This window comes from Triticum aestivum, chromosome 4A, assembly GCF_018294505.1.
Source record: "Triticum aestivum cultivar Chinese Spring chromosome 4A, IWGSC CS RefSeq v2.1, whole genome shotgun sequence".
In the NCBI taxonomy this organism is placed as follows: domain Eukaryota; kingdom Viridiplantae; phylum Streptophyta; class Magnoliopsida; order Poales; family Poaceae; genus Triticum; species Triticum aestivum.
Window position 1 is genome coordinate 147,279,326 of NC_057803.1, and position 72,089 is coordinate 147,351,414.

General features: G+C 42.6%; 2 protein-coding genes across 4 annotated transcripts; one reads left to right on the forward strand and one right to left on the reverse strand.

The window, feature by feature from the left end:
* Positions 1-22,546: 22,546 nt before the first annotated feature.
* LOC123085657 (argininosuccinate lyase, chloroplastic) lies at positions 22,547-27,428 on the forward strand. The gene is made up of 7 exons (XM_044507330.1): positions 22,547-22,981; positions 23,353-23,616; positions 24,238-24,354; positions 25,175-25,323; positions 26,204-26,495; positions 26,572-26,736; positions 26,936-27,428. Exons 1-7 carry the CDS (start codon positions 22,670-22,672, stop codon positions 27,185-27,187), a joined length of 1,551 nt encoding a protein of 516 aa, XP_044363265.1. The 5' UTR covers positions 22,547-22,669; the 3' UTR covers positions 27,188-27,428.
* Positions 27,429-27,611: 183 nt separating this feature from the next.
* On the reverse strand, positions 27,612-42,942 carry LOC123085656 (probable RNA-dependent RNA polymerase 2). Of its 3 annotated transcripts, XM_044507329.1 has the most exons (5): positions 38,310-38,545; positions 38,078-38,190; positions 33,226-35,129; positions 32,814-32,964; positions 27,612-28,698 (listed from the first exon to the last, which is right to left on the reverse strand). In XM_044507329.1, the coding sequence occupies exons 3-5, from the start codon at positions 35,124-35,126 to the stop codon at positions 27,919-27,921; spliced, it is 2,832 nt and encodes a 943-aa protein (XP_044363264.1). In that variant the 5' UTR covers positions 35,127-35,129; positions 38,078-38,190; positions 38,310-38,545; the 3' UTR covers positions 27,612-27,918. The 3 variants fall into 3 exon arrangements, with proteins under 3 accessions (XP_044363264.1, XP_044363262.1, XP_044363263.1); XM_044507327.1 differs by lacking the exons at positions 38,078-38,190; positions 38,310-38,545 and adding an exon at positions 42,272-42,942; XM_044507328.1 differs by lacking the exons at positions 38,078-38,190; positions 38,310-38,545 and adding an exon at positions 37,026-37,236.
* Positions 42,943-72,089: the final 29,147 nt, after the last annotated feature.

Consider the following 72,089-nt stretch of genomic DNA (forward strand, 5'->3'; position numbering starts at 1 on the left):
TGTTCCTGATAAAGATTATGAATTCTCTGTTGATCCTGATATAATTCCTTTGGTTGAATCTGATCCGTTTTATGGCTATGAATCTGAAACTATTGTGGCACATCTTACTAAGTTAAATGATATAGCTGCCCTGTTTACTAATAATGAGAGATCACGTTACCTCTATTTACTCAAAATATTTCCGTTCTCATTAAAGGGTGATGCTAAGATATGGTTTAATTCTCTTGATCCTGGTTGTGTGCGTAGTCCCCAGGATATGATTTATTACTTCTCTGCTAAATATTTCTCTGCTCATAAGAAACAAGCTGCTTTAAGGGAAATATACAACTTTGTGCAAATTAAAGAAGAGAGTCTCCCACAAGCTTGGGGGAGGCTTCTCAAGCTACTTAATGCTTTGCCCGACCATCCTCTTAAGAAACCTGAAATACTTGATATCTTTTATAATGGACTAACTGATGCTTCCAGAGATTACTTGGATAGTTGTGTTGGTTCTCTTTTCAGGGAAAGAACACCAGATGAAGCTGAAATTCTATTGAATAGTATGTTGACAAATGAAAATAATTGGGCACCTCCTGAGCTAGCTCCTGCTCCAATTACTGAGCCTATTCCTAAACCAACTCCGAAGAAGAGAGGTGTTCTATTCCTCAGTCCCGAAGATATGCAAGAGGCAAAGAAATCTATGAAAGAAAAAGATATTAAAGCTGAAGACGTTAAGAATTTACCTCCTATTGAAGAAATACATGGTCTTAATACACCACCTGTTGAAGAAACTTATGATCTCAATTATTTATTTGTTGAAGAACCTCCTGATCCCGATATCCCGACACAGGCAGTGAAGGTAAATTCTCTCTATAGATATGATAAAGCTGAAGTTCCTCTTACTAAAATTGCTAGTCAGCGCTTGGATGAGTTTGATAACTTTATGTTTAAGCAAGATGACTTCAATGCTTATTTTGGTAGACAATTAAAAGAAAATGCTTATATGATTAGACGCTTGGGTGATTATATGGCTGATATTAAAGGTGAACTTAAACTTATTAGCAAACATGCTTCTATGGTTACCACTCAAGTAGAACAAGTACTTAAGGCTCAAAAAGAAGTGCTTGATGAAATGAATAGTAAGAAAAATGATTATGTTGTTAGAGTGGCTACTAGAACTGGTAGAATGACTCAGGAACCTTTGTATCCTGAAGGCCACCCTAAGAGAATCGAGCAAGATTCTCAAAGAAATAATATTGATGTTCCCAGTTCTTCTAAAAAGAAGAAGAAGAAAAATGATAGAACTGTGCAAACTTCTAGTGAACCTATTGCTGAACCACCTGATAATCCAAATGATATATCTATGTCTAATGCGGAAACACAATTTGGTAATGAACATGAACCTAGTAAAAATATTAATGATAATGTTCATGATGATGCTCAACCTAGTAATGACAATGATGTAGAAATTGAACCTGCTGTTGATCTTGATAACCCGCAATCAAAGAATCAACGTTATGATAAAAGAGACTTTGTTGCTAGGAAACATGGTAAAGAAAGAGAACCTTGGGTTCAGAAACCCATGCCTTTTCCTCCGAAACCATCCAAGAAAAAGGATGATGAGGATTTTGAGCGCTTCGCTGAAATGATTAGGCCTATCTTTTTGCGTATGTGATTAACTGATGTGCTCAAAACGAATCCTTATGCTAAATATATGAAGGATATTATTACTAATAAAAGAAAGATACCGGAAGCTGAAATTTCCACCATGCTTGCTAATTATACTTTTAAGGGTGGAATACCAAAGAAATTTGGAGACCCCGGAGTACCTACTATACCTTGCTCCATTAAAAGAAATTATATTAAAACTGCTTTATGTGATCTTGGAGCCGGTGTTAGTGTTATGCCTCTCTCTTTAGATCATAGACTTGACTTGAATAAGTTGACACCTACTAAAATATCTTTGCAAATGGCTGATAAATCAACTGCTATACCTGTCGGTATTTGTGAGGATGTGCCTGTTGTGGTTGCAAACGTTACTATTTTAGCGGACTTTGTTATACTTGATATTCCCGAGGATGATAGTATGTCTATTATTCTTGGAAGACCTTTTCTTAATACTGCAGGGGCTGTTATTGATTGCAACAAAGGCAATGTCACTTTTCATGTTAATGGTAATGAGCATACGGTACACTTTCCGAGGAAACAACCTCAAGTTCATAGTATCAACTCCATTGGAAAAATTCCATCGATTATATTTGGAGGTTTTGAATTTCCTCTTCCTACTATTAACAAGAAATATGATATTCTTATTATAGGGGATGTGCATATCCCCGTTGAGGTAACTTAGTGTTATTCGAAATTTCTCCGGTTTCATGATTATCGGAATGAGTTTGTTAACAAGACTTGATCAACCTTGTTAGTGGATTCTTTTTTATGAGCATGAGATGGATGAAACTAGAAGCACAAACTTCTGTACCCTCTTTATATTTTCTGTTATTTATATTAAATAAAGTAAAAATAGTATTTTTTTTGTCTGTTATCTGATTATCCGTGCAATATAAAAATAACCCAAAAATAAAAATCCTCAGAATGACATGCCAATTTAATATGATTTTTTCGGGAATATTTGAGGATTTACTGTGCAAAAATCACCGCGGGAGGAGTTGCCACCTGGCCACGAGGGTGGTGGGCGCCCCCCCCCCTATAGGGCACACCCCCTACCTCGTGGGCCCATAGTGGCCCTCCTCCACTTATCCCAGCACCCATCTTCTTCCTCTGTCTCACACAAACCCAAAAAACCAACTCAAGCACGAGTTCCAGCCACTTTTGCTTTGATTTTCGATCTCCTTGCTCAAAGCACCTCTCACAAAACTGCTTGGGGAGATTGTTCCTTGGTATGTGACTCCTCCATTGGTCCAATTAGTTTTTGTTCTAGTGCTTTATTCATTGCAAATTTGAGCTGCATAGGTGACCATGTTCTTGAGCTTACATGTCAAATTTATATGGTTCCAAGTAGTTCTAATGCTTGATATAGGCTCTAGGCACTTGTAGGAGTAGTTGCTATCAGTTTTATTGAGTTTGGTTACTTTTATTTTGAAGTTACTAAAAATTTCAGATTATTTCAGAAAATGATGAGATTATTGAGGGGCTCATCGAGCCAAAGCTCGAAGGAAAAGGCACCAAAGCCTAAGTATAATCTGCCACGCATCGCGGAGATTCGGGCGTGTGAATGGCCTTCTGAAGATTTCTTGAGAGCAGCCGGTATCTATGAAGATTTTCATGAATTGGCTCACAATGCAGGCCTCACCGCTTTCCTCCACGACCAATGCGATCAGTATCTCTTACTCACAAATACCTTTGTGCAAAAAATTTATTTTCATCCTAGGAACTCACCACCTACAGTGGAATTTCATTTATATGATGAGCCTAAGGAGATGTCACTTTATGATTTCTGTCGGATTTGTTTAGTCCCTTTTGAGGGCAAGACAGAAGAACCACATCATGATGATGTGGTTGGGTTTATTGATAATATCACTGTAGGAGAAACCAGGAAGGTTTCCGATGCACGAATCACTAGCATACATTTTCCTGTTTTGCGTTACTTTGCATTATTTGCTAGTCGTTATTTAATTGGACGCGGAAATTCTGGAAACCTTAGTATCCCTGATTTAATTATTCTGCTCCAAGGTTTATACAGTGATAACACTTTTAGTATGGGCGGTATTATTGCTAGACGGTTAAATATGAACCGTACTAAGGGCCCCATCTTTGGAGGCATTTATGCCACACGCCTAGCCGCGCATTTTAACATAAATGTTAGGCATGCTGAGAAGGAAGAAAAAGTGCTACCCCGTGTTTATCTAGATCATAAAAGTATGGTGGCACATGATTTTATTGTTAAGAATAGGGCAGGGGAGCTTAAATATCAATTGTTCTTTAATAAACATCATCCTGAGACTATTACCTTGTCTGCTCCTTCTTTGTTTGATTTGACTGCAGGCACGTACCTTGTTCCATTGGCAGCTATTCACGCCTACCGGAACCCTGCACCAGCTGAGGAGCCAGAGCCGGAACCACAATTTGATCCTTCACGACAGTCTAACTATCAGTGGGATCCGGAGAATGATTGCCAGCTAGTGGCAGTCAGAATCTTCTTCTTCATCACAATATGATCCCAACTATTCTTCATCGCAGTATGACCCCAACAATTATTATTATGGATATCCGCCAGGCCAGCCGTGGCCATAGACCAACTTAGGCCAAAAGCCTAAGCTTGGGGGAGTACGTATTTCTCACCGACATTACATTTATGTTCACACACACTCATTGCTAGATGTCGGTGCTCATACTTTTTCACTGTAATATCCATGCTAGTTTATTTCCTTTTTCCTGCTTTCTTCTTGTGTGTTTAATAAACCTTAAGAAAAAACCAAAAAATTAGTAGTAGTTTATTTTTCTGTTGTAGTAGTAATAATCAAAAAGAAAACCCAAAAATATTTCCCGTTCTTCTTTTGCTTGTTGGGAGTTTTCCCGTGTAAATAGTTTTATTTCTTTTCTTTTCTTTGGGGGTCAGTAGGAGAAGACCATAATTAAATTGTTGAAGTGGCTCTTATATGCATTATTGTTGAATTAACCCAAGAGCCCGTATTGCCTTGTCTTCTCCTGTTTATTGAATGCTCGCAGATTCCAGCTTAGTCCAATGCACGTGCACTCTTATTATTATTCACACCGTTCGGTCGTGCAAGTGAAAGGCAATTATGATGATATATGATGAACTGACTGAGAGGACAAAAGCTGGTATGAACTCGACCTCTTTTGTTTTTGTAAATATGATGAGTCCCGCGTTCTTGATTCGGCTTATTATGAATAAACATGTTTGCGATGACAATTAGAGATCAGAGTTGCTTGTGCCATGCTTGATTAGCTATGAGTTATAATGATTTACCTTGTGTGCCAACATGCTATTGAGATGGTTATGATGTGGTATGATGGGGTGGTATCCTCCTTTGAATGATTTAAGTGACTTGACTTGGCACATGTTCACGCATGTAGTTGACACAAATCAACATAGCCTTCACGATATTTATGTTCATGGTGAATTATATCCTACTCATGCTTGCATCCAATGTTTATTAATTTTAATGCATGTACATGGCTGTTGTCGCTCTCTAGTTGGTCGCTTCCCAGTCTTTTGCTAGCCTTCACCTGTACTAAGTGGGAATACTGCTTGTGCATCCAATCCCTTAAACCCCAAAGTTATTCCAGATGAGTCCACTATACCTTCCTATATGCGGTATCTACCTGCCGTTCCAAGTAAATTTGTATGTGCCAAACTCTAAACCTTCAAATAATCATTTTGTTTTGTATGCTCGAATAGCTCATGTATCAACAAAGGCTGTCCTTATCTTCCATGTTAGGCGGGTTATTCTCAAGAGGAGTGGACTCCGCTCCTCACTCACGAGAAAATGGCTGGTCACCGGGATGCCCAGTCCCATGCTTTATGCAAACTAAATCAAAATTAATTGCAAACAAAACTCCCCCTGGGACCTGATGTATGTTGGAGGCACTCGTTGTTTCGAGCAAGCCCTGGATTGATGTTTGTTGGTGGAGGGGGAGTATAAACTTTACCATTCTGTTTGGGAACCGCCTATAATGTGTTTAGCATGGAAGATATCGCCATCTCTTAGTTGTTACGTTGACAATGAAAGTGTACCGCTCAAAATACAATTTATCTCTATTTCAAAGCCGAGCTCTGGCACCTCTACAAATCCCTGCTTCCCTCTGTGAAGGGCCTATCCATTTACTTTTATGTTGAGTCATCACCCTCTTATTAAAAAGCACTAGCTGGAGAGCACAGCCATCATTTGCATTCATCACTATTAATTTATGTTGGGTGTGACTATGATTGGATCTCTTTTACCATGAATTACAATGTCTAGTCAGTCCTTGATCTTTAAAGGTGCTCTACATTTATGTTTTGCGGTCTCAGAAAGGGCTAGCAAGATACCATCTTGTTATATCATATTATGATTGTTTTGAGAAAGTGTTGTCATCCGAGATTTATTATTATGACTTGCTAGTTGATTATGCTATTGATACGAGTAATTATGAGACATGAGAGTTATTGCAAATGTGGTTAGTTATGATTTATGCTGAAAACTTGAATGCTGGCTTGACATAGTTGCAACAACAAGAGCAAACAGAGTTTGTAAAAGTTTTTCTTTGTTTCTTTCAGTTTGTCAACTGAATTGCTTGAGGACAAGCAAGGGTTTAAGCTTGGGGGAGTTGATACGTCTCCGTCGTATCTACTTTTCCAAACATTTTTGCCCTTGTTTTGGACTCTAATTTATACGATTTGAATGGAACTAACCCGGACTGACACTGTTTTTAGCAGAATTACCATGATGTTGTTTTATGTGCAGAAAACAAATATTCTCGGAATGACCTAAAACTCCACGGGAGGTCTTAGAAAAAACAATAAAAAATCCTCACCAAATATGAAGACCAGGGGGCCCACACCCTTTCCATGAGGGTGGGGGCGCCCCCCCCCCCAGGGCGCGCCCCCTACCTCGTGGGCCCCCTGTTGACCCTCCGACGCCAACTCCAACTCTATATATTTGCTTTCGGAGAGAAAAAATCAGAGAGAAGAAATCATCGCGTTTTATGATACGGAGCCGCCGCCAAGCCCTAAAACCTCTCGGGAGGGCTGATCTGGAGTCCGTTCGGGGCTCCGGAGAGAGGGATTCGTCGCCGTCGTCATCATCAACCATCCTCCATCACCAATTTCATGATGCTCACCGCCGTGCGTGAGTAATTGTATCATAGGCTTGCTGGACGGTGATGGGTTGGATGAGATTTATCATGTAATTAAGTTAGTTTTGTTAGGGTTTGATCCCTAGTATCCATTATGTTCTGAGATTGATGTTGCTATGACTTTGCTATGCTTAATGCTTGTCACTAGGGCCCGAGTGCCATGATTTCATATCTGAACCTATTATGTTTTCATGAATATATGTGAGTTCTAGATCCTATCTTGCAAGTCTATAGTCACCTACTATGTGTTATGATCCGGCAACCCTGAAGTGACAATAATCGGGACCACTCCCGGTGATGACCATAGTTTGAGGAGTTCATGTATTCACTATGTGCTAATGCTTTGTTCTGGTTCTCTATTAAAAGGAGGCCTTAATATCCCTTAGTTTCCAATAGGACCCCACTGCCATGGGAGGGTAGGACAAAAGATGTCATGCAAGTTCTTTACCATAAGCACGTATGACTATATACGGAATACATGCCTACATTACATTGATGAATTGGAGCTAGTTCTGTGTCACCCTATGTTATGACTGTTACATGATGAACCGCATCCGGCATAATTATCCATCACTGATCCGGTGCCTATGAGTTTTCCATATACTGGTTGTCGCTTATTTACTTTTCCGCTGCTACTGTTACAATCACTACAAAATACCAAAAACATTACTTTTGCTGTCTTTACTTTTGTTGCCGCTACCACCACTATCATATTACTTTGCTACTAAACACTTTGTTGTAGATACTAAGTTTCCAGGTGTGGTTGAATTGACAACTCAGCTGCTAATACTTGAGAATATTCTTTGGCTCCCCTTGTGTCGAATCAATAAATTTGGGTTGAATACTCTACCCTCGAAAGCTGTTGCGATCCCCTATACTTGTGGGTTATCATTCCCCAATTTAGATTGATGACAAGCAACGGATTTGGCATACTACTTATTCTCACAGAAAGGATTAAGAGAGATATAGAGCAAACCTGAGAAGGTCTTCAACGAACCACCGGTAGGATTGAAACAACGAATAAATTGATATGATACCAAGAGAAAAGGAATCTTGAATGGACCACCGTGGGAATTGAATATGAACAAAAAAAAGATATGGAAAAACACTGTAAGAATTAGAAGAAAAAATGAATGAAGATACTTGAGAATTTAGATACAAGTGAAACAAAGAGATCATGAGCTGATTAGAGGATATTTTAATGATGCACCGATAAGATTTGGAGAACGAGAGCTGAAAGCTGAGAATGAATAAACCCGAAATGATGGTCTTCGGAGAATCGAACTGAAAAGACTCCTGGAATGCTCCAGATGGATGAAAAGAATTCTCACAGTCGAAACCAATTATGAGAGGATGGCATCAAGCTAGCACCACGAATCTTTGAGAGAACGGATAAAATTTGGAGGAAAAATTCTTCTTCGGTCTTCAAATGTTGAGAATGATGATGAGAAACACCACCATGAGTTGTTGAGGCACTCCGGAATAGAAATTAGAAAGGTTGAACCAACGATGAAAAGAATTTGAAAGATCTTGGAGAAAGGCAATTGACTGATGATAACTCATTCTTATGTCAAACTTCGAAAAGAATTTGAGAATACCTCCGGTGAAAATTAGAAGAGTCAGGTAAGATCCTGGGAAAAGACCTGTGGGTTAGGGCCCACTCAAAAGATACACCGTTGAGCGATTTAAAAGATAGATTGCGCCGGTAGAATTAAGTTGCTTGAATGAGATAAAAATCTCGAAAGAGTTTGAACGAATGCAGAGTGGAAACATGAATCTTCGAGATATCTTGAACACTCTGAAACAATTGAATAGCGAGAAGTGGATGATTAAGAGGTGCACCGACATAAGAAAGCACTTGAAACGAGGAAAGGATATGATCAACAAAACTTGACTTGAATCCACGGGAGAAGAAAGAGAACGAACAATGATGAACTTGTAGAGCATCTTCATGAGAATCACCGGATAAGAACATTGACTGAAAGGAATGGAGAGACTTCACATCAATAAGATGGATATTAGATTAAGAAATCCGAGTCCTTGAAGAAAAAGGGTGGGAGGGCGGGAAAAACAAAAGCAACTTAGGAACGGATGAAACGAACACCGTTGAGAAGACTTGAGTTGATCTTGCGGATGTTGAAAATAACCAGATCCACTTGAAGAGAAACACGTCGGTTGAAAAGGATTGACATGACAATCCCAATTATCATGAAGGATTGATATTCACATAGGAGTATGAGAACACCATTTGGGGAAGGTATGGAATCAACACTTGACATTGAAGAAACTCGAATACCACAACTCAAAACAAAACAAAGGATTGGCTTGCAAAATAAGCCGAAACAAACATATTATAGAGATTTCGTCTAAAGTTTTTGTGGTGGGGCCCACATGGACTCGATCGTACAACACCATCATGTACAAGGCAATGCACATGACATACGAAGCGTCCCCGAGTCAGCATAGCCAAGGACTCTTTAAGACACAACGAGGCCACTATAAAACCAACCGTGGATAGGCGAACCACTAGACGTCGAACCCCAATTTCATATCATACATCTGTCGGAAAGATATCCTAAGAGCTACTTGAATTCCCACTTATAAACTCCCGAAATTTTCCGGTTATGCAATCCGGTGTTGGGGATACAGGGGAAGCATAATATCTCACCCAAAACTAGCAAATCCTACATCCAGTTGTATCCATCCTTCAACACATAACCAAGAAACCTTCAGAAATCAATTACCTCAACCTTCGAAAAGCATCCGTTATACGAGTTATGGAAATACTCTCGAACTCCCGCCCCAGTACTGGGTGGCGTCGAGGTTATCTCACCAACAACTGCATAAAAGAGATTTTCGATGTCGGCGAACTCAGGTATTCCAGAACTGTAACGATAAAATTGTGACGACAACACCTCGGAGCTCAACTCCCGGGACACTGCCACAACCCCTAAATGTCAGGAGGCACCAAGAACAATGTTCTTGTCACAAAACCATTGGAACGATTCCAAGATACCCGCGTGATCCTAAATTTTTTTTAGTGAAATTTGAGAAGAGAAGAGTCAAAACTCTACGTTAGGATGCCTCACCAGAGCGACGAAGGGACTGAGGAGTAAAAAGAATCCTACTCTTCGATATATATAATCCTATAAGACTCAAAACTTTTTTCTAGACTCAACAACACCAGCGATTCGATCAAGTAGGGGGCTCCTAAGTCGGGGAGGGCTCTGATACCAACTTGTAACACCCATGATGCGGATATATCTCCCACGTGTCGGAGCATGACTTAGAGGCATAACCGCATTGTAGGCAATGTCGCAAGAGGGGTATCTTTACACATCCCATGTACTGAATAAGAAAGAGGTGCAGAGTTGGCTTACAATCGCCACTTCACACAATACATGAATCAAGCATTACAATCATCCAGAATACAATCAAGGTCGACTACGGAACCAAAATAAAAGAAGACCACCCCTAATGCTAGATCCCCGATCGCCCCGACTGGGCTCCACTACTGATCAACTGAAACGAAACAACCCAAAGAACAAGATATTCATTGAGCTCCTCCTTGAGCTCGGTAGCGTCGCCTGTACGGTATCACCGGCACCTGCAAACTGGTTTTGGAAGTAATCTGTGAGTCACGGGGACTCAGCAATCTCACACCTTTGCGATCAAGACTATTTAAGCTTATGGGTAGGGAAAAGGTATGAGGTGGAGCTGCAGCAAGCACTAGCATATATGGTGGCTAACTTACGCAAATGAGAGCGAGAAGAGAAAGCAAGGCATGGTCGTGAACTAGAAATGATCAAGAAGTGATCCTGAAACTACTTACGTTCAAGCATAACTCCAACACCATGTTCACTTCCTGGACTCCGCCGAGAAGAGACCATCACAGTTACACACGCGGTTAATGCATTTTAAATTAAGTTAAGTGTCAAGTTCTCTACAACCAGACATTAACAAATTCCCATCTGCCCATAACCGTGAGCACGGCTTTCGAAAGTTCAAAACCCTGCAGGGGTGTCCCAACTTAGCTCGTCAAAAGCTCTCACGGTCAATGAAGGATATTCCTTCTCCCAGGAAGACCCGATCAGACTCGGAATCCCGGTTACAAGACATCTCGACAATGGTAAAACAAGACCAGCAAGACCGCCCGATGCACCGACATCCTGATAGGAGCTGCACATATCTCGTTCTCAGGGCAACACCGGATGAACTCTACATACAGCTAAAACCAACCCTCAAGTTTCCCCGAGGTGGCGCCGCAAGTGGCTCTGTTTCGGACCAACACTTAGACAAGCACTGGCCCGGGGGGGGTTTAAAATAAAGATGACCCTTGAGTCTGTAGAACCCAAGGGAAGGTGGTAGGTTGTTAGTGCAAATGGTAAAACCAAGGTTGGGCCTTGCTGGAGGAGTTTTATTCAAGGCGAACTGTCAAGGGGTTCCGATTATAACCCAACCGTGTAAGGAACGCAAAATCAAGGAACATAACACCAGTATGACGGAAACTAGGGCGGCAAGAGTGGAACAAAACACCAAGCATAAGGCCGAGCCTTCCACCCTTTACCAAGTATATAGATGCATTAATTAAATAAGAGATACTGTGATATCCTAACAATAAACATGTTCCAACAAGGAACACACTCCATCTTCACCTGCAACTAGCAACGCTATAAGAGGGGCTGAGCAAAGCGGTAACATTGCCAAACAACGGTTTGCTGGGAAAGGTGGGTTAGAGGTTTGACATGGCAATATGGGAGGCATGATAAAGCAAGTGGTAGGTATCGCAGCATAGGCATAGCAAAAGAGCGAGCAACTAGCAAGCAAAGATAGAAGTGATTTCGAGGGTATGGTCATCTTGCGTGAGATCCCGCAAGGAAGAAGAACGAGTCCATGAAGAAGACAAAAAGGACGTAGTCGAACGGATCCTCACAACTCCGGAACGGAACCGAAGCCAACGAGAGAAACAACCCGGAAAGAAGCAAACAACATAGTAAACAATCATCACATAAGCATGGTACGATGTGCAAACAAGTATGATGCATGTCCGGTTTAATGAAGCATGGCATGGCAAAGTGCACAAACAACACTACAAATTAAGTGGAGCTCAATATGCAACTCTGTTGCATATTGACGAAACACCACGTCAATTATTTAGTTCCTCTCATTTATGTACTCAACAATATTAAATGTTGCTTAACATGGCAAGGGGTGAAGCACAACAAAACTACCTATCTAGGCAAGTTTAAATGAGGCCGGAACAACAAGCAACAAGTCCGGAAAATCCCCATGTGCATAATTTTGGTTGTGGTACTGTTCTGACCTAAACACAATTTTAGAGTTATTAAACATGCAAAGTAATGACACCATGTTAAACTAGGCATTTTTCTACCCCATTTACATATAAAGATTGTTAGGTTTGGAGCTACGGTTATTTAGTTATGAATTGAATCATTTTAGCATGGCATAGGAGCAAATTTAACCAAACGGAATTTTAAACATTTCAAACATAGATGAAAGTTGGATATTATGAATCTAGACAAAATTCTAAGCAAGTTTCATATATAAATCATTTTAAACCGATGCATGGTTATTAAGTTATTATATGCATGAAGTTTAGGGACCTTTCTGTGAAAACTGCAGTCTCAGGATTAATATCAAAACGATCTGCGGAAAAAACATGTCTCGGGCCGCATCTGAAACAGCCCACTGGGCGGCTTGCAGCTCACCTAGCTGGGCTCAGCCCAGGTCGGTGGAGGCGGCCCAGGGGGCGCTGGAGCAGGCCGCTGGAGAGGGGTGTGAAGCCGGCCCACGCGGGGTCGACGCGGTCAACGGGCGCCGGCAGGGTCGAGCGGGCGGCGGCGCTCCTCCGCGCGGAGCGGGACAACGGCGGCGGCTTGGCGCGTCTCCAGCGGTGGAGGGAGGCGGATCCCGTCGGGGATGGATGGATCCGGGTGGTGGGGGCCGGATCCCACTGGATCCGTCACCGGAGCAGGGCCACAGCAGGGAGCCGGTGACGAACTCCATGGCGGCGGCGGCGAGGAGCACTGCAGGGGAGAGGAAAGAGGTTAGGGAGAGGCAGGGAGATGTAGAGGAGGGGCGGCGGAGCTGGCCTAGGGCTCGGCGGCGGCAGAGCCAGCCGGCGGTGGCGGGGCGACGAGGAGGGGCACGCTCCGGCGGGCGGCGGGGAAGCGGGCAAGGAGGCGAGGCGCGGTGCGGGCACCTCGGGCTCAGATCGGCCCGGGGCGGGCCACGGATGGGTTCTGGCGGGCCTGCGCGGCTGGAAGCGCGAGGAAGGGGCTGGGGCGACGCGTGGCGGCTTGTCACTGGTCCGGGGAGGCGCGCTGACGGTCCCAGGTGGCGGGACGACGGTGGCTGGCGCCGGAAAACGAGGGGGAGGCGGTTGGTGGCATGGAATTTGAGGAGGGAGGCGGCAGGGAGGTAGGGGAAGGGCTAGGCTGCCAAATTTGGAAGGGGGGTGTCCATATATATGCAGGGATGGCTAGGGTTTGGGTTTAGGAGGGTTTTAGGAGCGTTTTGGAGCCTCCGATCGCGATCTGACGGTCTGGAACGGAGGGGGGTTTAGGTGGGTTGTAAAAAGAGGTTGGACTGAGATGAGAGGAGAGGAGTGCAGCCCGGCAACTGTTTCCGGAGACCGAAAACGTCCGACGTTTTGACCGACTATAATGTCGCTATAGTTATCCGTTGGGGCATCAAACGAACTCCGAATGGGATGAAACTTGGCAGGCGGCCTACCTACAACATAACAACACCGCATGCCAACTTTCAACCCATTCCGAGAATATTTTCCGGCCACTTATAAAATAATATTTTGGACATGCCGCGGGCGCGTGCAAGTGTTTCTGGGCTCAGAACGAACAATGGACGGAAGTGGGGGAACCCGTACGGATGCAAGTTTTGAAAACATGATGATGCAATGCATATGATGACATGGTAAAAAAGCAACACGCAAGCAAATGACATGGCAACGATAGCAAATGACTGGAAGACACCTGGCGCATCGGCCTCGGGGCGTCACAGACCGCTATTGAACTGAAAGTAATCTAGCGATAAATAATAAAATGAATAGTGAGGCATCATATCGCAGAATCCTATGAGTGAATAGTAGCCCAATAAAATGGCGAAATGAAAATACTTTGTGTGGATACCAAGCAAAAAGAAGTTCACATAGAAACTTTCTTAGTTGCAGAGTAACAACACTACCACATATAAGGGTGCGTCGTTTGATCATTTAATGAAGCAAAGTGTAATTAAAGAGACTAACTCATCAATTGGAGTGAGATACTAATTGGTCTCTTTGTAGTGAGATGGCCTCTTTTGGGGTGAGGCGCAACTACAGTTGCTCTTTGTAGTGATTTCTCTGGTTATGGGCTGCACATTCAAAAAGCAAGATCGTAAGTTATGATTCACCGAGTTGTTTCTCTATAGTTCCTCGAGAGTTTAACAACTTAATACATCTTTTTTTTAGAAACTTGTACTTAGTAGGTCATTTGTCATATGATATATGAGATTTATTTGTTTGATGAATAGTGATAGTCAATCGATTTTCATATAAAAGTGTAGTAAGTAGTGATTGTTGCAAAGTTTACTTGGTCTTTCATTTTTATATTGCGGAAGACTGTCGTAGGGATGTTAGGGTTATTATTTACTGGAGCACCCAGAGTGGGCACATTGATTGTTTTGATGTTCTCCTTGCTACTGACCACAGTACAGTTGATTATATATCTCATTGAGAACTGAAATCGTCTTCCATGATGCTACAAGGTACAAATACGGGAGATAATATACACATGGGCAGTGTACGACTGATTGAATCAGATAGTTACCAGAAACCATTGATTGACACGCAGACCCTCTATTTTCTAAAAAGTTTCCATTTTGGTTCACTGAATATCTTTCTTGATCTGAATCATTTCTGTGGTCCTCTTTGGATTTGGAAGGTGCAAGGACTCTTTGAATTATATATGTATATAAAGCCCCAATTAGGCTTTGTTGCTTTTTTTCTTACAAGGAGATGGTGATTAAGGCGACATGATAGCTGTCGAGGAGGAGATGAGAGAATATTAGTTTGTCTCTATATGAATGCAAACCATATGTCAACATGATCGACATACATTTCTGAATTATAACAATTTTTTAAGCACTATATTTTTGTTAGTCCATTGGCAACGCACAAACATTCAACTAATAATTGTCGCTATGCCTGTTGTTGACAGTTCGAGGTCAGAAGGGAGAAGTTAGATTGATTTTCTGCATGCGTGTGCAAGCTCGGTTTAATCCATGAGGCACAGTGGTATAGTTTTTTTAATATGCAGTCTGAATAAACATAGGTAAAACATTATAGCGGAATCTTGCGACAGGGGCAAAAGTTAGAATCTTGCGACAGGGCTATAACTCCTTGTCCTTGGTAGTTTGGATTTTGAAATAATTATCCTAGATAGATGCTAGAATGGGAGTAATACCCGGTAAAACACAAATTTAGCAATGGACATGCATATCTTTTAGTGACTTCGGCTTGCTTATATTGTTTGTGTTTTCAGCTGGTTTGGGCTTGGAAGCATGTCGTTGGTAGAAGGAACCCATTACCCCGCAAAAAAAAAGGTAGAAGGAACCCATCATTTTGTCAAAATATTGGATGTATAACTAATTTCATGTTGTTTTCATAGTGCGCATGTGCAGTAATGCTGTATTGACACATTGATATGGTGGCAGAAATGCTCCAACACACACAATGAAATGGCAGCAAATAAGAAGCCAGTATTATGTTAGCACAAAATACATTTGGTATTTCACCTTCTTCTTTTATGTTAGCATATAATTAGCCATGTACTCCTATAGAGAAGCAAAATCAAGTAGAGAGTCTAAAGCTTGGCCAGTTAAAATAATGAGCAAGTCTTTCTTATTATGCTTTGCCTTTTGGGGTTATTTTGGTTCACTTTCTTCCTTTTCTCTTCCAGCCCTTCATTTCTCCCATAACAACCTAAAGAAGTTGATCTAATGGCAACATAAATAAGTTGCTTGGCATGGTAGTTTCTCCTTCCCAATATTTGAGGATTAGAACTTGAATTAATTCTCTAGCAAAGGTAATATAGCTAGGAAGTAGGAATTTCACAAAGTAGGAACAATTTGTCAAGTGTGCTTCTTCTGTCCTGAAATATGTCTTATCTTGTGGGGTTTCACTCACATTCCGTTTTAAGAAGCAAAATGCTCAGGTTTCAGCTGATAGGACAAACAATCAGGAAGGGAAGTATATATATTGAAAAGAGAGCTCAGACATGGTGTCGAGAATGGAAAGGAGGGGTAGAATTATTTTTTTGTCTTCTAAATAAAGCGTGGTTAAGGAGACACGACAATTATTGATAGTGAGAAAGAGCCAAAAAATTAGTTTGTCGTTATACGGATGGAAAGCATATCACATCATGGAAACTCAGTGATCGAACTAAAAAATCACTGAGTTTTACACAATCAGAAGAAGTGCATATAAATAATTATTCTTTATATAGTTGTTGTGCATGATAATACATAAGGTGTGTTTCTATATATATTTATGTTTACAGAGTATGAGAGCGATTGAGATGGATTATGTAGACTTTCAAAAAGAATCTATCGACGACAAGGGTGTTGAAGCGACGTTGATAGAAGGCATAAAAACTCACTGTGTTTTATACAACGAAAGGTCCATAGCAACGCACGGACATTCTACTAGTTAGTAATAATGTATGTGCAATGCACGTTTATATTCGGTAGGATATTAGTTGCATATTATATTAGGTAAGATATATCTATTGCACGTCGGTGTTTGGTAAGATATCAATTATTTGTTCATGGGAATGATAGGATATTAATTACATGGCAGATTTCATGGGATAGCGTTGAGTCAAAACGTGTTTATAACCAATAACAGTGATGGGTAATTAGAGCGTTAAACATGTTTGATGCTTAACATTGGAGCGATTTAAACCGCTAGATAATATGATTTGACGGTTGAGATGGTTTGGATCTGCCTCCTTGAGTCTTTTTATATTAATATTGATGATGCGGCTAGGATACAAAGTCGAGACAAATTTTTTTTCACTAACTTTTAAGGATTGGCTAGGTGCGGCCACTGCTAGTATAGTAAAATTTACTCCACTAACTTTACTTTGCTGTTACTCCCTTAAGTTTTAAGAAACGTGTAGGGTCGGTCCAAATTAAAAGGCGCATTTTACAGCTAGCTAGCTAAGCTTGTAGAAAACAAACAAGGTTTTCTCTGGTCTAAATTGTGTGAGTTTGACTTCCCCAGAGTAATCAGCGGAACTAATCACAAATCGTGCAGCCGATTAAGCGCCACGCCCTCAAACGAGCTCACCACGCATCATGTAACAGACACGATCATGGCTGCACAGCTAGGCACGTAGTGCACTGCACGTAATCCACGCCTCCATGCATGGCCGTGCGCGCGTAACAAAGTCCGGCTCCAACCTAGTACTCCTACTACAACGCAACGAACAAGCACAGCTCCGAGAGCAGCGAGGTGCGATCTCCGGCCTGTTCCCAACATCCGACATGTCGACGACGCCTCGAGGCCGGTCGTCGTCCCGCCGCCGCACCGGGTGCTGCAAGTGCGCTGGCGGCGGCGGCGGCGGGGGCAAGCCCTCCACGCCGTGCTGCTTCAACCCGCTGAGGTCCCTATTCCGGTGCCCCGGCCGGGGTCGTGGACGCAGCCGCAGCCGCAGTCACAGCCGGAACCGGACGGCTCCGTCCAGCGTGTCGGCGGACATCGCCACCGAGCAGCAAGGCCAGGAGCCGTCATTCTTCGTCTATTCCATGGGCAGCGCCGCGGAGAACAAGAAGAAGAAGCACAGGAAGGCGCGGCTCTCGTCCATCCGCTCCTGCTTCCGCAGCAAGAAGAAGGAGCGGAAGGCCAGCGCCCGCCGCCAACCCCTCACGCCGGCGCCGTCGATGGTGACGCACCCGCCGCGCTCCCCGCCTGCGCCGGAGAATACGCCCGCCGTGGCATCCGGCGTGACGTCGACACAACCGCCTTCGCCTGCGTTTACCGAGACCGGCAACGTTAATTCGCCGGCGACGTCCGACCGGAGAACTGCGCCGACGGGCCCCGGCAAGCAGCCGTCGACGGACTCGGCGTGGGCACCGTTCCCGCCGCAGAGGCAGCAGCCGAAGCAGCAGGTCGACGGGCTGCAGATCGTCGAGGTGGCGACCGGCGAGCGGCTGTCCGCGCACGAGGCTGCGCTCATCGAGATGGTTGAGAGCTCGACCGACGACTCTGCGGAGTCGTCGATGAAGTCGTCGCTCGAGTTCATCAACGAGCAGTCGCCTCAAACACCGGTGAAACGGATGGTGGCGGATAGGGAGACGGCGGTGGTGAAGGCTGCGGCCAGCAGGGAGGCACCAAGGCGATGGCTTAACGGCAATGCCGGCAAGGCCGGGACCGGCGCGCGGTTCACCGAGCCTCTTGTGGTGGCGGAGGCCAATGAGCTGTGGGCGCACGACATCGCTTGCAGCCGCGCCCACGCTGCCATGCTCGCTGACACGGTAAGTTTTTTCACCTGCTCTTTTTCCTTCGATTCGAGGGATTTCACGAACAAGTGCTTGCAGCTACCGGGCTCCATTGCCCTTGGTATTTGAAAATTTTAAAAAACACACTTCCATTGCTAAAAAAAATCTTAAATCAAATATCTGAATACATTCGCACATTCCTAAGGCCCGGTAAAAAGCTGAAAAAGAAATACTTTGTATTTTGAGAAATACAAAAAGGAGAAATTTCTGACATAAATGGCATCCATTTTCTCCTATATATTGTCATAATTTTTTTTTCTATAGCCCAAAACAAAACGAGATTTCTACCGAAACTTGCCATGGGTATTCGGAACGTGTATATGTATCCACAGGAAAAAATTCACATTTTTCTGAAACTTCAAAAACACATATTTCAAAATGTTTAAACATAGAGAGTAATGGAGCTCGGGTGCTGCAATCCCTCTCTCGAATTTCACCTGCTCTTAGCGGCATGTGGATTGCTTGTAATGCATGGGGCGTATTACGGATTTGCTAATTCGTAGCGGACTACGAATTAGTTAAACCCAGTCAACACTAAAGACCATTCTATCTCGACGCTGGGAACCGTGAATGTTTTTATGTTTCTTCAAGCTATGAAAACAGGCAGTACATCTTTTAACCTTTTAATTAACTAGATGGACGTTTTTTACAGCATCGCTGAATATTTGTGAGATTTATATCAACAAATTTATATAATCAGATGAGAAACAGTTAACTGTCAGGCGATCGAGTCCTAGACACACCTCGTATTTATACGGGTTGTGAAAATGCTGGCCTATAGTGTAAAAAGTGAAACCCAAATTTATATCCGAACTAAGCGGTGTAGAGGCCGGGGGTCACCCTCTTTTTCTAAAAAAAAAATATCTGAACTAAGCGTAATTCACATGGCTATATTTCTCCTGGTGCAACCAACCCATCATGATTTTATCAGGATTTAAGTCTTAAACTTGGCATCGTTACTTCTATTTTTCTAGAATTTATTTTAGCCTTTCCGGCGATTTTGCCTATGATGGCTTTCTCGATCTTAAAATGTTGTGTCGGCTCAACATTTTGGAGATGCTCATATAGATAAGTGTCCATGTGTACATTCATAGATAAGTATATGTGCGTGTATGTGAGCATCTGCGATTTTACTGTGTTAAAACCCCAAATTTATATGTATTATAAAACATTGCTTGTTAGTGTGAAAATAGTGAAACACGATTTAAAAGAAAGGAACTAGAATTTTGATGAAGAAAAAATAATGTTGGGCTTAAGTTGGAGCTCACACACAACTACAAAACGAAATACACGTCAAGATTTTTGATGAAACACGCGAGGAAAATGAATACATAATATGGTTTTCTTTTTTAAAAGAAGGATATATCCCAGCCTCTGCATCAATAGTGCACGTAGGTGTATATTACTAATTATTGAAACAATGCTAAGCAAAAATAAAAGAAGAAAAAAAAACTCAAGGCCATCCACATCATCTCCAGTCTCACCACAAACCCTAGAAGCTATATACTTCTTCCATTCCTTTATATTAGGTGCATTTGTTTTTTGATAAAATTCCACAATGTAAGATGCGTTTGTTCTAATTCCTCGTAATTTTGTTCCTGCCCCTCCAGAAATAAGAAAGTATCTCTCACCTGATTGCATGTATCTCTCTTTGCAGAGGAAAAAAGGAAACTATCTCTCTCCCAATTGCATGTATCTATTTCTTTTCTTGCCTAAATGATTTACTCGCCGCTAATCAATGAATTAGACAAGGATAATTTCGTCCTAAATTGTCTATAGTTGCGTGCATTGGTCACCGTGCCAAAAATAATACACTTTACATAAAGAAATGGAGAGAGTGGTTATAGATAAAGGACGCAACGCTCCAAGAAAACGCCTTCAAGAAGAAATCACCACTCGTACGCTGATGTTCGCTGGTCCAACTGGATATCAGAACAAGGGCTATTACCTCCCGAAGCAGTCTTCAAAGTTCAAACCAACACCTTCAACGAGGTAACGATGCATGGACGTCGATGCTGCCTAATCCAGCTGGATCGTCATTTTTCACCCGGAGAGAGTGCACCCACAATGTTTGGCGCCATAATCGCCATCCACCACTCTACCAGCTTGTTCTCACACAGAGCTAGCCGACCAAAGAAGAAGACCCCGGATAGGGTGGCGCATCATGTCACTTTCTTGCAATGTCACCTTGACAATGGTTGTCGAACACGCCACAACAGCACCTAACAGTCATCTCCCCTAGATGCGCTGTGAAGATGCCAATGGCGGGGTGGAAGAAAAGGTACGCACCCCTCCCCATGAGATCGGGCCAATACATGAGGCTCGTGCCAGATCCACCATGCCCGATGTGCAGCGCCTTTGTCGTGCAACACCCCGCGCCCATTGGCCACCAAAGCAATGCATGGAGACACCTGGGATCGGCAGACACCGAGGCTGAACCATGTCAGACGGTCTCCGACTCTGCCGTGGCCAGATGTCCCTCGTAAACCACAGAACCACACGGGCCCAGATCCAAGTTGGAGGCTTCATGTAGAAGCTCCATGCACCTCCATTGAGCCACCTCCGCGCCCGTCGTTGGCACCCAGACCTACCGCTTGGGACACCTTCAAGCTACTGCCAAATCTGGCCGGTGACCCAAACAAATGTGCACAAAGCCACCATGGAGCAACCTCCATGCCGTACACACCGCCGCCAGTGAAGAACGCAGATGCGCCGCCAAGACCCTTCCACTGCGGGGCCTTGCCGCACTACATGGTGATAAGCTGTGTCTCCTTTGTAACACGGGCCGCAGCCCCTAGTCCGCACACCACCACAAAGGGCAACCTTGGAGGAGCCTACTTGCACAACCACAACAACCTTCCCGTCGCTCCCGTCTTGGCAGCCGCATGGCTTAGCACGCGGCGGCCTCGAGAGGCAACGAGAGGTTAGAGAGAAGAAGGGCGACGGGAGGTCTGGGATGGGGAGAGTCAGTAGCGGCAAAAGACACAATAGGTAGATTCACAAAGTATGGTTCTTGACAAATGGTAAAGACCCTAAAGTGGTGTCGGTTTCCTAGCGTTGATACCCCAAACCCTTAAAAAGGAGAAAATTACGAAACCCAACTGATTTGCTTAAGAGCATCGCCAATGTATAGAAGCAACCGGTGAAACATTGTCTCTAACATGACCAATCTTCTTGCAATGTTAGCGTGTAACTCCCAGACACAACATTATCTCTAACTTTATATGTGTTTCTTCTAAAATTTCTCACTCGCATGCAGAAAACTCAATTCGGCTACCAGGAGCACATGCTCCCGGGCCCAAAAATAATTCTCAAATTGTTAGAAAAAGTCAAGACAATTTTGTTTGTGTTCTTAGTCACATCCAAATGCCACTTGCAAATTTTGAGGCAAAAAGGTTAAGCTATTTGGTATGTGCAAAAAAAAAAATTTGAACACCAAATGTTACCCCCAAATGGCACCCTAATTTTTTTCACTGACGAAGCACTGCTGCTCCTTTTTGTGTGAAATTTGTTAAGCATGCTTGCGATCTAACACGAACATGCATAAAAAATTTAGAATTTTTTAAAAATATTCACTATATTTTTTTCATGTTACTATTCACCCAGGAGCCAAACCGCCCTCCCACTCGCATGTGTTTACATGTTGATATAAATTAATGTTTTTTGAGTAACTTTTGATATAAATTAATGTTCTATTTATTTGAGGCAGCCTCTAAGCTAACGCGCCGTTTGAAACACAGAAAATCGACACGTAGCAATAAGAAAACACACATATTAAAATGCCATGTATTCTGAAATTTTATAGGATTCTTTTAAAAGAAACTCCAAAACCATCGTTTGGATGTCACGGAGGAAAAACACATGAATTCTAGAGACAAAGATAAGAAAATATGAGGTTTCCTACAAAATCAACATGAAATAATCAATTATGCTTGCATGAATCTTAGAGTAAAATCAATGATATAAGACTTAGATGTATACAATACTTAGAGCACATCTGGATGTGCGTTAGCAAAACTGATAATCATTCTACAAATAATTTCAAAAGAATATAAGATAGAATTTCCTTTGCTTCAAACGGCATGAAAGGAAAAGTCTCTATAGAAATCTTATCCCTTCAAATTTCTTTGACTTTCCTTCATTTCAAACACTACACTGTGGATGCTTTTAGAAGGCCACTAGAGGCAGGAAAAGTACACAGCGTGGACGCTCTAAACCCTCCCCACCTACTCCCTCGCCGCGCCGCCGCGCCACAGCCGCGCGTGCAGCGAACATCGGCGCCAGTGCCACGCTCATGGCCGCCACCTCCCATTCCCTCCTCTCTCCGGCGCCCACCTCGCTCCCCCGCGCCCGCCTCGCCTTCCCCGCCGTCCGCGCCGTCGCCCCCCGCCGTCGCCCCTATTTCCCGGCCGTCGCGGCGGCGGCCTCCTCGATGGCGTCCTCGGATGCCGACGAGAAGAAGGAGACCAAGCTGTGGGGCGGCCGCTTCGAGGAGGGCGTCACCGACGCCGTGGAGCGCTTCACCGAGTCAATCTCCTACGACTGGCAGCTCTACAAGTACGACATCATGGGCAGCAAGGCCCACGCGTCCATGCTCGCCGCGCAGGTACCTTGTGCGCTCGCTCCATCAAATCACCTGTTCTGGTCGGTATCGTGGCCGCCTAGGTGTTGGACTAGTTAGTTCCCTGCTTTCGACAAGGCTGCAGCGACAGCTTGATGTTATGCTCGCAGTGTGTTTGACGAAATTGCTACCTTCGTTGTGCTGCATTTGGTGTGATCCGCAGCTGTTCGAAATTTCTTGCTTGATTTGAAGCGTCACATTGAAGGATTGAGGGTTTAATCCTGCAGTCATTAGGGGTTTGGGTTTGCTTAGCACGTCCAAATATTTAATGGGAGCACCTCCCTCTAGCTTGTTGTAGATGTTAACTGAAATAATGGTCACCTTAGCGTGGATGTTCTGAATCATTTGCAATGCAGGGTCTGATAACCACCGGTGATAGGGATATTATCTTGGAGGGCCTTGATCAAATTGAGAAGCAGATTCAAGATGGCAAGTTTGAGTGGAGAAAGGATAGGGAGGATGTGCACATGAACATTGAGGCAGCTCTGATTGAGAAAGTTGGTGAGCCGGCCAAGAAGTTACACACTGCTAGGAGCCGCAATGACCAAATTGTGACGGATCTTAGGTTGTGGTGCCGCGATGCTATTGACAAGATTTTGATTCGCATCAAACAGTTTCAGGTTTGTTCTTGAATTCTCTTTGTGATGCTCACGGTGTGCTGCTATTAACTTGTCTGAACTCCTTGTATACAACTTGTTTCTGGTGTCTCATTCATCCGATTTATGTCCTTTGTAGACATCACGAGACATTACGGATTCATTTTTCAGTGTCATGGTCTATGTTAGATCCATTGCTATTTTTATTATTTGCGCCCGGTACACTACCTTGACAAGTAGGGAAGCTAACTGAACTGTAAAGCTATTTGTACTGATGTTTCTAGTAATGCTCAACTATGGGCAATAACTTCCAAAGAGAACTTCTCCACTCTCTCAAGGAGGGGGGGATCTACTTGGTTTCATGCATTTGGTATCTGTACCTTGTCCATACTGCTTAAGCTTTGCCAGCAATAGAAGGCAATTTGTTGTTGTGCAGAAATTAATTATGTATAACTAAGAATATCAACGGGTTCTTGTATTCAATCTAATTTATATCATATGTTCACATATTTTAATAATTGGTAACATTGTAAGTTATCCCGCTTTGCTGATATAATACTGTATTTCGCCTTTTCTGATAACTCTTCCATGGTGTCTATGTAAGATATTATTTTTATAACACAAGCATAATTCTTATTGTTTCAGGTGTCTCTGGTTTTGTTAGCTTCAAAATATGTTGACTTAATTGTCCCCGGTTATACCCATCTTCAAAGGGCACAGCCTGTTTTGTTGCCACATCTTCTCTTATCCTATGTCGAACAGGTACCCCCACCCTATTATTACTGCACCATTGCTTTTTAGTGAGTTGATGACTAATTTTCTAACTGTCCTGTAAACGAACCCCTAAACCTCCTCTCTACACTGTTGTAATCATATTTATCCACTTTATTTAACCATTTCTAGTGTGAAAATTGTTTGACTGTTTGCCACATTAGCTCTATTTTTTCCAACTACAAAAATGGGAACACACAGGACCTGTTGTGCAGAAGGGAAGTTTTTCGTTGTTGCTGTAGTTAACATTGAACTTAGCCCATTTGGATGTTACATAGATATATCCCAGTACCCAATGGAAGTAGATGGATTATCGGATGAGGTATTTCATATGATTCAAAGTCCTGCTTCAGTGCTTCATATTTTCCGTAGTCTCCTTCTGTCGTTGAATTGCTGCACCATTAGCTGGCAGGTCAAATCAGCATGACATGCAATCAAATATTGAGGTCTTACAGCTTATAACCAATCACCAACTATGTTTCTTGCGCAAGGGTTTAAATAGTGTTTCAGATACTTTAGTAATCGCCTTATAATCACCTCATTTCTTTTAGATTGAATTGTAGCATAGCTTGGAGCCTTGAATTGAAACAGAGGGCGCTAATCCAGCAAAATGTGCCCAAATTCGTAATAAGCATTAGCCAACTTAGCCTTTGAGTAATTAGTGTGTATAAGCAGAACAAGTCATATATTTTGGCGAAATTTCAGTTTAGGTGGGGTCATGGCCCACCTTGGACTGAACTAGGTTCCGCCCTAGAGTGAACCATATAACTGGAAATGAATCTGATGTTATTTTCACTTGTGATGTGCACAGTTGGAGCGTGATGCTGGCCGGCTGATCGACTGCAGGGAAAGAGTGAATTTCTGTCCTCTTGGTGCTTGTGCTTTGGCTGGAACTGGACTCCCCATTGATAGGTTCAAAACTGCTAAAGATTTGAAGTTTACAGCTCCGATGAAGAACAGGTAACCAACATCCTTGATTTCCTTAGTAGTGTGAAACTGCAAACATGTAATGCAGATAGTATGCTTTCTCTGCTATATCTTGTTGAATTGTAACCAAGATAAAGTTAGTTTATTAAATTGCATACCTTAGCACCCTTAAATATTGTACATCTTGCAAAATGAGTCTCCACCTTACATGCAAGCGCACATGTACCATATTAAATAGTTTTTTGGGGAGCACATTGATCTTACCAAAGTAAAGCTGATTGAGGGCTAATTTGGTTTGGAAGATTCCTACCGGATTTTTTCCTGTGTTTAGCATTCATTTCATAGGAATAGAGGTACTAGATTCCTTAGGATTGTGTCCATATTAACCTCATTCCTTTGGATTCTTAGCATTAGGTGAGACCTCATAGAAAATTCCTCAAATTGACCTCATTCCTTAGGATTCTTAACATTAGGTGAGACCTCATGGAAAATCCCAAAGGATTGAAGTGGGCAGGGCATCCTATTCCTCTGATTTGAAAATCCTCGAAAATGAATGAGCCCTAAAGATGTTAAGCCTGACTACATTATCATTTTGTGGCTATCTAGTAAAGAGGTGAAATATAATACAGAGGTACAAATACCCTTTTTTTAATTTGCTTGTTCATACTTGATTTACACGATTAGTTATTCAGACAACGACTACCATTTTTCAAGTTTTACTGCTGGAATATTCCTGTGCAACTGAAATTATAAGCGATGCTAATAATTGAACTAACTCTATGCTTTCTCTCTCTGATATAAGCGATGCTAGGAATTGAACTAACTCTATGCTTTCTCTCTCTGAATTTCCTCCTTTTGGGTTAACCACACCTTTTGACATTTGTTTCGGTATTTGATTATTCTTTTTCTGCAGCATTGATGCAGTGTCAGATCGTGACTTTGTTTTGGAGTTTCTTGCTGCCAACTCTATTGCTGCTATTCATCTTTCCCGCATTGGCGAAGAGTGGGTCTTGTGGGCATCAGAGGAGTTCGGGTTCTTGACACCAAGTGACTCGGTGTCAACTGGAAGCAGCATTATGCCACAGAAGAAAAATCCAGATCCGATGGAGCTTGTTCGTGGAAAATCTGCTAGGGTTGTTGGTGATCTCATGACTGTCCTGGTCCTCTGCAAAGGCCTTCCACAGGCCTACAACCGTGACCTACAGGTGCGTCTCATTCTTGTAGTTTAATTATCCAGGCTTGGTTTCCTGTGCATGTTCTGAAAAGTTCCTTTTCGAGCAGGAAGACAAGGAACCCTTGTTTGACAGTGTGAAGGCCATACTAGGAATGCTTGAAGTATGCAGTGAGTTTGCTCAAAATATCTCTTTTAACTCAAAAAGAATACAAAGTTCGCTGCCTGCTGGTTATCTGGATGCAACAACACTGGCAGATTATCTTGTGAAGAAGGTAAATACTACTCTACTTAGTCTGAATTAGCCATAGGTTTAAAATAGGAATTAAATTAATCAGCATAAAAAATAATAAATGCATGAGTAAACTGACTAGGATAATTACATTAAGACTTATTTTGTTTCATTTCTGCTGTGTTATTACTTGACTAGGATGGTTACTCTGGTTGACTGGTTTTTATATTTCTGTTGTGCAGGGCGTTCCATTCAGAACTTCTCACGAGATAGTTGGAAGGTGTGTGGCTCTATGCGTGTCGAAGAACTGTCAGCTGACAGAGCTTGAAATGGACGACTTGAAAGCGGTTCACCCTGTCTTCGAGGCCGATGTGTACGCCTATTTGGGTGTGGAAAACGCCGTCAACAAGTTCATATCTTACGGCTCTACGGGTTCAGAACAAGTAAAAAAACAGCTTGAAGATTGGCGCGTTCAGCTTGGGATCAACCCATAAGGCGCGGCATCAACAGAGGAATAAATCCCCCAATTCTAGTGTGGCCGTTATTTATTTTGGGAGGTGGATTGTAGTGTTATGAACGTGGTTTCTGGACGAGAGACAGTCTGCTGTTGCTTCATTTGAGAGTTGGAGTGATCCGTTCGACGTCTTTTATTTGTAAGGCACTTGCAATTGTACTGAAAAGGCTGTGTATGTTTGATCTCCCGTCACGAACCCAAAAAGGATGCCCATTAGTTTACAGAGGGAGTATCTATGTTTATGTCCAAACAGGTCACTGGTTATATTTATGTTTTAAACGTCACCATATTATGGCGACCAGATAGTATAGGCACCACCAGAAGACAATTGCACACAAAGCTGAAGCTTTGTTGAGATAGTGATGGAGCATGATTGACGATGCTACCTACCAATGCCTTGTGAGTTCCACCAACACGACCAAGCACGGTTCATTTCAGCCACACACATACAGTACGAGCGAGGCAGGCACATACCAAGCACGGTCCATTTCAGTCACACACATACGAGCGAGGCAGGCACAACTCTGGCGCTCAGCTCAGCTCACAATGGTCTGCACTCTGCACCGCAGTCATGCCCCAGAGTTTTACACTACATATGTACAGTTACATAGCAGCAGTGCAATCATCAGACAGCTTGCCTGTGATACACCGTGCGGCTACCACTTATTACATCTTCTTGCCAACTCCCACTTAATCACTTGGCAGGACGAGTCAGGCCGCCGCGTCGTCCACCTGCTGCCTGCGCCGCTTATTGGACTCCTTGATCTTCAGCAGCTCGTCGCAGACGATCCACGGGAAGCTCCAGAACTGCTTCTTTCCAGGCCGGCGGTGGTCCGGGTGATAGGTCACCCGGTACCACGCCGAGGCCCTCCTCGCCGCCTCCGCCTTCGGGCAGCTCATGAACCAACCCCGCACCTCCTTGTGCAGGCCCTCGACAGAGTCGATGATGCGGTCCTTCATCTCGAAGTACCTCTTGTTGTCCTTCTTCAAGTACAGGAGCCTGTTCCGGATGTTGCCAGTCAGGATCTCGTCCTCGTGCTCCGTGCCGTAGTAGACCATCAGGGTGCTCAGCTTCTCCACGTACAGGTCATAGCACTCCTCTGCGGATGCCAGGAATTCCTCGAAGCCAGGGACCTCCAGGTCGGGATCAAACGCGGGGCTCGGTTGAGCCGAGGACGAGGTGGCAGGAGCGCTCTGCATACGGCTCGCAGCCGCTCGGTAGAGCTTGCCGAGAGCTCCGTCGGAGATGTACGTTGGTTTGTCCCACCGTTCCATGAAGTCGGGGTACTCCTTTGGTCTCAGTGACCGGGGCATTTCAGCTGGAGCTCCTGACTTGGCAAAGTCGACCGCCATCGAATGCAAAGCAGCTAGCTGGAGGCACTCAGGGCTCCGGGCTTTCATTGGATGACGATCCGCGTGGACCAAGTGAGCAGTTGAGATTGCCCCGAGCGAGTCATTTATCATGTAATCTACAAAGTACTTCTGAATTTCCTGCAGCTCATTAGATGTTTCTGTAAGCTTTCAGGTATAAACATGTCGGGCAAGGAAAATACATTTGCTTGTCGAGAAGAAAACTCTGAACTGCTTATTGGAGCCAACTGGTAAATAGTTGTGAACCTACCAAGGCTAGAGATATAAATTGAAGAACATTTTAAAGGCAAGACCACTTTAAAACTCCATCGCGCACAACTGTTTTCATTAGAGGATGGCAAAAATGTCTTTCTTTCTGAAATAAGTACCCACATTTCTACATAACGTTATTAATTGTGTGTGGCTAGCATATATTTGGTTCAAAGCATTCAAAATTCTGTGTTGGCTGTTATGCCATCCTGGCTGAGTTCGACGCTCATAGCCAGTTATCTCTGGCTGTTGTGCACTTATCTTTAAAGTTTCCCAGGAAATATGACACCCTCTGCGATCTGGTTTTTATCGTTTCTGGTCCCATTGGTCGGCTGGTGTTGACACAATGTGCCCTGGATCGCTGCTTTTGGGAGGGGGGCGGGGGCGGACACGCCTCTTTTTTGCCTCTTCATGGACAGCGTGGGGAGGAGAAAAGGCAGTGGGCAGCTTTGTGGATTTGCTGGATTGATTGCGCGTGGGGGCTTCGAGGGGCAGTGCTGCTCCAACCGGCTACCGCATCAACAACCACAGGAACTACTTGGTAGTGTGGTTACCTCATTCACGTCGACATCAGTTGTTCATCCCTGAAGGTGAAGTTCCTATCCTTTATCTGATGGTTTGCTATAGCTCTTAATGGAGTTACATATAGGTTCCACACAATCCATCGAGGGTTGTTGGCGCGTCTTCATGTGGCGGCCGATGGAACTTTGGTTGTTCGATTATTGGGGGTGTGGAAGATGGACTCTAGCTCGGGCTCACATGGTGCGGCGAAATCGGCCTGAGGCACTTAGCACGCAGGGATAGAGAAAACAGAGAGGCAGGAAAGGAGTGGCCGGCCAGACTTAGTGTTTGAATTTTCAGGTCACTTGCCCTATTTCTCCACTCCAACTAAATTAGTAAATGAGCTGTAAACTTAATTAAACTTGACATGAGTGCAATATAGAATGCTGGTGTTCCATTTTGAGTGCATTCACACCGTCAGGTACTTGATGTGTTCAGTTACACAATTTCAAAATAGGCTAATATTATCACAAAATTTTCAGCAGTGACCACTAGAATGTTTGTCAGGTTACAAAGAATTGGAAGAAGGACGCACTTTTCACCAAATTTGGAAAGTGCGCGGCTCAGTGTGGTGTTATTGCTTATTGATAACGTCCTGGATTTGTCAAGTGGTAATGTTGTGGTTTAACAAAATAACTTTTCGTCAGACCTAACAGAGTTAGAGCAGTCAAAAATTAGACCACCGGGACAAGAAAGAGAGAAACATGGAAAGAAAGAGAGAAAAAAAAAGATGTGAAGCCTTCTTATCTCTTATCAGTATGCAAATAGATGAACAACAAGTACTTGCTTAGTACTGGAGCTATCATGCTAATTGTTTCAGGTTTGTCTGTTTGGAAAGAAAAGCACTGGAGTTAGGAATATACTCCCTCCGTTCCAAATTACTCGTCGTAGAAATGGATGTATCTAGAACTAAAATACATCTAGATGCATCCATACCTACGACAAGTAATTCGGAACGGAGGGAGTAGGTTTCACATCAAAAAAATTGGCTGACATGCATTGCAACTTGCCACTGATTGGTAAACATCATCTCCTCTATTTATTGCTCTTAACGAGTGCACCTACAAATCAAAGCCTTATATATAGTGTTGATGTTGTATTCATAATTCACCCTGTTTTTATTGTTCCGCAAACATAAATGTCAATTGCTAAGAATTACTTGATCAAATTGCTGTAATATGGGTAGATGAGACATATTTCTGGTGGATACTGCATATCAGTTCTCTTTTGTAGGTCTGAATAAATGCACAGTCATATTTGTATTCTCTTCTGTCGGTTTACAGTCCTTGTGATGATTACATACTGATGTTTTCATATATTTTAATCTTTTTAACAAGGGGATGTGAGGAGCTTTATCTCTACCAATATAAAAAGACCCTAGGGGGCAGATCCAATTAATCTCAGACATCAAATAAGGTCAATCCAACGACTCAGATTGCTCCAATGGTGAGTGCTCAACATGTCATCGTCAGCACTAATCACACAATTAACACGAAAATGATATCTTACCTATTATCTTTATGCAATTAATATACTGCCTAATATTAACGTGCATTGCATGTACGCATTTACTAGTGATTAGAAATAACCATAGAGACCCTCAAATAATTTGATTGAAACAAATCAACCAAGTTGTTAGTTGTTCCTTCCATTTATTATTTTGAACAAAACAAATGCAGGCAGCTATTTTCAAAGATGTGACTATGTGAGAGATCTCCAAACCTCAGTTAAAATGCCGCACATGGTACTTATCTCTTGCAGTTAGATCTCTTTGGTTGTGTGTTTGTCTCTGACATTCCTTCCCCTGGAGGTTCTTTCTACTCTGATGAATCTTTGAAAGATGTGATATTGGTTTGGTATGATTATCTACTAATCACATAAGTATTATAGGGGTCGGCCTCTTTCCCTCCATCAGAACTCTACTTACTTCACCTGTTATGCATATTATGTTTTCTGACCAAGTGAGAGGCACCTTATTCCTTTTGTGTGCTTCAACAACCTGTAATGCAGTGCTCTCCAATTACTCAATCAAACTTCAAAGGTAAGCTCCTTATCTTGTTTCTTGCTATAACTTTTGCAATTATGTGTCAGTTACGCTGATAAGGGGGAAAACACAGGCAGGAAAACGGTCGGGTGCAGGATACACTTTGCTGCTGCCATTGTGTGACTGGAAACTGACACATCGGCGTGAGGGCTTCTACGTCGCTGTGCTCCGCATGGCGGCAGTTTGGTTGGGTGTTTATAATTTAAATTTGTAATCAGCACCTTCCATTACAATGGTGAGTTGCGCATACACAAGCAGTCTACTGTAAGATGCATATTAATTTGTTTTTGCAGGTTGATACGAAAAATATACTCTTCTTTTGTGGATGTGCCTTATCTGACATGGGAAAGATTTATCTCAGAAAGTTTATATGATTGGACATAATAAAATCTCTACTTTTTGGAACGACCCTTCTTTTATCTACTCCCTCCGTTCAGAATTACTTGTCTCGGAAATGGATGTATCTAGACGTATTTTAATTCTAGATACATCCATTACCGAGACAAGTAATTTCCAACGGAGGGAGTATATACTTCCATAGCGTCTCTGAAAGTATGTGCACTGTGCAAGACATAGCCACTGTCCTTTTGGTTCTGGAAGAATAATATTTCATGAATTGCGTGATTATGCTTTGATGAATGCTCCCGAGGAATCAAGCTTGCTTGAAGATGTAAGTTTATTTGATGGTCTTGTGACACTTATGAATTTTTATATTATTATACGCTCATGTTGATACTAAAGGTAACTTTGGATAACTTCCTACTTATACTGCGAATGATGATCTGTCTGACAATAGAATTTATTGGGAGGTTGCCAATGCCATTGGTTTCACTCATCTCACTGAAGCTCAATTGATTCAGGTCCCAAACTTGTTTGCATGTTTAGGTTTCTTTACTGGCTATGTTATTCAAGATCATCTTTATTCTAATCGATGCTTCCAGGAGGTCAGCTTCGTAGTCCAGTCTACTAGATCCCACACTGTAGTTTTTCTTTCCCATTTTGTCAACTTCAAAATCTAGCTAATATATCTTGCCAGGCTCTCTGGGAGCCCATGAACCAATAGGCAAGCAATAGAAAGAAGTTGTTCAAAATGAATGATGTTAGCACGTGATTTGTTTGCATCAGAAGTTTTTATTAAAGAATTCTTTCTTTGATGATTTATAACAGGAAACATGGCATAACAATGGAAAACGGTGCGCCGAAGCGCGCATTTTCTTCTAGTACTATTGAAATGCTACAGACTGTAAAAAACTGATATTTTGATTATATTTGCAGTTGCAAGTATAAAAATTGATATTGGTCAAATAAGACAATCTTCGTTAAAATTAGCGGCAACAACCTAGGAAGAGAAATTAAAATGAATAAACAGTAAGGAACATACCTCAAGTGTAACAACATGATCCATTATGCGTGGCCTTGCTGCAGTATAGTCCATAGGTGAATCAACCTTCTCTGGAATCAGTTTCTCGTCCCAAGTGATAAAATAGAGGTCACCGTCCAAATCGCCCCCGGAGCATTCATTTGGATGAGGCCTGATTAACATCAAAGATTAAAGTCTATATGGACGAGGCCTATTAAACATCAAAGATTAATTGAAGGAGAAAGCAAGCAGTGGCAACATCCATCAATAGGTAGAGATGTATGTATGTAACATGATTGGATATCTATCTAACATGGAAAGGAACACGCTGACAAACACTTCAGTAGAGATTTGAGCTCCTCTGAAGGCATTGACAGAGCAATATAAACTCTAGATGATCGTCTTTCAGTTTCAGTATAGCATACGGCATTACCTTTCTCCTCTTTGAGGGAAGACAACACAATCAACCAGGTTCTTAGCGTACAATCCATGGTCATAGACAGCTTCAAGTACTCTGATGTCACCAGGATGGAGACAAGGATTTTTCGATACTGCAACTCTTCCAACAACAACTGCTGTTTTCTCTGTCCCATTATCTTCAGAAAAATATGGTTGACAATTATCCTTCTGCTCTTTGCTGTTCTTTGAAATTCTGATGTACACTTGACCATATTCTAATTCACCTGTTTCGTCCAAACAACCAATAAGAACACGGCCTTTCGGAACATGAATCTTACATCTAGTTCTTATGTCAGTCAGCCTATTATCCTGATGGGCCTTAAGAATCATCAACAGGTAAGGCTCTAAACTTGGTTCATAACCTTGCAGTAAAATTTTCGATGCTGTCTTCGTTTCTGCACTACCAATTTTCCCCAGAACAGAGAGAGCAGCTTCTCTGTTGGTCAGCATTTCATCTAATTCACGCATATCATCTTGTTGCATCAACTCAAATATCTCATCTCTTATCCCCAAAGTTGAAAGGAGAGAGATAATTTCACGATTCATATAGCATGGTTGGGATTTGCTGGTACTTGTAATGTTAAACATTCTGCTCTTTGATTCGAATTTCTTCATACTAGGTCGCAGAGAAAGATTACGAAAGGAATCAGGGTCGACAGCAACAACTCCTTTGTAGCCACCATACCTTATTTGAAAAGCTGAAGGAGGGTTAGTATAGTCTAATCCAATTCGGCAAGCCATTTCTTTAGCAAATCTCTCAGAGATCTTCCCGATACCATCAGAAAATATGTATTTAGTGCCATCAGTTGTGACTTCAATATCTGGAATCTCTTCTACATCCCGTGGTAGGATTTCAAGTGTTTGTCTGGAGGAGCTGAACAGCTGTCCCATTCTAGCCGCACACTTAGATACTGATCGAATTTCTTCAAAGTTGCCCATCCACCTTCTTATATCCTCGGCCTTCAGGGAATCATTAGAGGCAAACATCCAAACAGAACTTCCACGAAGTTGACTTGCTGAGAAGGCCAGGAATTCATACTTCTTTGGACCAATGCAAAATCCTTCTTTCAGGATGGATAAAATACGATAATATAGGCCAGTTTTCAAGGGTTGAGAAAAGAACCCTCGTCCAGTTCTAGCTGAGATAGCATCTGGAAAAAGCTTACTCCAGTCTTCGTCGACAAAAGTAACTCTAGCAAAGTCAGAAGCATACTGTTTGTGATGCTTAACCACATAATTTGAAACTTCTTCCTCAGGTCCCAAGCAGTATATTTTGGATGGAGTGATGTGAATTCTGTAACACATCATTAACTTTCCTTCACCTTCAGTCTTACTGGAAAGCAAAGCATTGTGGCTCCTATTCCTGCTCTGAGCCTCCTGCTGGATGAATTGCAAAGGTCCATAGCATGTAAACTCTAACTTGCTCATTTTCTCAAAAATCCTCCTTGAAATATGAACTGGTATTTCTTCAAGAGCTTTAAACAGATCAGCATTAACATGTTTGGCAACTATCTTCCCCATGTGAACAAGAGAATTGAGACGAAAAAGAACTTCATACGACACTGAACAACCACTTGGGCAGTCAACAAGGGGAACGACTTTGGACGACGGGCCAAAAAATTCCATTGAAGAAATGACCAATTCCCCTAACTCTCCTGAGAAAGGTAAGCTGTTGAGAATAAATGACACCGGTGCACCTTCATCGAGCACGAGGGCAATAGTTGAACACTTCCCAAAAGAGTGGTTAGGTGTAAAATCTAGTGCTCTGACCCAGGTAAACTTCACATCCTCCTTGCATGCATGAAAGCGGTCATCTGAGAACCTTGAATAAACTGCAGGCCCAGAAATTGTTGTGTATATTCTTGGTGCATACATGAGCTGAAACAAATATTAAATTAACATTAGTCAAGATAATATATATTTTACCAACTGCAGAATTATAGAAAGAATTAAAAGTGAGTTGCGCCTGCCCAACTTATAGTCTAAGAAGTATGACAATCAGTAAATTTAGAAAAGTAACGGTGATGCGTATTCATCAGGTAAGCTTCATATCCATTTCACTCTAATTAGTAACCACCAACGGAGTGGAAATAAAAGTAGCACCGCTATCCATCTTACTTTATGGGCTCTAACGCATAATTGCAAACCAGACTACTGTGATGGTTCACTCTAGTTTACTGACTCGAGAATTTGCCAATTTTTCAGCGCACGCAAGTATTGAGGGAGGAAGTACAACTAGAGCTTCCTTTTTCAAAGTTCAACCACAAGATGTTCCCACATTTGACATACTGGATACCAGTAGATCCATACAATATCTTGCTGTAACATTTCCCGACATATAAATAGTTAAAAAACTGGTAGCGCATATTATCTATTTTGGCACTAAATGCTCCAGAAATTTGTCCACCACATGCATTGGAAAGAAAAAGAAGGCACATCCAATTCATTAATCCAACAGGACATAATTTCGTACGAGCCAGGGTTCTGAAAGCCCATTAACTAAATATAGTTATGTCTAAAAACAAGCAACTGTTTGGATAGTTAGGACATCACGTAGTGAAACAACTCTATATGTTTTAGACTCGGGTGTGTTTGTTTTGGCTCTTTTTACTGGCTCCTACAGCTTCTGGCCCAAAAAAGACAGGGCCCAAACAAACGGGCTGTTTTTGCACCAGCTCCACGCAGCCCTCCCGTGGAGCGCTCCGAAAAAAAATTGAGCAGAAGCCGCAGGTGAGAAATCGGGCTTCTGCTCGCAGCCGGCTCAAAAGTGACCAATGACCGATTTGTCCTCCCACAAAATCACATACTACGGCAGAAATGCCCTTACCGGTTTGATCAGTTCCCATCGACCCAAGCAGTTTTCCCCTCTGTCCCTCTCATCTCTCTCACAGCAGTGTCCCTCCCGCCACTGCCACGGAGCCCGCGAATCCCTCTTGCCACCGACCCCACTGGCTGCCGCCGCGGATCCCGCTACTCCCTCCCGCCGCCCCGAGATCCCTCGGCAACAGCGCCGCCGTCACGAGTTGCCTCGGCAACGACGGCCACCGCCTCGAGTTTCCTCGCCAACGACGGTCGTCGTCCAAGTTTCCTCTCCCTCCTCCATGCCGAATCGAGCCAAGATGGCTGCATCGGTGGTGGTCCTTCCCGGGTCAACACTGCGCACGCGCAGCTGCTAGCGAGCCCCCGGGCATGCCTTTGCTTGCCAACGAGCGACGACACACGTCGTTCCAGTGCGGCTCCACCTGGTCCTTCCCATGTCAACGTCATGCTGCTCCTCAGGCATTCCCGGCCTAGCCCCTCTGGCCGCCGAGCTCATTCCAGCCATCTCCGGTGTGTGTGCGTGCTCTTATGGGCTTGCCTAGCGAGTGTCGTGTCCGGCGTGTGCGGTTGGCCGGCGTGCGTGCATGTGCGCCTGGCGTCCATGGTCTGTGTGCGTGATCTGTGTGTGTGTCCTGCGTATGCTACATGTGTTGCCAGTGTGTGCTTGCGTGTGTGCCCGCTGGCTGCCAAGGCTCCCTGCTAGAATGTGGTAATATTTGTTGGTGTGGTCATCCTTTATGTGTTCGAGCGGCCACCTTTGCAACTGTCTAATATGTCAGTGGGGAATTTATTATCATACGTCTAATACATCATATTCATTTAACTACACTGCCTTTACCATCAAACTTGTGTGATTTCAGGTCAAAATCTATGAAAATTGACCATCTGCGACAAAAAGAGCTCTTAATCGAGCCATTTACTGTTAAAATAGTATAATCAGCACTTAAACCCTACCTAAAAAGCAACAGAGGGCGTTCTGGTTATTTCAACACGTTTCAGCAACAGCCGCAGCTGCTACAGCATAACTACCAAACGACTGCACTTCAGCTCCAACCTTCCAGCCGCAGCTAGCAGCTAAAGACTTCATGCAGCTATGTGGTACAACTCCCATCCTCTGAAAGCATTGAAGAGATCATTCTCACTCCTCCGCTAGCACCTGAAGCCCCACTGAGATTCAGCAAGCGTAACATCTCTGGAATGCAGGACAAGGCCAAGAAAATGGCTAGTAAGAAAAATCTGGAAGGTAATAATACTCCTGCTTTCAAAAATTCATTTGATGTGCTTTCTGATAATGAGTTGATTAGCAGAGCTAATAAGATAGGGATAGAAATACCCAATGATGATTTCGTTGTTGTTGACATTATTAGAGAGCTTGAATGCGCCCGAAAAGAATTAGAAGATAAAAAAGAAGATAATAATACTGAAAAAGAGCAGGATAACTTGATTGTGACAGATGGTTTGGGCAGGGATACCCCTGTGAATTTAGAATGGTTAGACCAGGAAGAACATATTTATGAGCGTGTTTCTTCTGTTAAGCCTAAGAAGAAAAGGCATAGTAAATCTAATGTCAAAATTCCTAGGCCTGTGACTAGGAGTCAGAAAAGAAAAAATGCTGAGAAAGATTTGTTATGTAACCCTGCCCCGTCTCCTGGTAGGGTTACTCGGGCCAAATTCCACAAAAAACGTTCCAAATGAGAGGCCTCATTTGGAACTGTCGAGGGGTGGGCAAGAAAGGGATGGCCACCTGCCTCTCAGACATGATTAGTGACCATTCCCTTGACTTCATGGGTCTACAAGAAACTATAAAGAAAGAGTTCACACCTAAGTGTTTGAGAAGAATTGACCCCTTTGATTCCAATGGAATTGGGTGCCCTCTGTGGGCAAATCTGGGGGCATTTTATGCGGTGCGAGGAGAGATACTTTTGATATAGTATCCTGTGCTAAGGGCAGATATGTGTTACGACTAGTGCTGTATGACAAAAAGAAGAAAATACAGTGGGGTTTACCGGTAGTTTATGGATCAGCACATGATGAGTTCAAAAATGAATTCCTGGTTGAGCTAGCATCCTTTTGTAGTGGCATGACCGTGCCCTACATAGTGGGGGGAGACTTTAATATCCTGAGACATTCGGGAGAGAAGAATAAGAAGATGGTGAACAGCAAAGCCACTGACCTGTTTAACTCCATTATCAATACACTAGCTCTTAGGGAAATTCATATCAGTGGGGGGAAATATACCTGGACCAACAACCAGACTCATCCCACGCTAGAAAAACTAGACCGAATCCTTATGTCTGAATGCTGGGAAGATATCTTCCCACTGGTCTCTGTGAGGAAATTAGTTCGGGAGATTTCTGATCATAATCCACTTCTGTTGTCCTCCGGGGAAGAGGGACGCGAAGCCCCGAAACCCCGTGAATTTCGCTTTAATCTGTCCTGGATCAATGATGACAAGTTCCTGCCCACTGTGAGGAGGATTTGGGCTAGGAATGTTGCTTCGTCAGATCCAATCGATGTCCTGAATATCAAGCTGAAAAGATTCAAAACTTATTTCAAAGGTTGGGGTTCGGATAAGTATGGTCACGATAAGAAGAGGAAAGAGGACTTATGTATGGAACTAGCTATGCTTGAGGAACTGGAAGAAGAAGATATGTTGCCTCCTGACTTATATAGTAGAAAAATGGATATCAACGCTGAGCTCTATGAGCTCCTGGTAAATGAGGAAATATTTTGGCTTCAACAGTCTCATGAGCGCTGGTTGCTCAAAGGAGACCTGAATACTGACTATTATCACAAAATTGCTAATGGGCGGAAACGTAAAAATGCAATCAAATCACTTAAAATGGGAGAGACATTGATTGAAGGCACGGACAATTTGATTGCACATGCCACTGAGTTCTACAAAGAACTGTTCGGACCAGCCCCTGGTAACCAGATCCATCTTGATCCAGGACTTGGTCGCCTGAAGAGAAATTATTCGAAAAAGATAATAAAGATCTTTGCCGAGAATTTACATAACAGGAGGTCAAGGAGGCTCTATTTGACATGGCCCCTAATAGAGCCCCTGGACCCGATAATATCCCTGCTGAGTTCTATCAGGTGTGCTGGGATATAGTTAAAGATGACATTATAGCCCTTTTTAAAGCTTTCCACCAAGGGACTCTGGATGTTCAGCGACTTAATTATGGAATTATTACTTTGCTCCCTAAAGTTTCTGGAGCCGAGAAAATCCAACAATTCAGGCCTATTTGCTTGTTGAGATGCCCATATAAGTTGATCACCAAAGTCCTTGACCGAAGAGTTGCCATATATGCAAACAAACTCATTAGCCCTACTCAGAACGCCTTTGTAAAAGGGAGAAATATCATGGACGGTGTCCTGTCCCTCCATGAAATCCTTAACTACACTTATGTTAAGAAGAAAGTGGGAATTGTCCTTAAGTTGGACTTTGAAAAAGCCTATGATAAGGTGAATTGGGACTTTCTCCTAGAATGCCACAAGATGCGGGGCTTTGATAAAACTTGGTGCGGATGGATTGAACAGATACTGCATAATGGGACAGTTAGCATCAAGCTTAATGGTAGTGTTGGGCCGTATTTTCAAAGCAAAAAAGGGGTAAGGCAGGGGGACCCACACTCTCCTTTCTTGTTCAATCTAGCAGTTGAATGCCTCACTAAAATGATCAAAAATGCCCAAAAAAACAAACTTATTGTGGGCTTGGCTGCCGACCTTATTCCTGATGGGGTGGCGGTCCTGCAATATGCGGATTATACAATCATTTGTATTGAAGATGATGTTGATAAGGCTGTCAACCTGAAGTTGCTACTATATATGTTTGAAATGATGTCTCGCCTGAAAGTTAACTTTCAGAAAAGTGAGATTCTCACTGTGGGTGGAGATGAAAGTGTGGTGAATAAATACGCAGAAATCTTTAATTGTGAGGTTGGCAGCTTCCCACTCAAATACCTGGGGATGCCTGTGAGTTATGCTAATCTAAAAACTTCTGATTGGGAGTTTATTGTTGGTAAATACCTAAAGAGGTTCGAGGCCTGGATCGGCAACGCTGCCTCAATGGGGGGGAAGACACACTCTGCTTGATTCTGTTGTCACACAGATCTCTCTCTACCACATGTCTATGTGGCTCATGAATAAAACCTTCATTGAGAGGCTAGATAAACACAGACGCAGGTTCTTTTGGCAAGGTTGCAACAAAAAAAGGAGATACTATCTTGTTAAGTGGAGCAAGATATGTAGATCCAAAGACAAAGGGGGGTTAGGTATAGAAGATCTTAGAAAGCAAAATATTAGCCTCATGGTTAAATGGTGGTGGAAGTTAGAGACACAAAACGGGCTATGGCAGGATATAGTCCGGGCCAGGTATCTTCGCAACACCTCTGTTGCTGAAGTTTCTCCCAAATTCTCCAACTCGCCCTGTTGGAAAGCCTTGCTCAAGATTAAAAACATATATATGATGGGCAAAAAGATTGAAACTGGTGCTGGGAACTTGATTAGACTGTGGAAAGATCCAATAAATGGGCTGATCCCATTTCAGGATCAATAGCCGCGCTTGTTTGAGATCTGCAATTACCCAACGAGTACCCTGGACAATAGAGATAGACTTGATGACGCCTCTATGTTCCGATGTAGGCTTACCCCTGAGCTGTCCAAACAGTGGGAAGATATGCGTGCTGTAGTTAATAGAATTCCGATCGTATTTTTTGGGGACTCAACCAGAATGGCAAGTTCACCACTAAGTCAGTGTATAAGATGTTGGAGAAACCTCTAAGTGGGTGCCATTATAGATGGATTTGGAAAGCCAAGATCCCTCTTAAGATCAAAAAAATTCTGTGGCAAATGTCGCAAGACACAGTCCTTACTAGGCAAGTGATGAGCAAACGGAAATGGACAGGGAATCCCTGTTGCTTTTTCTGCAAACAGATAGAAACGGTGCAACATCTGTTCTTTACCTGTCCTGTGGCCAGAATTGTCTGGCGATCTATTGGAGTAGTTCTTGGCACTGATAGATGTCCGTCGAACTATTGGCAATACTTTGTGTGGTGTCACAAATTCCTTCCTGGGAAGCAAAAGTTTTATACAGTGGGCTTAGCGGCCGTATGCTGGGCCATTTGGCTGGCACGCAATCGAGCTACTTTTGAAAAGAAACAAATTAAGACTCCCTTTGAGATTGTGTTTTCTCTCTGCTCTTTTCTACTCTACTGGACAGGGCTACAACAAGGAGAGGACGCCAAGGAGCTTCGCGCTGGAGCTGAGATGATCAGGACTGGCACAATGCAGTTGATGAAGATGTGTGGTGCTGTCAAGCAACCAATCCAAGGTGCCTGATGTTCTCTGGAGATGCGCTGGATGAAGAGATGACAGGCGCGCGATTTCGATACAGCTTCCCCCCGGAGAAGATTGTTTTCTGTCTTCTTGGAATGCAACTGTGTTTTGATACTTGATCCGATCTTTTGAGGATGTAATAGGATAGATGTAATGTCGTGCTATCCAGGTTTTCGCCCCGTGATATTCGTTTCGACGGCGAGCGAGTATGGTGGGTTTCCTGGTAGTGCTAGAACTCGCTATACCTCTTTCCCTCCTCCTGTCCTTCTCGCTTGAACTGGTTGTATTTCCGTTCTCTGCAATGGAAAGGGGTAAAAAGCCCGGTTCTAAAAAAAAAAAAGCTAGCAGCTACAGCTGCTCCTTCCAGCAGGAGCCGTTGCAGCTGCAGCCAAAGAAGTTGCAGCCCAAACAAACACACCTTAAATATACCATAACAAACAAAAACTAAAGTTTGAGAACAAACAACTGAAATTCAGTCACCACTGTACTCACGTTTCACAAATTCCAGTCGCATGCCATACCACTGAGTTAAATCAAGGTATGCACACCATGCATATCACACCTATTGTTTGTCTGCACACCATCCTTTTCTTACACCATGCATATCAAACCAACTGTTTGTCTGCACACCATCCTTTTCTTACACCATGCATATCAAACCTACTGTTTGTCTGCACACCATCCTTTTCTTCAAATAAAACTATCAGATCACACTTCACTTTCACGATTCTCATCTGTAACAGGCAAATGCGTCTTAACATTTGCAAATTTCTACCTCGCCTTGTAACCGCGATGTCTGACTAATATATAATGTACAAAGGAAAAACAGAAGCATCACAGTAACACGGTGAGCAGCTTACCTGAAGCAAGATGGCGCCGGCCCCATCGAAGCTGCACTGGTAGCAGTTCCTGATGTCCTCGAAGAACACCTCAAGCTTGTACATCTTGGAATCGTGATTCAGGTACAGGTCTATGCGACGCTTCCCCGGGATGACCTCCACGCGCACGCTGTCCCAAGAGTCAGCCGCCTCGAATTCGCGCTCGGCGACGCGGTTGCCTACAAGGAGGCGGGCGTCGGCCACGCGGAGAGAAAGGTCCGGCGCGCGGGGAAGAAGGTCCGAGGGGGCAGGGGAGACGGAGAGGAGGGAGCCGAGGAAGCGGGGTAGGCGCCCGGAGGAGACGAGTTCGGCGGCGAGGGTTGCGGTGGCGGTGGAATCGAACTGAACGCTGCCATTGCCTCGGCTTAGCCAGCCGCGTCGGGCGGCGGCGATCTCGCAGGCGTACGCTTCGCCGGCGGCGACGACGGCGGAATTGAAGAAGGCTAGGAGCTCCTTAGCGACGGCGGAGGGCGGGATATTGAAAACTCGCACCGTCGCCGTGGAGACGGGCGCCGACAACGCTGTCGCCATTGGAGTGTAGGGGGGACTGAAGGATTTGGTGTTCCGGCGGGGTTAGAGCATCTCCGGCCGTTGCCCGGCAGGGTGTGCCTAAAATCGCCGCATGGGGTGAGCCGGCACAACCCTGGGGCGAGTTGGTCCGAGGCGCGATTAAAAAAAAATATAGCAAATTTCGGCAAAGTTTGGCGAAATTCGGCTAAACACGACTAAATTTAGATAAACTTGGGCATATATTAGACATGTTCGCGGATTTTCATTATATAGCAAAATAGATAACTAATCTAAAAAAGGAACTGGCTGAACTCCGAGTAGTCGCCGTCGTCGCCGCCGTCGTCGGGCTTCTCCTCCTTGACGGGGCCGTCCCTGGTGAACCCTGATCGGCGTCGCCAACGCGGGCTGGTGGCGGCGGCGCGTCGGCGTCGTCGCTGTCCTCAATGACGATGACGCCTCCTTCATCGCGGCCCCGGCGACGCTGCGCGAAGCGCTGCAGGGCGGCGCACTGGCGCTCCCTCGCCATCTTCAGGGAGTCCGCGCGCGACCATTACAGGACCGCGTCGTCGTCGAGCTCGACGTCGCCGCCGTGCTCCGTCTTCACCGCGGGGAGGAGGCCCGGCTCCGTCTTCACCGGCACGAGCCCCGGCTCCGTCTTGGGCTTGATGAAGCGCGGAGGAGGAGCCGGCGAGGAGGCGCGCCGGCCGCCCTCGTTGATGACGATGTCGGCGCTGCGAGTGCGTCGTCCGAGCGGCGTCTCCGCCGTGGGCTCGGCCTTGACGCCGAGCAACGCCGGAGAGCCGGAGGAGTGCGAAGAAGAGCGTGATGAAGAGGAAGAAGAGGAGGCACCGAACCTCCTGGGCAACAATTGCCCGTCGCGTCGGCGGTGAGCCGTGGCCGTGGCGGCCGCCCTCGCCGGGGGGTACGCCAACGGCGGGTTGTTGCCACCCTCGAGTGTGCGGCGGGGAATGCCACACCACAGGCGGCGCCCCTCGCTGTTCTTCATGCCGCCGACGACCGCCGCGCCGTTGGTGGACGCCAGCCGCTGCTGCTGACGGCGCTCGAAGTACGCCGCCCAAGCCACATGGTTGTCGGCGGCGTACTGGGGGAGGGAGAGTTAAGCGGCAGTGAGGGAGGCGCGCACGACGTCGACCTCCTCGGCGAAGTACCCGGGTTTGGCCACGACGTCGGGCAACGGGGGAATGGGCACTCCCCCGTTGCTGAGCTTCCAGCCCGTCGGCCCGGCACGCATGTCCGGCAGCGCCGGAATGTTCGCCTGGAACAGGAGCCAAGACTCCTGTTCGCGGAGCAATCGGCGGCCGAAGCCATTGGTCGCGGCCTCATCGCCGGGGAACCGCTCGGCCATCGGGAGAAGGAGGGAGGGAGAGGGAGGGCTCGGCGGCGGCGCTCGGGAGAGGCATGGCTCGGCGGCGGCGCTCGGCAAAGGTAGAGAGCGGGCTAGGGCGGGTGTGGCTGGTGTAGCCAGAGGCGAGGGAGGCCACCGGCTTATATAACGGCGCCGCCCCGTGTGTACGCGTGCGAGGGAGGGGAGGCGTCGGCGCGCCGCCCTGTGAAGCGCCGCCCGTGAGGAATCACTGGTAAGGCTGACCGGCAGCAGCCTTGCCATTGATTCCCCACGGGAAACCGAGACGTTCGGGAAAGATGACGCGCGGTGTCGCTGATGCGGTGGGCCCGCGGCTCTTTCGCGCCAAAACCGCTCACCCCGGCGCCCCCCAGCGCGCCGGGTTCGGCCTGGATCCGCCGGCGCTAAATTCGGCCCAGGCCGACGAAAATCGGGCTCCTGGGGACGCGACTGGGCCGCTCCAGCCGCGCCCCCAGAAAGGCCTCCCCAGGCGTTTTTTTCACGCCGACGCTGAAAAATCGGCCCAGTCGCGTCCCCAGGATGCCGAAAAACGCCGGCTCGGCCCTTTTTTCCGCCCGGCGATCACAGACCGAACCTAGTGCGCTGGGGGCAGTTGGGGGCTCCGGCGCAAGGGAAAAGCGCGGCTGGCCCACGCCGTCAGGGGAAAAGTCAAGGTTTTCTTCCCCGACTCGCCTCCCACCCCCCGCGCCCTCGGCCGCCAGTAGCTTTATCCTGGCGCCGCCCGCCGCCTTTCACCGCTAGATAGCCATTCCACCCCGAAAAAATAGCAGAGCTTCGCCACGGCAGCCCCTCCAACAGCAGCTGGGCATTTCCGGCCGCGGAGGGGCAATTTAGCGGCGGGGACACGCCCACCGGGCGCAAGGTGTTCGGCAATTTTCCTGCCTCGGCGATGGACTTGGATGACGAGGAAGCGCTCGTCGCGCTGCTAGAGAAGGAAGCCAAGGCCGACGTCTAGGAAGAAGAGCATCTCATGGTGCTCGCCGCCCTCGCCCAGCTGTTGGTGAGCAATGAAAAGTTGCGGCGAGGTGGCTCGGCGCCGGGGCGGGTGAAAGCAAAGAACCGGCATCGTCTCAAAGGCTACTGCATGCTCTACTCCGACTACTTCGCTGATGCTCCACTTCACAGCGAGAAAACATTTCGGCGCCGTTATCGAATGAGCCGAAAGCTCTTCCTCAGGATTGTGAACTCCATCCTGGAGTTCGGCAACTACTTCAAGTGCAAGATGGATTGCACCGGCGCCCTTGGATTCACCTCCATCCGGAAGTGCATGACAGCGATGAGGATGCTTGCATACAGAGCTTCCGGTGATTCACTCGACGACTATGGGCGCATGGCCGAGTCCACCAGCATAGAGTGTTTCTACAAGTTCTATCGGGCAGTGGTGGCAGTGTTTGGACCGCAATACTTGAGAACACCCAATGCGGAAAACACTGCTCGGATCCTAGCACAGAATGCAGCAAGAGGATTTCCCGGGATACTTGAAAGTATTGACTGCATGCATTGGGAATGGAAGAATTGCCCATTTGCTTGGCAGGGGATGTACAAAGGCGCCAAAGGCGGTTGCAGTGTGGTACTTGAGGCGGTGGCCACACAGGATCTCTGGATTTGACACTCCTTCTTTGGTATGCTAGGAACTCACAATGACATCAACGTGCTGCAGTGCTCTCCTGTCTTTGCCAAGCTTGTTGAAGGTCATTCTCCTCCGGTGAACTTCGAGATCAATGGGCGGCACTACAACAAGGGGTACTATCTAGCTGATGGCATCTATCCGAGATGGTCGACATTTGTGAAGACGATCTCAAACCCTGTGCCAGGAGGCAAGAACGCCTGGTTTGCGAAGGTTCAGGAGGCTTGCAGGAAGGATGTCGAGCGGGCATTTGGTGTGCTCCAATCTCGATTTGCTGTTGTCCGGTACCCCGCTCAGACCTGGTCGAAAGATCAAATGTGGAAGATTATGACTTGATGTGTCATCTTGCACACATGATCATCGAGAGCGAGCAAGAAGACCCAGTGTTTGACACCGAACCATACTACAGGCAGGGTCCTCTAGTCGAAGTTGATCACCAGCTACCGGTAACCTGGACTGCCTATCTCAGTATGCGTCAGGAGATCCAAGACCCACAGGTGCATCATCAACTGCAGCAAGATCTAATAGAGTATCTATGGAGGCTCAAGAGCGACGCCGGGCGCGACGTGTGATGAAATATGAGTTTTTATTTGTTGAACTATATAATTTGTATTGAACTATTTGTTGTTATCTTATTTTGTTAAAGTATTTGATATTTCTGTGATGAAATATGTGATAAAAAAAATTTATATGCATAATTGAACGCTGAACAATGGCAAACCACGCCGAATATGAGCCTATTGTCGCCCATATGGGCCCTTTATTCGTCGAAATGGGGCTGAAAGTGGGCCAATTTTGGCGCCTGGGGGCGAGCTGGGGCGACGACTGGGTGCGAAACCACCCCCAGTGCCGATTGTATCGTCGGCTCGCCCTCAGGGGCGATTTTTATGCGTCCTGGGGGGCGAATGGCTGGAGATGCTCTTACCCCTCTTGGGTTTTTTTACTAGACAATTGCACGTACTAGATTAGCTTGTGACTGTGCGTCTATTATTATATTAATGTGCTAAAAGCTTAGCAAGTTTTTATATACAATCGCCTGTTATTTATTATTAAATATTTATTTAGTAAGAATTTGATAACTTACCAAACAAAATATGTTTTTTATAAGTTAATAAAACATAAGACAATGATTCTATTTTAGAGGGGATAGATGGGAGAAAAATTAGAGATGAGAGAAAAGAATCAAAGAGAAGAAAAGAGCAGGGTATATATAAGGAAGGTTATACAAAAGAGATGTAAAATGGGGATGAATAGGTGCTTTAAAATAATTATGATTTAGGTTTGAACAAATGTGAAATAAAACTAGCATTTAATTTGTCAAGCACAAAACCTAAAACAACCAGGCTCACCTATGTGCACTAACAATTTATGGTAAGTAAGATAAACAATTAAGTGATAACAAGATATATAACATGAAACACTATGGCTATCACAAAGTAAAGTGCATAAGTAAAGGGCTCGGGTAAGAGATAACTGAGGCACGCAGAGACGATGATGTATCCCGATGTTCACACCCTTACGGATGCTAATCTTCGTTTGAAGCAGTGTGAAGGCACAATGTTCCCCAAGAAACCACTAGGGCCACCGTAATCTCCTCACGCCCTCGCACAATGCAAAATGTCGTGATTCTACTAAGGGACCCTTGAGGGCGGTCACCGAACCCGTACAATTGGCAACGCTTGGGGGGATCACCGAACCCGTACACTTTGGCAACCCTTAGGGGCGGTCACTAAAATCTGTACAAATTGCCCGAAGCGATCTCCACAACCTAATTGGAGGCCCCGACGCTTTCTTGGAGCTTTACACCACAATGATTGAGCTCTGAGGCACCACCAACCGTCTAGGACGCCCAAGCACCAGAGAGGAACAACCTCTAGGGTACCTAGCACCCAAGAGTAGTATTTACATAAAAACAATAATACTTCAATCATATTAATAAAGCAATCACGTCTTCTCAAAATAACATGGCCAAAGAAAGTTATCCCTACAAAATTATATAGTTTGGCTAAGCTCCATCTTCATCACACAAAGTATTAAATCATGCACAACCCCATTGACAAGCCAAGCAATTGTTTCATACTTTTGACGTTCTTAAACTTTTTTAACTTTCACGCAATACATGAGCGTGAGCCATGGATGTAGCACTATAAGTGAAATAGAATATGATGGTTGTGGAGAAGACAAAAAGAAGGAGAAAATCTCACATCAACTAGGCATATTAAAGGGCTATGGAGATGCCCATCAATAGATATCAATGTGAGTGAGTAGGGATTGCCATACAATGGATGCACTAGAGCTATAAAAAAAGCTCAAAAAGAAACTAAGTGGGCGTGCGTCCAACTCGCTTGCTCATGAAGACCTAGGGCAATTTCAGGAAGCCCGTCATTGGAATATACAATCCAAGTTCTATAATGAAATATTCCCACTAGTATATGAAAGTGACAAAATAGGAGACTCTCTATCATGAAGATCATGGTGCTACTTTGAAGCACAAGTGTGAAAATGGATAGTAACATTGTCCCTTCTCTCTTTTCTCTCATTTCTTTTTTTATTTGGGCTTCTTGGCCTCTTTTATTTTTTGTAAAGTCCGGAGACCCGTCCCAACTTGTGAGGGAATCATAGCTTCCATCATCCTTTCCTCACATGGAACAATGCTCTAATAATGATGATCATCACACTTTTATTTACTTACAACTCAAGAATTACAACTCGATACTAGAACAAAAATATGACTCTATATGTATGCCTCCGACGGTGTACCGGGATGTGCAATGATCAATAGAGACATGTATGGAAAATATGAACGGTGGCCTTGCCACAAATAATATGTCAACTATATGACCATGCAAAGCAATATGACAATGATGGAGCGTGTCATAATAAACAGAACAGTGGAAGTTGCATGGCAAAATATCTCGGAATGGCTATGAAAATGCCATAATAGATAGGTATGGTGGCTGTTTTGAGGAATGGTATATGATGGGTGTAATGCACCGGCGAAAGTTGCGCGGTATTAGAGAGGCTAGCAATGGTGGAAGCGTGAGAGTGCCTATAATCCATGGACTCAACATTAGTCACAAAGAACTCACATACTTATTAAAAAAATTATTAGTCCTCGAAATAAAGTACTACATGCATGCTCCTAGGAGGATAGATTGGCAGGAAAAGACTATCACTCGTCCCAGACCATCACTCATAATGAAGATAATCAATAAATAAATCATGTTCTGATTTCATCACATAACGATTCACCATACGTGCATGCTACAGGAATCACAAACTTTACAGAAGTATTTCTACCAATCCACAATTACTCACTAGCATGATTGTAATATCACTATCTTTATATCTCGAAACAATCATAAGGAATCAAACTTCTCATAGTATCCAATGCTCTTTATATGAATTTTTTTATTATATCCCTTTTGGATGCCCATCATATTAGGACTAAATTCATAACCTAAGCAAATTATCATGATGTTTAGAGACTCTCAAAATAATATAAGTGAAGCATGAGAGTTCAACAATTTATGTAAAATAAAGCCACCACCGTGCTCAAAAAAGATATAAATGAAACACTAGAGCAAATTGCCTAGCTAAAAAGATATAAGTGAAGCACATAGAGTATTCTAATAAATTCATGATTCATGTGTGTCCCTCTCAAAAGGTGTGTACAACAAGTATGATTGTGGCAAACCAAAAAGAAAGTACTCATATCATACAATATGCTCCAAGCAATACACATATCATGTGGTGAATAAAAATATAGCCTCAAGTAAATTTACCGATGGATTGAAGACGAAAGAGAGGATGCCATCCGGGGCATTCCCAAGCTTAGATGCTTGGTTGTCCTTGAATATTACCTTGGGGTGCCTTGGGCATCCCCAAGCTTAGGCTCTTGCCACTCTTTATTACATAGTCCATCAAATATTTAACCAAAACTTAAAAACTTTATTCCATAGTCCATCAAATCTTTACCCAAAACTTGAAAACTTCACAACACAACACTCAACGGAAAACTCATGAGATCCGGTAGTATAAAAAAATATAAATCACCACTTTTGGTACTGTTGTGAACTCATTATTTATTTATATTGGTGTATATCTACTGTATTCCAACTTCTCCATGGTTCATACCCCCAAATACTACTCATAGATTCATCAAAATAAGCAAACAACACATAGAAAACATAATCTGTCAAAAACAGAACAATCTGTAGTAATCTGTAAACTTAGTATACTACTATAACTCCACAAATTATGAAAAAATTAGGACAACAGAGGCAATTCATATACCAATCTTGTGTAAAAAAATCAAGAATTTATCACGTTCCAGCAGCTCAGATCAATTATGTTTCTGGGCGCAAAAGTTTTTGTTTTTCAGCAAAATCAAATCAACGATATACTAAAGTATCCCAAAGGCTTTACTTGGCTCAAACACTAATTAAAAACACCAAGACACGATTACTATAGAGGAAATAAAGTGTATTTATTCAAGAACAGAAGCAAAAACAAAAACACAAAAAATAAATTTGGGTTGCTGATACATCTCCAACGTATCTATAATTTATGAAGTATTCATGCTATTATTTTATCATTCTTGGTTGTTTTACAATCATTTTATAGCAACTTTACATCATTTTTTGGGACTAACCTATTGACCCAATGCCCAGTGCGAGTTGTTGTTTTTTGCTTGTTTTTTACATCGTAGAAAATCAATATCAAACGGAGTCCAAACACCGTGAAACTTTTTGGAGATTTTTTATGGACCGGAAGGAACCCAATGGGCCAGAGCTGCACCTGGGGGGTGCCCCGAGGGGGGCACAACCCACCAAGGCGCGCCGGGGCCCCTGGCGAGCCCGGTTGGGTTTTGCCCACCTCGGTGGCCTCCTGCACCCCTTCTCTGTACTATAAATTTCCAAATATTCCGAAACCCTTCGGGGTTAACCTAGATCAGAAGTTCCACCGCCGCAGGGCTCCGTAGCCACCGAAAACCAATCTAGACCCGTTCTGGCACCCTGCCAGAGGGGGAATCATCTCCAGTGGCCATCTTCATCATCCCGGCGACCACCACGATGAGGAGGGAGTAGTCCACCCTCGAGGCTGAGGGTTTGTACCAGTAGCTATGTGTTTAATCTCTCTCTCTCTCTCGTTATCTATATCATGGGCTTTGTTAATATAGTCAAATCATATGATGTTTCTCCCCTCTATACTCTCACTGTGATGAATTGAATCTTTACCCTTTGAACTTTTGTCTTGTCGGATTGAATATTCAGATATGAGAACACATGATATATGTCTTGCGGTATGAATACTTGAGGTGACAATTGGGGTATCTTATTGATTCACTTGATATATGTTATGGCATTCGACTCGTGGATTCCCACGGTGATATTGGGGTAATCTATGCATAGGGGTTGATGCACGTTTTTCTCCGATGGAAACTTCGGGGTCTCTTTATAGTTCTTTGTGTGGATTGAGTATTATGAATATGAATATGCTTTGGTGTTATTCTAGTACGAACTATAGGATAGATCGAATGGAAACAATAGCTTTGTGTTATTTTAGTATGAACTCTTGAATAGATCGATCGGAAAGAATAGCTTTGAGGTGGCTTCACACCCTACAAACAATTCCTACCTTTTGTTCTCCGCTAATAGGAACTCGGGAGTGATTCTTTGTTGTACTTTGAGGGATAATCATATGATCCAACTATGTTAGCAGTTGAGAGATTGCACTAGTGAAAGTACGGACCCTAGGCCTTGTTTTTAAGCATTGGAATACTGTTTTTGTGCCTGTTTACTATTTGATACCTTGCTGTTTTTATTTATTAAGATTATAAAAATATATTTCTACCATCCATATTACACTTTTATCACCATCTCTTCGCCGAACTAGTGCACCTATACAATTTGCCATTGTATTGGGTGTGTGGGGACACAAGAGATTTCTTGTATTTGGTTGCAGGGTCGTTTGAGAGAGACCATCTTCATCCTACACCTCTCACGGATTGATTAATCTTAGGTCATCCACTTGAGGGAAAATTGTTACTGTCCTACAAAACTCTGCGCTTGGAGGCCCAACACGTGTCTACAAGAATGAAGTTGCGTAGTAGACATCAAGCTCTTTTTTGGCGCCGTTGCCGGGGAGGTGAATGCTTGAAGGTATATCTTTAGATCTTGCAATTGAATCTTTTAGTTTCTTGTTTTATCACTAGTTTGGTTTATAAAAAGAAAACTATAGAAAATGGAATTTAGGTTGCATCATATTATTGATCATCTTTATAATGTCTTTCTTGAAAATGATGGTTTGGAAAATTGTGCTTACTTGCTAGAAGAAGAAGTCAATAAAATGTTTGGCACAAAATATTTGAATGATGAGCATGCTTGCCATGTTGTTAGTATAAATTCTTTGACTATCCAAAATGCTAATGATGATTGCACAAGTCATGACAAAAATGTTTCTTATAAGCATGTCACTTTTTGCGGAGTGAATTGGGAGTGCTTTTGCACACCAAAAAGGGAAGATAGATTTTGTAAGAAGCATAAAATTTAGAAACAAAAATGTTGCAATAGAGGCTAGATGATTGTGCCGAAATATGTAATTTTTTTGGCCATCCTTGTGAACTTTGCAATGAACATGGTCATTTAAATCTTCAATGCAAATTCTTTCATGATCAAATCGTGTCCAAAAATTGTGATAACTTAATTACCCTTGAGCATCATAAAGAGCTTACTCTTATTTTGGGCTATGAAGAAATGAAACATATAACTAAGGATTTTCCAAATCCCAAGAGATTTCTTGAATTTGATCTAGAGGAAATTTATATGTTTTGCGCGGTAAATTGCATTGAGAATCCTTATATTGCCAACTACCTAAAGACAAGAAAACAAATGGAATATGAAGAGAGTACTAATGAAAGGGAAAATATTTCCCAATACCCTCCTAGTGTTTATTATGATGAATTAGATAATGAGGAGGAACTTCCTATCCAATCAATCTCTTCAACAAGGAGCTCGAAAAATTTAATTGAACCCACACATGATGTGGTGAAGAAGAAGAAAATAAATAAAGAATAGAGGTAAAAAGGTATCTCTCCCAAATAATGTTGCTCCTATTATTGTTGTTCCCCATGAAAATGAATCAAAAATTATTGTGGAAGATGATGAACTTGATGATGATTCTGTTATGCCTATTGCTTGTTGTGATGATTATGATTGGGAAGATAATGATACTTCTTATAATCTTGGAAATCTTTTTGTCACTTGCTTGGAAGAATATGATAATAATGTTTGCTATACTATTGGTGCCATTCATGCTATTGATAAGAATGATTGTGATGATATGCAAAACCACAAGCTTGGGGATGCTATGTTTGATGAGTATGATATGTTTGAAGATTTATTTGCTGGAAATAATGCTTTTACTAAGCTTGGGGATGTTTTGCTTAATGAATGCGATCCTTTGATTCCTTCTACTTTCGATAAGAAAATTTATTATGATGATGGAATGCCTCCTATTTATGATGGTTACATTGATGAAAGTGGGTTTGGAAGAGTGTCAACTCTAGGTAGTAGTGATCCCACTATTTTGGAGGGTGTTGAATCTTATTACAATATTGATGAAAGTGGATTTGGAGAGGTCGTGACTTTATTTAGTGATACATCCACTATTTTGGAAGATGTTTCAATTGACTATGACAATGAAGTTGTTATGTATGATGATTATTATGATGACATCTATGCCATAAAGAGTGATAAATCTTCTATACCTGTGCATCATGAAAAGAGTGTTGATACGTCCATTTTGCATCATGCTTTTATATCGATATTTATTGCATTATGGACTGTTATTTCACTTTATGTCACAATACTTATGGCTATTCTCTCTTATTTTACTAGGTTTACATAAGGAGGGAGAATGCCGGCGGCTGGAATTCTGGGCTGGAAAAGGAGCAAATATTAGAGACCTATTCTGCGCAACTCTAAAAGTCCTGAAACTCCACGGAACATCTTAAAATAAATAAAGAAAAATCCTCGCCAAAGATGAAGGCCAGGGGGCCCACACCCTGCTCACGAGGGTGGGGGGCGCACCCCCCTCCTAGGGCGCGCCCCCTACCTCGTGGGCCCCCTGGTGGGTCTCCGACGTCCATCTTCTCCTATATGAAGTCTTTCGATGAGAAAAAAATAAGAAGTAACTTTTCAGGACGAGACTCTGCCGCCACGAGGCGGAACCTTGGCGGAACCAATCTAGAGCTCCGGCAGAGCTGTTCTGCCGGGGATACTTCCCTCCGGGAGGGGGAAATCATCACCATCGTCATCACCAACGCTCCTCTCATCGGGAGAGGGAAATATCCATCAACATCTTCACCAGCACCATCTCATCTCCAAACCCTAGTTCATCTCTTGTATCCAATTCTTGTCTCAATGTCCGGGATTGGTGCTAGTAGGTTGCTAGTAGTGTTGATTACTCCTTGTAGTTGATGCTAGTTGGTTTATTTGGTGGAAGATCATATGTTCAGATCCTATATGCATATTATTACCCCTCTGATTATGAACATGAATATGCTTTGTGAGTAATTACGTTTGTTCCTGAGGACAAGGGAGAAGTCTTGCTATTAGTAGTCATGTGAATTTGGTATTCGTTTGATATTTTGATAAGATGTATGTTGTCTAGCCTCTAGTGGTGTTATGTGAACGTCGACTACATAACACTTCACCATTATTTGGGCCTAGAGGAAGGCATTGGGAAGTAATAAGTAGATGATGGGTTGCTAGAGTGACAGAAGCTTAAACCCTAGTTTATGTGTTGCTTCATAAGGGGCTGATTTGGATCCATATGTTTCATGCTATGGTTAGGTTTACCTTAATACTTTTGTTGTAGTTGCGGATGCTTGCAATAGAGGTTAATCATAAGTGGAATGCTTGTTCAAGTAAGAACAGCACCCAAGCACCGGTCCACCCACATATCAAATTATCAAAGTATCGAACGCGAATCCTATGAACGTGATGAAAACTAGATTGATGATATTCCCATGTGTCCTTGGGAGCGCTTTTCCTATTATAAGAGTTTGTTCCGGCTTGTCCTTTGCTACAAAAAGGATTGGGCCACCTTGCTGCACTTTATTTACTTTTGTTACTTGTTGCTCGTTACAATTTATCTTATCACAAAACTATCTGTTACCACTTATTTCAGTACTTGCAGAGAATACCTTGCTGAAAACCGCTTATCATTTCCTTCTGCTCCTCGTTGGGTTCGACACTCTTACTTATCGAAAGGACTACGATAAATCCCCTATACTTGTGGGTCATCAAGTGTTGTATGTGATAGTTATATTGTTGAATCCATTCATGATGTTTGTGAAAATTATCATGAGGAAGGAACTTATGCTCTTACAAATCTCAATAATATCATTTTTTTCTCCATGTGTTGATTGTTTTGAATTTGCACTTGTTTTGCCTTTCTATGCTAGTTGATTCTTGTTCCCATAAGTTGTTTGCTCACAAAATACCTATGCATAGGAAGTGAGTTAGACCTAAATGTGCTAGTCATATGCTTCATGATGCTCTCTTCATGTTTTCAATTCTTATCATTTATGCGAGGATCATTGAAGTCATCATGCCTAGCTTAAAAGACATAAAAGAAAAGCGCTTGTTGGGAGACAACCCAACACTTTTACCTACTGTTTTTGTGTGTTCACATGATTAGGCTACTGTAGTAATCATGTTTTATTGCTTTTGTTTCAATAAAGTACTCCCTATGTCCCAAAATTCTTGTCTTAGATCTGTCTAAATACGGATGTATCAAGTCATGTTTTAGTACTAGATACATCCGTATCTAGACGAATCTAAGACAAGAATTTTGGGACGGAGGGAGTACCAAATAAGACCTTTGGGATGGCTTACGGTGATAGTTGATTTGATCTTGCTGAAAAACAAAAACTTTTACGCTCAGGAAAATAATTCTCATTTTTAACAGAAGCATGATAAAATGCTTATTCTTTTTTTAGAAGATTAATATACAAATTTCTCAAGTTGTACTAATTTTTCAGAACTTTTGGGGGTAGCAGAAGTATGGTTTGAGTACAGATTACTACACACTATTCTATTTTTGACAGATTCTGTTTTCAATGCATAGTTTGCTTGTTTTCTAGTTTCCATGGCTTATATTGCTCAATATAAATTTTAGAAATGATATGATATAGTAGTCATTGTGTGAGAACAATTATGAATCTTGTCTTTGGCAGTACCAAAAGTGAAATGGTTTGCTCTTTATCATACTAACCTATCTCACAAAGTTCCGTTAAGTTTTGTGTGATTGAAGTTTTCAAGTTTTGGGTGAGATATAGATATGAGGAGAATAAGGAGTGACAAGAACCTAAGCTTGGGGATTCCCAAGGCAACCCCAAGGAAATATTCAAGGAAGATCCAAGCAACCAAGCTTGGGGATGCCCCGGAAGGCATCCCCTCGTTCGTCTTCAACATTATCGGTAACCTCATTTGGAGCTACGTTTTCATTCGTCACATGATATGTGTTTTACTTGGAGCGTCATTTTATTTTGCTAGGATTTGATTGCTGTTATTTATAATAATGTTTTGCATCTTTTATTTCAATAAAAGTGGCAATGATAACTTTTTGCAATGCTTATTTTGCAAGTATACATGTTGCTGTTTGAAAACAGAAAGTTTGCCGCTGTTGCAAAAACTGCATAGGAAAGTCAGAATGTGATAAAATGTTGAAACTTTTAGTAAAATGAGCTCTGATAAATTTTCTACAGTGTGGTAAATTTTCATAATGTTTGGAGTTGAATAAGTATTGATACTCTTGCATTCTTTACAGGTTGTACTGTTTTGGCAGATTGCTGTTATGTTTGCATTGTTTGCATATGTTTGCTTGTTTGATGATCCTATTCGAGGATAAGAGTATTAAATATGCAGAGGCATTTAGTATGCAATGTTGAATAATAATTTTAGTGATTTTCTACAGTAGAGAATGATAAGGTTTTTGCATTGGTTTATACTAACTTATCTCATGAGTTCTTGTTGAGTTTTGTGTGGATGAAGCTTTTGAGATTTAGGAAAACCGTGATATGAGAGGAATTAAGGAGAGAAAAAAGCTCAAGCTTGGGGATGCCCAAGGCACCTCAAGATAATATTCAAGAAGTCTCAAGCATCTAAGCTTGGGGATGCCCCGGTAGGCATGCACCTTTCTTCTTCAACAATTATCGGTTAGTATCGGTTGAGCCTAAGTTTTTGCTTCTTCACGTGAGTTGTGCTGTCCTTAGAATGTCATTTTATTTTCATTTTGCTTGACGTTTTAACAAAATGCTTAGATATCAAAGTTTTTAAATAAAATAGAGTCCTCAAATAATTGCCAGGGAGGCCAAGTAAGCGGCATTCACATCCCATCAACAAAGTTCGTTTCTATGTCATTTACTCTTATGCTTCACTTATATCCTATGAGTAAATTGTTGAACAAAATTGAATGTCATGAAGGTGAAATCATATCATGCCTAGTGGTAGCTTCACATTAGGTTTAGAAAGTGAAATCTTTTGAGGCTTGACAATCACAATATTGGTCATACAAGCAATTCACGAATAATTAGTATAAGGAAGAGAACTTTCACATATAAATACACTATCATGGAAATCTTTTGTGATTGTGAGCCCCCATCAAAATATTATATGCCAAAATTGTTGACGTTGGACAAGGAAGACAACGTAATGGTTTATGTTTGTTCATATTCACATAGAAGTTATATTGTCATAGATCCTTCAACATGTGGTGCTTGCCCCCCATCTTTGCTAGCCAAAAAATCTGCACCAAGTAGAGATACTACTTGTGCATCCAAAAACCCTTAAACCCAAATCTTATTTTCAAGAGTCCACTATACCTACCTATATGCGGTATTCTTTTGCCATTTTAAGCAAATTTGTATGTGCCATCTCTAACATTCAAAATAAATTTCTCTTTTGTGTACTCGTACCGCTTGCGAGGCGGTGAGGGGTGGCCAATATTTTCCATGCTAGATGTGTTATTCTCACGACGAGTGCTTATTCACTTGTCATTGCACGAGAGTAAGACAAAGGTATTAGGGATGCCCAGTCCTAAAATGAAAAATGAATTTACTTTATGTTGTCAAATAATAAATTCCTTGGAAAGTGTTGGTATGGAGGGCACCCGTGGATATGGTTAGCCATGGAAAGTGAAAGTATGGTGGAAAAAGGAATAAACTTTATTTTCTGTTTGGGAACCGCCTATGATATATTTAGGATGGAAAGTGTTGGGAGCTCTAAGTCGTTTTCGTTCATGGGAAAAGTATGCCTCTCAAAATGTTTTTATCTCTCAATTTTCGCTTTGAGCTCTGGCACCTCTACAAATCCCTACTTCCCTCTGCGAAGGGCCTATCTTTTACTTTTCAGTATTTACTTTTATGCAAAGAGTCAAAGTTTTTCTCTCTATTCCTTTTTATTTTTTCTCTTTTGGCAAGCATCATGTGGTGAGGAAAGATCTAGGCACATATGTCTAATTGAATATGGGTGGCATGAGTTATTATTGTTGACATAACCCTTGAGGTGAATACGTTGTGAGGCAAAACAATAAGCCCCTATCTTTCTATGTGTCTGGTTGAAACGTTTTGCTCATTTGTATGTGGTGAGTGTTAGCAATCATAGAAGACTATATGATGGTTGAGTATGTGGAGATCTTACTTAAACTCTATTGAATAAGTTCAATTGCAATTGCTTGGTGACTAAGAACATAGGTTGTTGAGTTTCAAGAGAATTCATTATTTGAACCTTACATGTGAATTGGTTGCCACTATAACATGAGAAGTTCATAAGAAAGAATTGTTGTTATGATGCTGGGAAAAGTGATTGAAATTATCATTGATCAAACTTTTGCACTTTGCTAGCATTCACACTTCATAAATTATTTCTTTTATCATTTACCTACTCGAGGACGAGTAGGAATTAAGCTTGGGGATGCTGATACGTCTCCAACGTATCTATAATTTATGAAGTATTCATGCTATTATTTTATCATTCTTGGGTGTTTTACAATCATTTTATAGCAACTTTATATCATTTTTGGGACTAACCTATTGACCCAGTGTCCAGTGCCAGTTGCTGTTTTTTGCTTGTTTTTTACATCGTAGAAAATCAATATCAAACGGAGTCCAAACACCGCGAAACTTTTTGGAGATTTTTTATGGACCGGAAGGAACCCAATGGGCCAGAGCTACACCTGGGGGTGCCCCAAGGGGGGCACAACCCACCAGGGCGCGCCCAGGTGGGTTGTGCCCACCTCGATGGCCTCCCGCACCCCTTCTTTGCACTATAAATTCCCAAATATTCCGAAACCCTTCGGGGTTAACCTAGATCAGAAGTTCCACTGCCGCAGGGCTCCATAGCCACCGAAAACCAATCTAAACCTGTTCCGGCACCCTGCCGGAGGGGGGAATCATCTCTGGTGTCCATCTTCATCTTCCCGGCGACCACCGGGATGAGGAGGGAGTAGTCCACCCTCGAGGCTGAGGGTTTGTACCAGTAGATATGTGTTTAATCTCTCTCTCTCTCTCTCTCTCGTGATCTATATCATGGGCTTTATTAATATAGTCGGATCATATGATGTTTCTCCCCTCTATACTCTCGTCGTGATGAATTGAATCTTTACCCTTTGAAGTTTTGTCTTGTCAGATTGAATATTCAGAGATGATAACACATGATATATGTCTTGTGGTATGAATACTTGAGGTGACAATTGGGGTATCTTATTGATTCACTTGATATATGTTATGGCATTCGACTCGCGGATCCCCGCGGTGATATTGGGGTAATCTATGCATAGGGGTTGATGCACGTTTTTCTCCGACGGAAACTTCGGGGTCTCTTTATAGTTATTTGTGTGGATTGAGTATTATGAATATGAATATGCTTTGGTGTTATTCTAGTACGAACTCTAGGATAGATCGAGCGGAAATAATAGTTTTGTGTTATTTTAGTACGAACTCTTGAATAGATCGATCGGAAAGAATAGCTTTGAGGTGGCTTCGCACCCTATAAACAATTCCTACCTTTTGTTCTCCACTAATAGGAACTCGGGAGTGATTCTTTGATGTACTTGAGGGATAATCATATGATCCAACTATGTTAGCACTATTGAGAGATTGCACTAGTGAAAGTACGGACCCTAGGCCTTGTTTTTAAGCATTGAAACACCATTTTGTGGCTGTTTACTATTTGCTACCTTGATGTTTTTATTTATTCAGATTATAAAAATATATTTCTACCATCCATATTACACTTTTATCACCATCTCTTCGTCGAACTAGTGCACCTATACAATTTGCCATTGTATTGGGTGTGTTGGGGACACAAGAGATCTCTTGTATTTGGTTGCAGGGTCGTTTGGGAGGGACCATCTTTATCCTACACCTCTCACGGATTGATAAACCTTAGGTCATCCACTTGAGGGGAAATTGCTACTGTCCTACAAAACTTTGCGCTTGGAGGCCCAACACGTGTCTACAAGAATAAAGTTGCGTAGTAGACATCAGTTGCCTCCCAACAAGCGCTATTGTTTAACGCCCCTAGCTAGGCATAAAACATAGATCTAGGTATTATCATATTTGGTATGCAATCCATAAATAGCCCTCACAATAGATTCATATGGCAACTTAATTTTATTTCTTAGAAAGTGTTCCATGCCCTTCCTTAACGGAAATTGAAATCTAATGTTTCCTTCTTTCATATCAATTATTGCACCAATTGTTCTAAGAAAAGGTCTACCAAGAATAATAGGGCATGTAGGATTGAAATCTATATCAAGCATAATAAAATCTAGGGGAACATAATTCCTATTTGTGACAATAAGAACAACATTAATCCTTCTAATAGGTTTCTTAATAGTAGAATCCGCTAGGTGCAAATTTAAAGAACAATCGTCAAATTCACGTAAACCTAGCACATCACATAAAGTTTTTGGAATCATGGAGACACTAGCACCCAAATCACACAAAGAATGGCACTCATAATCTTTAATTTTAATCTTAATAGTACCTTCCCACTCATTATAAAGCTTTCTAGGGATAGAAACTTCCAACTCAAGTTTATCTTCAAAGGATTTCATCATAGCATCAATGATATGTTCAGTAAAAGCTTTATTTTGATTATGAGCATGAGGTGAATTCAACATGGATTGCAACAAGGAAATACAATCTATCAAAGAACAATTATCATAATTAAAATCCTTGAAATCCAAAAGAGTGGGTTCATCGCTACTTAAAGTTTTGACCTCTCCAATCCCACTTTTATCAATTTTTGCATTAAGATCTTTAAACATTGAATCATTGGGACACCTTCTAGCTAAAGTTGACTCATCTCCAGTCCCATCTTTATCAAGATTTATACTCCCTCCATTTTTATATACAAGACCACAAACTCAGATTATAGCTATCAATATAAAATTTAATGCCCATTTTACAAGTCAACTTTTCTTCTTGTTTACGAGGATCACTAATACGCTACATGCATGCAAAGAAACTGAGTGGAGAAAGTAGCTGACTGCCATTATGACTGCATGTGTGCAAGTATTAAATAGGTTGTTAGTATGAGAAAATATCATTAATTTTGCCTTGATTATTGTTGGTGGCCTTGTATAGATGCAAAATATATATTCCATAGTGGCCTTGTATAAGTAAATGGAGGGAGACAAAGATTCAATAGGAGTCACACCAATCACTTTAAGATCTTCATCATTATTATCAAAAAACTAGAAGAACACGCTTTTTACAAACCAATCTCGCTTAGCACGCATCTTAGCGCTTCTTTCTTTATGCTCATCAATATAAAATTTAATGGCTTTTAGATATTCATTAATATTATGCTTGGGTGGCATAGATCTAATTTTCAAAGAATCAATCTCAAGAGAAATTCTATCAACATCCCTAGCCAAATCATCAATCTTGAGCAATTTTTCTTCAACCATAACATTGTTTTTTTGGGAATTATTGAAATATTTAATATTGTTCTCAAGATCAGAGGGTATTTTATTATAATTTCCATAAGAATTTTTGTAGGAATTACATGATTATTAGAGGAATTACTAGGAAACGACCTAGGGTTGAAATTACCTCTATAAGCGTTATTACCAAAATTGTTCCTTCAAACAAAATTCACATCCATAAATTCATTATTGTTCTCAATCAAAGTAGACAAATTCATGTCCTTAGGATCAATATGAGCACTCTTACTAGCAATCAATTTCATAAGTTCATCCATCTTTCCACTCAAAGTATTAATTTCTTCAATCGCATGCACCTTTTTACTAGTAGAAGATCTTTCAGTATGCCATTGAGAGTAATTAGCCATAATATTATCTAGGAGTTTAGTAGCTTCTCCTAACGCAATTTCCATAAAATTACCTCTCACAACGAAATCTAAAAGATTTCTAGATGTAAAATTCAATCCAACATAAAAAAATTGTAAGATCATCCATAAACTTAAACCATGAGTAGGGCAATATCTTATCATCAATTTCGTCCTCTCCCATGATTGTGCAACATGTTCATGATCAAGTTTCTTAAAATTCATTATATCATTTCTAAGGGAGATGATCTTAGCGGGATGAAAATACTTGTAAATAAAAACATCTTTACACTTGTGTCATGAATCAATACTATTTTTAGGCAAATATGAAAACCAAGTTTTAGCACGATATCGTAAAGAGAACAGAAATAGCTTCAATTCAACAATATCATTATCCACATCTTTTTTCTTTTGCATGTCACATAACTCAACAAAAGTATTTAGATGGGATGCGGCATCTTCACTAGGAAGGCACAAAATTGATCTTTCGTAAAAAGATTCAACAAAGCGGTATGAATTTCATAAGATTCCGCACTAGTGGCGGGAGCAACCGGAATACTAATAAAATCATTATTATTAGTATTGGAAAAATCACACAACTTGGTATTTTCTTGAGACATCGTGACAAGGCAAGCAATCTAGCACACAGGTAAACAAAAGGCAAACGAAAAGACAAACGAAAGAAGGGCAAATAAAAAGGCAAATATTTTTATGTTTTTCTGAAAATGTTTTAGAAGTGGGGGATAGGAAAAGGAGAGGCAAATGGAAAATAATGCAATGCAACAGATGTAATTTTATGATGGGTACTTGTTAGGCTTGATGTAGAACCTCCCCGGCAACGGCACTAGAAATTCTTCCTGGTACTTCTTGAGCTTGCATTGGTTTTTCCCTTGAAGAGGAAAGGGTGATGCAGCAAAGTAGAGATAAGTATTTCCCTCAGTTTGAGAACCAAGGTGTAAGTGCATCTAGTGCCCCTTAGTGATTTTGGTGTATTGAAGACTTATAGGTTAAGGGACTAATGCGTTTGTGAGTGTACACAGGTTTATAAGTCTATGAGGAGTTTGATATTTACAGAGAAAGTCGACCCCTAAAAATGAAGTTCTTTGACCGAAGACTTTGGACCTCTGCAGACCTTCTGAAGACTTTGAAAGTGAAGAAATTGGTGTGAACGTGAAGACTTGGTATTCATTCGAGGAACATGAAGCATGAAGACTTTTGTTTTTGTAGTTTCATTTTCTCTTTCTTGAGTCATAGGAAACACCGTACTGTTAAAGGGGGTCGAGGAAATACTAAGGAAAAATTTCCATGTGATGCTCAACTCAAAATCCTACACCTACCAATCCCTTCGAGTGAAGCCATTGGAAATCTCATACAGTTCAGTCAATTTCTTCAGTGACAGAGACGAAGTTCCTCTGGTCTCTGAGGAATTTGTCCTGACTGAGGAGTTAGGAATTCGCCAGTGCGGATTACCTACACAGTGAGGAACATGATAGCCCTGAGGATTTTGCTACTCAAAATTCCGACCGTTGATGTGCTATGCGCCAACTGTCTCAAAATATCTATCCACCTAACGGTCATATCATTAAAGGGCATTTATGTCTTATCATGTCAGGCTGCTCCCTAGGCTATAATAGACGCCCCCTACAACCACTAGTTGGTTGGCTGCTCCGAGAGAAACTAACACTTGTCATTTGAGAGCAACCCATCCTCCGAGGAATTTGAGCAAAAATCATCAAGTGAGGAAAAACCGAAAAACCCAAAACCTAAACACCTACAAACCCCAAGTGATTAAGCATCACTGAAGAGATTGATCCTGCGTGGATCCGACGCTTGTTACCTTTGAAGACTGTGCTTCTTCCAGACGATTAGGCGTCATGGTCTAGAGCATCCAAGAGGAATTGTGGATCGCCGAGTGACCAAGTTTGTGAAGATTTGGAAGTCACCTGAAGACTTACCACGAGTGATTGGACGAGGTCTGTGTGACCTTAGTTCAAGGAGAATACGGTGAGGACTGGGTGTCCTGAGCTGCGTGTTCAGGATTGGCTGTCCGGGACTGTGTGTCCTCGAGTTTAAATACCCAGCCGCTCCAACCAGACATACAACTGAGACAGCAGTTGGAACTGGTCTACCAAATCATTGTCTTCACCAAGCTTACTGGTTCCATTTCCTCAACTCTTTCATTTCCTCATAATTGAGTTGTGTACTTGTTCATATATGTGTTTAAAGACTTTGACTGAAGGCTTTCTCAATTTCCTTAGTTCAATTTCATCAGTCTATCTGTCTTCATCCTGTGTTATCCTGTGCTTACGCTTTCTGTACTCTGTGCCTGTCTTCATTTCATCATGATGACTATGCTTGTATTCTGTTATGTTTACTTTTGAGTACTTATTCCGCTGCTAGTAGTTCTTCGCTAAGGAATTTCCTCACCAGCAAATTCCTCAGTGAAGAATTTCATAAAAATTGCCTATTCACCCCTCTCTAGTCGATATAACGCACTTTCAATTGGTATCAGAGAAAGGTACTCCCTTGTTCTGTGTGATTTTGGTTTAACCGACTGGAGTTTTAGTTATGTCGACCACAGGTATGATCAAGGTCTCTGCTGGGTGTCCTACCTTCGGTGGGACGGACTACCCCTACTGGAAGAATAAGATGCGAAAGCATCTTCAAGCAATTGATAACAATCTCTGGTATGTTGTGGAAAATGGTGTTCCCTTAGTCACACCTTCTCTGAATGCTGCTATTGTGAAGATATTCAAGCAACTCGACTCTCAAGCGAAGAATATCATATGTGGCCATCTGAGCAAAGGACAGTATGGCAGAGTGAGTGCTTTGGAGACAGCGAAGATTATCTGGGACAGGTTGTCCAAAGTGAATGAAGGAGTCTCAACTCATCATGACTCTCGAGTTGATGTTCTTCGCAATCTCTTCAACTGCTTCAAAAGACTCGACAATGAAAATGTTCAACAAACCTTTGATCGCCTCACTGACATCTCAAATGAGCTTCAAGCACTTGGTGCCACTGACATCATCGACCATGAGGTGGTGAAGAAATTGCTAAGATCGCTTGATTCCTCATTTGACACTTTGGCATTGATGATACAAGAACGTGCTGATTACAAGTCACTTGATCCCGCTGATATTCTCGAAAGGCTAGATACTCATGAGTTCCAACTTGCTGAAAAGAGAGATCTCTATGGTTCAAGCTATGGCAGGACCCGTGCACTGAAGGCCAAGGCAGTATCTGAGTCCGAAGATGAAGACTCTGGTAGCAGCCTTGGTGATCCTAAAGAACTAAGCCATGATCTGGCTCTGCTTGTGAAGAAGTTCCAAAAGTTCTCAAGACGTGGTCACCTTGGAAGACCCTCAAGGAGCAGTGATTCCTCATCCATTGACTACAAGAGGAGGCTCTGCCACAAATGCAAGAAGCCTGGACATTACATTCAAGATTGTCCTCAATGGGAAAAGGAATCAAAGAAGAAGAAATACAAGGATTATAGTTCTGATGATGCGAAAAAAAGAAGAAATCCACAAAATCCTCATCATCAAAATCCTCAAGGCCTTCATATCACAAGAAGAGCAGCTCCAAGAAGGTCATGGCATTCATTGGCAAGGAAATGGACTCTGAGGCTGAATCTGAAGAAAATGAGGAAGAGGAGTCATCTGAGGAGTCTGAATCTGGAGTGGCGAGCCTAACTCTCGCTACTGCATTCGTCAGCAAGTCTATCTTCGACACTAAAGAAAATGACCTCACCAACAAAGCTGATGAAGGGGATGATGACTACGCTCCCACCTATTGCTTCATGGCAAAGGGTGCCAAGGTACTCAAATATACCTCATCTGAATCAAGTGAGAATGAATCTGATGAAAACCTTAAGCCCAGCTATTCTAAACTTGCTAAAATTGTTGTAAAACAACAAAGGGCTTTAGAAAAGGTTCAAAACATGCTAGACAAAAGTGATGATATGTTGGGTGAAGAAATGGATCGCACTAAAGCCTTGACTGAAAATCTTCAGAGATTTCAGACTAGGCTTGACAATCTTCAAAGTCATCAAAACACTCTCTTATCGGATCATGAGAAGCTTTCTTATGAATTTCTTCAAAGAAAGCAAGACCTTGAGAAGCTAAGAGTGAGTTATGAAGATCTTCAGAAGGAGCGTGATTCATTACTTTCTCAACATATCAACGCTTCTCAGGAAGAATTTGTTCCTCCATGTTTGAAATGCATTGAACGTGAAACTGCTAATTCTTCACCTGAATGTTCAAATGGTGCTAATGTTTCAAATTCTTCACATGCCTCTGCTATCACTAATTCCTCATCTGAGGACATTGCTAGCATCACTAACGATGCAGGGCTGAAGGAATTGTACATGACAGGCATGTACAAAAGCCTCAAAGGGCATCAGACTCTTTGTGATGTGCTTAAAAAGCAGATCCTCAACAGGTACCCTAGGAAAGAGGGTATTGCCTTTGAGAGGAAACTCAACGCTGATGGTACATATTGGAAGCCTGAGCAGTACCCCAAAACTACATGGGTTGCTGCAAAGGGACCTCCAGTTGATCCATCTAACCTATCTTGATATGCATGTGAATCCCTCATTCTGATGATGAGTCATTTGACTCCAACTACAAACTGTTCAAAAATCAGAATGGTGAAGTATTTGCTAGATATGTTGGCACTAACTGCAGGAACGGTCCCCCTATGAAGAAAATCTGGGTTCCCAAAAGATGCCTTGAAAATCTTCAGGTGAATGTCATCATGACGCCACCTGTGAAGAATAGGAACCCCATATCAAATTCTTCATATGGATCAAAGTCCTCATATGAACATCATCGTGCTAACCTGTCTGTTTCGCAGGGAAGATCTAAGGATTATGGATATGTGCATTATTCTTCAAATCATTATGTCCATAAGTCCTCAAAGAATTTCTCTGCTTACTCTTATGCTTACTCTAACCCCTCTTATGTGAAACGAAATGGACTGGCTTCTATGCCATCCTTCTCGTATGGAGCTCGCAGAATGATGAACTCTTTGCCACCCCTTCAAATGTGGGTGGTGAAGAAAAAGAAATAATCTCTTCTGCAGGGTCAGGTCTCCATACGTACATAATCGTCTGAAGAATTTGCTGGAGACCTGAGTGTGCCTGATAGGACGCAGGCTAATCATGAAGAAATGAACTTTCATTTCTCACGTCCTCATATTGCTTTATCTGTTCTTTTGCTTGATGAAATTGATCTGATGAATTGATATCATATTCTTCATTGATGAAGTATATGAGTTTGTAAGTTGCACTAATTCATCTGCAGGATGATCAACCCAAAGCCACTGAATGGGTCCTCGATAGTGGATGTACAAATCACATGACTAGTGACAAGAATCTATTGATGGATGCTCCATTGTCTCTGTCACATCTGAAGCATATCATCTTTGCTGACAAAGGCAAAAGTCAGGTATTGGGTCTAGGTAAGGTTGCAATCACAAAGGATCGACACATGGACAAAGTCATGCTTGTTGAGTCCTTAGGATACAACCTTATGTCTGTCTCAATGCTTTGTGATCTTGATATGGTTGTTGTCTTTGGCAAGTACTGTTGTGTTGTGGTTATGGAAGCTGACAATTCCAAAGTCTTCGAAGGCTTTAGGAGAGGAGACCTGTATATTGTTGATTTCTCTACAGGACCACAACCAGCCATGTGCTTACTTGCAAAAGCTTCAGAAGGCTGGCTCTGGCATCGACGACTTGGTCATGTAGGCATGAGGAATTTGCACACGCTTGCAAAGAAGAAGCATGTCATTGGAATCAAGAATGTCAAATTCCTCAAGGATCACCTATGCGGAGCCTGTGAAGCTGGGAAGATGACGAAGGCCAAGCATCCAACGAAGACTATCATGACCACCACTCGCCCATTTGAATTGCTTCACATGGATCTCTTTGGTCCTAATTATTATTCTGCTATTTCAAATGAAGCATCTCAATATGGGTAACCTTGTTACTTACAAACATGAAGTGCAGGAAGTCTTCAAACGATTTTCCTCGAGGGCTTCAACCAACTTTGGTGTGAAGATCAAGCACATCAGAAGTGACAATGGCACCGAGTTCAAGAATTCTGGTCTCGATGACTATCTTGATGAACTTGGTATTACTCATGAGTTATCTGCTCCTTATACTCCTCAGCAGAACGGCGTCGTGGAGCGCAAGAACAGGACTCTTGCTAAGATGGCTCGCACTATGCTTGATGAATACAAAACGCCTCGTCGTTTCTGGACTGAGGCAATTGATACTGCGTGCCACATCATCAACAAAGTATATCTTCACAAATTCTTCAAGAAGACTGCCTATGAACTCCTCACTGATAAGAAACCCAATGTAAGTTATTTCAAAGTCTTCGGTGCTAAATGTTGGATTAGAGATCCTCATCACAACTCAAAATTTGCACCGAAAGCACATGAAGGTTTTATGCTTGGTTATGGAAAGGACTCGCACACCTACAGAGTCTTCAACAACGTTCCTCACAAGGTTGTTGAAACTGTAGATGTGCGGTTCGATGAAACTAATGGCTCGCAAAGAGAGCACCTACCTACTGTGATAGATGAACCAGCACCTGAAGAAACTATCAAGTTCAAGGCTACTGAGGATGTCATTCCCACTGAAGAATCTGCTAAAGAATTCATTCCAGAACATGAAGAACGTCGAGCTAATGCACCTGAAGAAATTGGTGCTGAAGAAAACGCTGATCAAATTCTTCAACGACAACCAGCTCATCCTTGCATTGCAAAAGAAGTGCAAGTTGAAAAGATCATCAATGACATCAAAGCGCCAGGTCCTCTCACACGCTCAAAAGCTTCACATTTGTCTAACTTTTGTGGGCACTATGCTTTTGTCTCTATTACAGAGCCCACTAAGGTAGATGAAGCATTTCTGTAGCCTGAGTGGATTCAGGCCATGCAAGAAGAATTACATCAGTTCGAGCTCAACAATGTCTAGGAACTGGTCAAACGTCCAGATCCTCGCAATCACAATATCATCGGCACAAAGTGGATCTACTGCAACAAGCAAGATGAAAATGGCCTTGTGGTGAGGAATAAGGTACGACTTGTAGCTCAAGGCTACACACAGGTTGAAGGAATTGATTTCGATGAAACTTTTGCACCTGTTGCTAGACTTGAGGCTATTCGCATATTACTTGCTTATGCTAACCATCATGATATCAATTTATATCAAATGGATGTGAAACGTGCATTCCTCAATGGTAAGCTTGAGGAAGAAGTATATGTTGCTCAACCCCCAGGTTTTGAAGATCCAAAGAATCCTGACAAAGTCTTCAGACTCAACAAGGCCCTCTATGGCCTCAAGCAGGCCCCACGGGCGTGGTATGATACTTTGAAGGAATTCCTCATGACGAAAGGCTTCAAACCCGGTTCACTCGACCCTACTCTTTTCACTAAATCTTATGATGGTGAATTGTTTGTGTGCCAAATATATGTTGATGATATTATCTTTGGTTGTACTGACCAACGTTATAGTGATGAATTTGCCTATATGATGAGTGAAGAATATCAAATGTCTATGATGGGAGAGCTGAAATTCTTCTTAGGACTTCAAATTCATCAACAACGCAATGGCATATTCATATCTCAGGAGAAATACCTCAAGGATGTACTGAGGAAATTCGGCATGCAAGATTGCAAAGGCGTCAAAATTCCTATGCCCACAAATGGCCATCTGTGCACTGATGAAAATGGTATTGACTTCGATCATAAGGTATACCGCTCCATGATTGGTTCTTTATTGTACTTATGTGCATCTAGGCCAGATATAATGCTTAGTGTTTGCATGTGTGCCCGATTTCAAGCTACACCGAAGGAATCACACCATAAGGCTGTGAAGCATATTCTTCGATATCTAGCTCACACACCAACACTTGGATTATGGTACCCCAAGGGCTCGGTTTTTGATCTCATTGGATATTTTGACTCTGACTATGCTGGTGATCGTGTGGACCGCAAGTCAACATCTGGTACATGGCAATTCCTCGGATGATCCTTGGTCTGTTGGTCCTCGAAGAAACAGAACTGCGTATCACTGTCTACTGCTGAAACTGAGTACATTGCCGCTGGTTCTTGCTGTGCCCAATTGCTATGGATGAAGCAAACTCTCAAGGACTACGGCGTCAACATGAAGAATGTGCCTCTCTACTGTGACAATGAGAGTGCCATCAAGATTGCTCATAACCCAGTTCAGCACTCGAAGACAAAGCACATTCAGATTCGTCGACATTTTCTTCGTGATCATGTGTTGAAGGGCGACATTTCTATTGAGCATGTGAAGACTGAAGAACATCTAGCCGATATCTTCACAAAGCCCTTGGATGAGAAGAGATTTAGCAAGTTGCGGTGTCAGCTAAATATCCTAGAATCTTCGAATGTTCTTTGAAAAGGACACTCATCCTAACACTTATGCAAAATTGATGGCTTAGATGTGCAACATATGAAGAAATGTTTTTCTTCAATTCAATGAAGAACAACACTCTTAGTGTGAAGAAATTAACGAAGAATTTAATTCTCAGAATCCTACGATAATTGTACGCGGTGTCTGAAATCATCATTCTTATACGGTGGGTCACGCCACCACCAAAAGTTGAAATTCCTCAATTATTCATATTCTTCAACTTTGCATTGTCTTCACTACTTCCATTGTTTTTCTTCATTGGCTATATATATATATAAGTTTATGTCCTCTACAACATTCACTTATTGCTAATTCTTCAAGTTGGTTTTTCTGCTAAGTGAATGTGATCGGACCCTTCCCCCTCTATGCTATACTCAACCCAATCTATTCACAAATTCTTCATGTGCGTTCTATTTGAAACTCGTTCAAAATCTTCACTGTGTCCTTGTCAGCTGAAGAAATTGCGAACGGAACTTTAAAACCTATCTTATCGAAATTTTTGGCTTTGCACTCAAACCGTTCCGCATCCCACGTTATACTTATCCACTCACCCATGATCTAACACAATCTCCACCTCTCAGTACGTGGGTGACACATGTCAAGCGAATGAGAAGGGTCAGGGGCACGTTCGTCCAATTTCTTCGGGCGAGCAGTTTTTCACCGTGGCTATAAATACCCCTCCGTCCCTTCCTCACTTCTTTTACTCCGCTCGACCTCTCTATCCAGCTCGAGCTTCTCAAACCCTAACGCCGCCGCTAATTCATCGCCGCCGGTGAGGAAGAGCTTCACTGCCTCGACCTCGTCGCCGACGTACTCGCGCCGACCGTGGAAATCTTCACTCCGTCGCCGCCGTAGCCGTCTTCCTCCGCCAAGTTAGGGCGTGGAAGATCTGCACAGACGAACTTCACATCTCCTCACTCCAGTTCGTCATGTTCTTCATCCAGGGTAATTAAAAGTTACTTTTACTGCCCTTGTTGATTCGAGTGATTATCTTCAAAATCTTCAAAGGTGTTTTTCTTCATAGCTTCACACACTAAACACCTCACAAGTCATCTATTCTTGATTCGTTTCTCTAAGCATCATTTTTCTTCAAGATTCCTCAATTGTGTGGATCTTCGATCTATACAACTCTGGAACCTAAGACAAAGAACGCTTAGTGAAATTCTTCAAGACTCATCTGGTCAAATTCCTCAAAGTTGTTCTTTTTGAAAAACCCTCTGAGAACGCATATGACCTCTCCAAATTCCTCGCAACTATACTCTGTTCACATGTACACATGTCAGCTGCTGAATCGCTAGGTTCTCATCAACTTAACTCATTCGCAGCGTTCCTCAAAGAAAAGTTGCATACTTCTTCAGAGAATTCAATTGTCCAAATTCCTCAACTGAAGAAAATGGCTGACGCTAAGAAGCCATAGAAGGGAGGAAAGAGGCCTGAGGTCAATACAGCATTTGAGATCCCTGATG

Excerpts from the sequence above, each read along its gene's own strand:
- LOC123085656 (XM_044507327.1), bottom strand. The coding sequence starts at position 42,820 with ATGGCGACAGCGTTGTCGGCGCCCGTCTCCACGGCGACGGTGCGAGTT. Across the intron at positions 32,965-33,225 it reads TTCCCTCAAAGAGGAGAAAG|GCCTCATCCAAATGAATGCT; the intron begins GTAATGCCGTAT and ends GATGTTAATCAG. Across the intron at positions 28,699-32,813 it reads ATCATGTTGTTACACTTGAG|GAAATTCAGAAGTACTTTGT; the intron begins GTATGTTCCTTA and ends AATGAGCTGCAG.
- LOC123085657 (XM_044507330.1), top strand. The coding sequence starts at position 22,670 with ATGGCCGCCACCTCCCATTCCCTCCTCTCTCCGGCGCCCACCTCGCTC. Across the intron at positions 25,324-26,203 it reads ACAGCTCCGATGAAGAACAG|CATTGATGCAGTGTCAGATC; the intron begins GTAACCAACATC and ends CTTTTTCTGCAG. Across the intron at positions 26,496-26,571 it reads CCTACAACCGTGACCTACAG|GAAGACAAGGAACCCTTGTT; the intron begins GTGCGTCTCATT and ends CTTTTCGAGCAG.